At 44.3% G+C, this 72,089-nt stretch overlaps 1 protein-coding gene and 1 pseudogene across 3 annotated transcripts; one reads left to right on the top strand and one right to left on the bottom strand.

The window, feature by feature from the left end:
- Positions 1-14,225: 14,225 nt before the first annotated feature.
- Positions 14,226-21,579, bottom strand: LOC140721327 (N-acetyllactosaminide beta-1,3-N-acetylglucosaminyltransferase 3 pseudogene; annotated as a pseudogene).
- A 153-nt stretch (positions 21,580-21,732) lies between these two features.
- Positions 21,733-65,506, top strand: LOC140721328 (NACHT, LRR and PYD domains-containing protein 3-like). 3 transcript variants are annotated; one of them, XM_073036175.1, is made up of 11 exons: positions 21,733-22,016; positions 33,492-33,551; positions 35,787-35,881; positions 37,843-38,130; positions 38,705-38,871; positions 50,626-50,797; positions 50,906-50,971; positions 55,565-57,302; positions 64,178-64,264; positions 64,422-64,588; positions 64,753-65,506. In XM_073036175.1, exons 3-10 carry the CDS (start codon positions 35,872-35,874, stop codon positions 64,492-64,494), a joined length of 2,601 nt encoding a protein of 866 aa, XP_072892276.1. In that variant the 5' UTR covers positions 21,733-22,016; positions 33,492-33,551; positions 35,787-35,871; the 3' UTR covers positions 64,495-64,588; positions 64,753-65,506. The 3 variants fall into 3 exon arrangements, with proteins under 3 accessions (XP_072892276.1, XP_072892275.1, XP_072892274.1); XM_073036174.1 differs by having other exon boundaries at positions 21,733-22,195; XM_073036173.1 differs by lacking the exon at positions 21,733-22,016 and adding an exon at positions 33,017-33,422 and having other exon boundaries at positions 33,472-33,551.
- The last annotated feature ends 6,583 nt before the right edge of the window (positions 65,507-72,089 follow it).

The raw sequence follows: 72,089 nt of genomic DNA, 5'->3' as shown, positions 1-72,089 counted from the left end.
ATATTTTATTATAACACATGTCAGCTGTCACTGTCATTTCCATCACTCAAACCGCCCAGAATGTCTGGCACGAGAGAAAGAAAAGATGAACGAATGTTCCCCATTAATAAAGCTGCCTCCCTCAATTTCAGAAGTGGATGTGCTCCGTCAAATGTTACAAAATAAATCGACATCAAGATTAATGTCTACTTTCAAAGCAACACAGATATAAAAAAAATCCTATTTAAATAGCTGAAGCCAAGTATCATGGAAAATAACGTTGAAAAAAGCACATCATATTTTGTTTTAAAGTAAATAGATTGCAATATCCCTTGAAGAGTCAAATTCATAACACGGGGACAGAGTGAGTAAAAATAGTTCAGCGTAATTGTTTGTGTAGTTGGTTGTCACTAATGTCCCTGACGTGATCACCACGCTAATTGCCTCAGTGGAATTGCTCTCACCTCAATAAAAGTCTGCTAAACCGATCCCCAGTCCATCTGAGCAGCTGAAACGTTCCGTACAACTGAACGCTGCTTCTGACGGAATATGGGATATCCGGCGATTTACTACATCGCGGCCATTTTCTATCCCACACTTGTAGCGGTTGGTGTCCCCGGTAAGATGCCGGAGCTGGTCACTTTATGTATGGTGCCGTCGTTACTCTGCTGCGGTATCTGCACTGTTACTAAGCACAGATGCTACCGTCGGCTGAAACGTGTTTCCAGAATGGAGGATTCCAGCTTCTCATTGTTATATTTTCATTTTCGTACTTTGATCGAAGTGATTTTTTGTCAATTATGTTCGTGCCGATATTGACATTGTTTTTTAATTTCACCTCGCTAGGCTTTCTGAAGTGATGCTGGTCTCTGCCTTTCTAGGTCCGAGTCTCTATCAGTGCAGACACTTTGACCTTATAACAACGTGGCAGCTTATTTAAATGACGGTCCAGTCTATTTTCGACACGTAGGTCTGTTCTTACATAAGTCAGTAAATGATAAATTGTGTTTTGTATATTTTGATTCCACTTTGTCACCGCTGCAAACAATCCCTTCAAATGGTTCACCCCTAATAACGGAAATGGTGTTGTTTACAGGAGTGATCGACTGCTCACCGGTACGTGAGTCTTGGAACTCGGATGCCTCGCTCTGAACTGTGGGAAGGTCGCCAATCCACTGACACTCACATCCGTCATTGTCCTCCAGCGACCGAGACCGCACACACTGGATTCCCGCTTTCCACTTCCAAACAGACCATACCCTGCATAGCATCGGTAAAATGGGGGCATTCAGGGAACTGACCATATTTCTATTTGGTTTCCAAATTTCTTGCAGTTAATTTAACGGCGATTGTGATCCTTTCTCGGGGAAAATGTGGACTCTCGAAATGCATCACCCGTTACCTGGTTGGAATGGCAACAGCGGATCTGATGGTGGTTATCGTTGTTGCTTTAGTGGAACAGACCAACAATATCTACATTTATTCCAGATCCCTACTCATCACTCCTGTATGCGCTCTGACACTTGTATTCGGGATGGTAGCGATGGATTGTTCTGTTTGGTTCACGATCAGTTTTACCTTCGATCGCTTCATCGCAATATGTTTCCGAAAGCTGCGGGAGCGATATTGCACGAAGAGAACAGCAACGGTGCTTATCGTGACCATGGTTATAGTGAGCTGCGGGAAATCTGTACCGTCTTACTTTGCCATTGAACCTTACGTCATTATTGACAACATGCCGTGGCGGTACATCGGCACATATGAATACATTACTTCACCTGTGTGGAGAGGATACGAATTACTGGAGAGTATTTTAACACCATTGCTACCAATCGGCTTTATTCTGGTTTTTAACGGGTTAACCGTAAGACATATCGTTGTGGCAAATAGAGTCCGCAGAAGGCTTCGGCACAGCAGCGACAATCAGAAAGATGCCGAGGTGGAAAAACGCAGAAAATCGATTATTTTGCTGTTTTCTATATCAGCTAATTTCATATTATTTTCGATGCCCTATGTAGCCCATTCCCTAAAATGGCAAGTGCAAAACTATTTTTACCAGGACAAATATTTTAACTCCCCGGTATACGTCCTCCAACAATTTGGGTACATGCTGCAAATTCTCAGCATGTGCACCAATACTTGTATCTATACACTGACACAGAGGAAATTCAGAGAAGAGCTGAGGAATGGAATGAAGTATGTGTTTACATTAAATGGTCATCTGTGTAGATAACGCCCGCGTCTAATGACAATTCAGCGGAGTTTTCAAATAAAGCCGTTTTACAATTAACACGTTTGGCAAATATGTCATAATTTCAAACAATCATATGCCTGGTCACCCGGAAATTGCAGAATTGGCAGAAGATTGCTGACTTCATACAGTTCAGGGAGGTAGCAATACAAACGCTCAATGCTGCTGGCGTGATTGTTGCATTGGTTGAAGTATGTTCCAAACTATCACAGACACTCGACTGTCACAAGGGCAGGGATGGCTGCAGGGCTTTCCGGGTTTTAGATGTTGAGCAATGGACAGGGTCGGGTAACAGAGTGTAAAGGGAGTGCGATGGGAAACCAGGGATAGTATCGCAGCTGCAGAAAGGAAGCAAAACGTGGAGCGTTCGTTTGTTAATAGAAAGTGAGACGAACACTACTTATGGAGTACTCTGTACAGCGTCCCACCAGTTTAAAAGTAATACGCAACGAGTAATGTGATAAACGATCGGGAAGCGTAACTTGGACATGTGCAATGTTATTGGAACTGAAAACTAAAACTTCCACAATATTCTTTGGCACATCCCCAGGTTTAAAGGTTTAGGTATGGCATAATTTCTCAATAGAGTCCAGGAAATATTCAGGTCACTATATGAAGAAATGCAAACTCGCGAACAGTCCGTTCCAGATCTATTATTACAAAAGGGAACGGATCAGGTGACAGATCTCTCCGCGGGTCAGCGTTTCAGAACGACAGGGAGAACTCCCTGACATACACCTTGCGCAGGGATCGGGCCGGGGGCGTGGAATGTATTTAATTGTGGGTCTGCGATGAATGCTGCTACCTAGCAGGAACTTGGGAACGTACATTGGGAAATGATGTACTCGGGGACATGAGCGTCAGATATGTGGAGATTGTTTAGGGAGCACTTTCATGGGGTGCAGTATTGGCTTGTCTGTCCTGGTCCGGTCCGTGAACTCCGCATTCCGGTTCACGGTCCAGTCCACATTCTTTATTCCAGGTTTTCCGTTTTTCCCTTGTTCTGTTTGGTGCTCTAACTGAGTCACCTGATTCTCATTTTGGGCTGGCTACATAAATAGTTCCTCGGTTCTGCTTCATTGGCTGGCCTGTTCCCTTCCCTTCGTTCTGAAGCCTTGCCTGCGTCCTCGCCTGTATCGCTGTCAAGTTCTACAGCCGGAGCAAGACCGGATCCTTGCTTTGTCTAGATAAGGAACTGTCTATCGTTGTTTGGAACTGTCTCTTTGCGTCCTCGCCTTCGCTGGGTAGGTCCGGCCGTTTACCGCTACCTTGAGTTGAGAACTATCTCTCTGTGTTCTGTGAACGAGTCCCGGCCCTACATCCTGCTCCCTAGGAGGAGTGCTGACTCTGTGTAGAGCCCCGGTCCCAAGTCCAGTTCGCAAGGAGGGGTCCCGGCTCTGTGTTCCATGTCTCTGTCTTCCTGTCCACCCAAGACTAACGCTCCGTTTTCCTGTTCTTCCAAGTCAAGGCTTCGGGTTCCTGTCCTTTCCATCTGCCTCGTCCTTTGCAGGAGGTCCATGTCTATTCCTGCAGCAAAGCCTCGAAGAACCCAAGCCACGTCCAGTCCTGCAGCCAAGCCTCGAAGAACCCAAGCTTCGCCTAGTCCTGCAGCCAAGCCTCGAAGAACCCAAGCCACGTCCAGTCCTGCAGCCAAGCCTCGAAGAACCCAAGCCTCGTCCAGTCCTGTAGCCAAGTCATGTCCTCGCCTAGTTCCGTGGTCCGAACCCAAGTGAGGACCCAGTTTCTGGTTCCTTGTCCAATCTCTGGCTCGGAGTCCAAGCCCAGGCTCCTAGTTCTCAGTTCCTTGACCTGGTCCCGCTTTCCTAGCCAAAGTCCTAGCCCAAGTGTGTGTTCCTGTCCCAGCTCCTGTCTGTGTCCAGTCCCGTCCCGAAATCTAGTCTAGTCCAGTTCCCCGTACTTCAGTGTCTGTGTATTGCAATTGGGTCCGTTCCCAGCGCCCCCCGTATGACATTGTCTCATTGAGGCAGGGAAAGAATGATAGCGTAAAGTTACCCTGTGTGACAATAAATTTCGAGCAACTCGTCAAGAGGAAGAACGATACTTAAAGTTCAGAAAGGAAGGATCAGGTAGGGTTATGGCAAGTCACAATGCAGACTAAGAAGTATTTAATAATGTACTTCAGAATCAAAAGGGGAGTAGGGAAGGCCTTGGCGAGATGCGCTGTGAGGAACAGAAGGAGTCTGGAGAGAGTGTGGACAGATCAGATGTAAAAGAGGAAAACTATTGTCTGGACTCCAAGGAGGCGGTGAAGCTCCTCACTGAATACATTGATCAATCTGAACATAGGGTGAAAAGGCAAATATGCTCGAACATGCCGAAGCTAAGAAAGAGCATGCGCTGGAAACTTGGAAAGCATTATGATGGATGATTCCCTGGTTCCGGAAGGGATATAGTCCAGGTGATTTGGGAAAGTGAGCGAAGGTATTGCTAAGCTTCTGGACAGGATATTTGGGCTGGCCACGGAAATAGATCTAGAAAGGTGAAGCATGGTAAATGTTATTCCGTTGTTGACGAAAGATAATGAGGATACTTCTTGGAATTATAAACCCGTGAGTCTTACATAGGTAGTGAGTAAACTATTGGAGAGGTTTATTGAAGATGGAACTTATGACTATTTGGAGAAACGTAGTCTGGCTACGGAGAGTCAACATGGCATGTTGCCTTTTATGAGCCAGATTTAATTATTTGAAAAAGTGAAAATAAAACCAAAGGCAGAGTCAGAACAGTCGATGTGGGAGCATTAATTTTGGTCAGGCGTTTGATCAGTTCCCATTGTAGATTCACTCAGAATTTCAGGAGGCAAGGGATCTAGGGAAACCCGGCTGCGTTTATTCAGATTTGGTTTGCTAACAGAAGGGAGATGACGTAGTAGATAGAGCGAATTCTGGCTGGAAGACAGTGGGCAGCCGTGTTCCACCTGACGAGTCACAATTGTGGTACACTTTAGACTCTGGTACGCTTTACAACTCTGTTTGGACTCTTCAGTTACAGTGCTCCGAGAAACAGGGCTGAGGGAAATAACCGATTTAATCTGAACACCCAGCAGCAGCTGGAAAAATTAATGGAATTTGGGCTGACAACGCATATCACTGAACTATCGACTGCACCGATGAGTTATCTTAGCAAACCTGTCATTTACATATTACAGGGCAGATGCTACAATGAATTTAAGCAAACTTTGCCAGTGGAGGAGTACAACTTAAAACCAGTATTTCGACATGTTCAGCAGCAGCTTTCGGTGCTCATTAAAAGAACCAGCCTTCCAAAATGCCAATTCCAAATTCCTAATTCAACTATACAACAAGTGATCCGAATGCCAATTTACCTGTGAATCGTGGTTTTACTGTATCAGGTGTAGATACGCTCAAATTTCGGTTCTTTTGATCCTATATCCACGCTGCCAGTGTAGAATCCGTGTCTCCCTCTGAAATCCCTGCTTGCATTTACACTGTCCATCCGTCTCATATTGTTGTGTACCTCTATCAATTCTCCCCTCAGTCTTCTACCCCCTCGGGATTAGTGCTAACATAGGTAATCTTTCTTTTTAATTCAAAACATTCAGTCTTGGCAATTGACGTGTACATTTTTTTCTGTATTCTTTCAAATTTATTTACACCTGCCCTGTAGGTAGTTGAGCAAAACCGCACACAATATTGCAAATTAGGCCCCAATAATGTCTTAAGCAAGATCAACATAACATTGCAACTCCTGTGCTCTGTACTTTGGTCTATGCAGGCCAATGTGCGAAAAGTATTTTTTTTACGACCCTGTCTAACTGCGCGGCAACTTTCATTGAATTATGGACCTGCATTCCCAGATTCGTTTATTCTATCGTACTCCTCAGTGCCCTGTTTCTCATTGTGTCAGACCAACCCTGGAAATCTAAAACTCCCACAATATTATTTGGCACGTCCCCAGGGTAAAAGGTTTGGGTCTGGCATAATTTCTCAGTTGTGTCCAGGAAGGATTCATGGCAGTATAAGAAGAAAGGTGGACTAGCGAACGCTTCATACCGGATCTAATATTGGAAAAGGAAATTGATCAGGTGACAGATCTCTCCGCGGGTCAGCGTTTCAGAACGAAAGGGTAGAACTCCCCGACATTTACCTTGCACAAGGTTAGGAACAGGGAGCATGGAATGTATTTAACTGGGGGTCTGCGAATTATGGTGCTACCCGGCTGGAACTTGCGAACGTACATTGGGAAATGATGTACTCAGGGAAATACGCAACCGATATGTGGGGATTGTTTAGGGAGTACTGACATGGGGTTCAGTATAGGTTTGTGTCATTGACGCAGGGAAAGGATGATAGCGTAAAGTAACCCTGGGTGACAAGAAAATTGGAACGAGTCAAGAGGAAGAAAGAAAGATACTTAAGATTTAGGGAGAAAGGCTCTGGTAAGGATATGAAGGGTCACAATGTAGACAGGAAATAATTTAATAATGGACTTAGAAGAGTTAGAAGGGCACTTGAGAAGTCCTTGGCAAAGTTGCAGATGACTGGAGATAGTGTGGGAAGTACAGAGGTAAAAGAGGAAAACTTGTGTCTGGAGTCCAAGGAGGGGGTGAAGCTCCTCACTGAATACATTGATGAAAGTGAACACAGCGTAAAAAGGCAGATATTCTCGGAGATGCCGACGCTGAGAAAGAGGATGGTCTGGAAACTTACTGAGCTTTTATCCAGGATATTTGGGTCTTCACTGGCTACGGAAGTAGAACTAGAAGACTGGAGTGTGGCAAATGTTATTCCTTTGCTGACGAAAGATAATAGGGATACTCCTTTGAATTATAGACCAGGGAGTATTCCGTCAGTAATAGATAAACTATTGGAGAAGATTATTGTAGAATGAATTTATAAGCATTTGGAGAAACGGAATCTGGCTAAGGAGATTCAACAAGGTTTTTTGAGGGACATGTTGTACTTTATTAGCCAGATTGAATTAATTGTAACAGTGAAAAACAAACAGATGGACCAGAACAGTCGATGTGGGTGCATTAAATTTGGTCCGGCGCTTGATCAGTTCCCCATAGTGGACTCATTCAGAAAGTCAGGAGGCATGGGATTGAGGGAAACCTGGCTGCGTTGATAAAGAATTTTCTTCCTAACAGGAGGCAGATGATGTAGTAGACAGAGTGAATTCTGGCCGGAAGGCAGCGGGCAGCCGTGTTCCGCAAGGAGGATCGAAATTTCCATACAATTTACAACTATATTTGGACTCTGCAGTTCCGAAAAACAGGGCAGAGGGAAGTAACCGACTTAATCTGATCACGCAGCAGCAACTGGATAATTTATAGAGTTAGTGCTGATGACGTAGGCAAATCGCTGAGCTGTTGACTACATCACCTCGTTATCTAAATTGACCTGTCATTTGCATATTGCAGGGCAGATGCCAATTTACGGAATTAGGTCTGATGATGTAAATCCATCGCAGAGCTATTGACTGCACCGCCACGTTATCTAAACTGACGTGCCATTTACATATTACAGGGCACATGTTGCAATGAACGCAAAACAATATTTTCCCATTGAACCCTACAACCAGCATTTCAAAGTGTTCAGCGGCAACTTTTGCTGCTCATTAAAAACCAACCTTTCAAAATGCCCATTCTACATTCCCAATTCAAGTATGCATCAATTTATCCCAATGTCAGATTACCTGTAAATCGTGGTTTTATCATATAGGTATAACACTCACCCAACAGGCTGGTATATGTCTAGGGGAAAAAGAGATCCAGCCACTCACCAACTCCACCTCCCGTACACGCAGGTGCTGTGAGAATCAAGTTTATGCCGCGCGCACACACAGTATCAAACTCACACCAGATACCGTTATGAAATACACTTTAAAGATTTTACTAAAACTAAAAGAGTACTATGCAATAAAACATATATGAAAGAAAAGAAAAAGCAAAAGGCGCCAACTTATCAGAGTTCAGTCAGTTTAGTGCACATCGTTGGAGCTCAACCATCGAACCATTCGACCCCTCGTCACTTACCTCCGACCTCCACATCCGCACACCTGGGACCACCCCTGGTGGTCGACCAAGCAGTGCAGTGCACGTCCACCTTCCTCGGCGTCTTCTTCCCGACTCCCCAGAAAAATCCGCGAAGACCCCCAAGCGCCCAGCCTGACAAGACAAAGTAACATTCACCATTTGTTAACAAATGAATACAATCCCCATATCAGCCAGTCTAAAGCTAAGAAACTGCGAGAGAAACACTTATCAGACAAGGAAGCATTCCTGCACTTAACAAACCAAAGAAGCCATTTTGAGTAACATACACAGTACATTGTACATAGGGTCTAGATGCGCTCATGTTTCTATCTATTTAACCGTGAATCCACGTGGCCGGTGTGAAATCCGTGTCTACCTCTGAAATAATTCATAAATGAAACATACAAAACTACATGAGCTAAAAACGCGGCGAGAGCAAAGCGAACACCTGTGCTCACACTTGTCTTCCTTCAAAACCGTCGCCGGTAAATGGAGAATACAGAATAGAAACTTCCAAAGCAAAACGCCTCAGCACGTATTCTGAAGAACCAATGATTCACTGTACCGGGACCACTGTCACACCCACCTCCAGCCCGGAACTACTGTCTTTATCGCCTTACTGAAGGAGTGAAGGTATATCTCTGCAGAGTGATACTCCCTTTGTCATCTCACATCTGCACTTCCATCTCCTCATGCTGTAACCATCCCTTTTACTCAGTCTCCATGCTTCAGTGTGTGCGAGGACAGAGGGATCGAACAGTATCAACGACTTTCTAGATTGGTCAGTGCTGTGAGACACTAACGTTGTAACCCGGAGATGCAGTCAGTCCGGTATAGGGAACCACTGCACAGAAACAGGGTCTTCAGTCCGTCAGGTCCGGAAGGAATTATTTACACTGTCTACTCCCATCGAACTGCACACGCACGGTGGCCATCCATATCCCCCGCATTCGTGTTCTTATCCAATCATCTCTAAAACGTTGAAATCGGAATCTCAATTACCACTCGTGTTGGCTGCACTGTCTACACTCTGACCACCCTCTGGTTGAAGAAGTTTTCACTCATCTTTCCCTTAAACATTTCACAATTCACCCTTCTCCTATGATTTCCAGTTGTATTCTCGCCCAACATCAGTGGAGAAAGCCCGCTTGCATTTACACTCTCAAAAAGCCTCATAATGTTCTATACCTCTATCAAATATCGCCTCTGTCTTCTACCCGCTCGGGAATAAAGTGCTGACATATGTAATCTTTCCTTTTAAATAAAAAACATTCAGTCCGTCACGGCACTAGCCATGTAATTTTTTCTGCATTATTTTAATCTTATTTTCATCTTTCTTCACACAGTATTCGAAATTAGGCCACAATAAAGCCTTAAACAAAAGCAAAGTAACTTCCTAACTCCTGTTCTCAGTACTTTGTTCTATGAAGGCCAATGTGCGAAAATCTTTTTTTTTTTTGGTTACGACCCTAACTGTGGTGCAACTTTCATTGAATTATGGACCTGCATTCCCAGATTCGTTTGTTCTATCGTACTCCTTAGTGCCCTATCTCTTATTGTGTCAGACCAACCCTGGCTGGCCCTCCCAAAGTGCAATATCTAGCACTTGTCCGCGTTAAATCCGATCTGACATTTTTCAACCCATTTTTCCAGATGGTTCAGATTCCGCTTCATGCTCCGTTACTCTTCATCACTGTCGACTACACCCGTAATGTTGCTGTCATCGGCAAATTTGCTGATCCAGTTAACGACATTATTATCCGGTTAGTTGATATAGATTACAAATAACAACGGACACAGCAACGATCCCTGGGACACTCTGCTCATCACAGGTCCGCAGTCAGAGAGCAACCATCCGTTACCACACTACAGCTTCCCCAACGTACCCAATGGCGAATCCAATGTACTTCCTCATCGTGAAATCCAAATGACTGAACCTGCTCGAGCATCCTCCCCTACGGAACCTTGAGAAATTCCTGGCTGAAGTCCCTGTTAGACGGCATCCACTGCCTTGCCTTCCACACCATTCCTGGTAACTACCTCTTAAAGCTCCGTGAGATTGGTTAGACACGACCAACTACGCACTGGCCCATACTGACAATCGCTAATGTTCCTGTTTGTCCAGATACTTCCCTTCATACCCCATGACCAGCGGAGTCTGAACACCGAGGGCAATTCATCATTACATAATACTTGGCGAGTCCTTTCCGAGCAAAGCCATCGAGATCATCCAGCGGTCGGTGCTGATTTATATATGACCTATTGTTTTTTTTTAAATTCTCCTGCACTTTTTTATCCGACGCGTTGAGAGTAGTCTAGAAAAGCAAGGCGTTATAGCTTTAAATAATTAATCGACTTACTTAACTATAGCAAGATACGGTACGCACGATCGAGCACAGAACATAGAATACTACAGCACAACACACGACGTTCTGAGAGGCTTTCAACTAATATAAGTTCGATCTAACACATCTCCCCTGCATCTGAATCAGAATCAAAGGTTTCAAAGGAACATTTAAAGAATCAGAAACAGATTTAATATCACAGACATACGTCGTGAAATTGTTAACTTTACTGTAGCAGTACAATGAAATGCAGGATAAATAAATATAGAGAAAACAAAACTGAGGTACAGGTGGCAGCGGGAAAAAAAGCTGTTCCTGAATCGCTGAGCCTGAGCTTTCAGGCTTCTGTATCTCCTTCCCGATGGTAACACTGTGTAGAGGGCACGTCCTGTTAGTGGGCAATGTTAATGATGGACGCCACTGTGACAAGTATCATCCCTTGTAACAATGATCAATGAGATACAGAGAATCTGTATTTACCAACAAGTATCTTTTATTATTTCTACTAAAATCACGTAGATTTACACACTGTCGCTGACAGCAACATTGCGGGTGTAGTCGACAGAGATGATGGGTACCGGAGCATGAAACGGAATCTGGACCAGCTGGAAAATGGTTTGAAAACACTTGTCTTAACAAGTAGCTACTCCTCTGAGCATGGTCTCAGGTTTATCGCTCTGATTAGATTGTCCCAGAGTCAAGAATCAGTTCAGAATCCACGCCCTTCACATAACAAATGGCGACTTGTTTGAGAATGGACTCAGGTTTAGCAGATCATTACCTGAAGCTTCCTGTGTCCACATTCAGTTCCTCTGATTAAATTATTCCAGTGCCAGAATCAGTTCATAGCCCACAAAATGGGGGAAAACAGAGAGGACTGGTTTGTCTGCTTCCCTGTCCTTGATCAGTCTGTAGTTTCTTTTGGCCAACAATGTTTTATGAGCCATTCAATCTGACACGACGGTATCTTTCTCGGGTCTGTTGTCGTCTGTATGCACCAGGGCGGATGATGGAGGTTTTGCAGAGATGCCGAGTGCTGTAGGGGTCGAAGGGGTTTACAGAAATGCGGTGTGATATAGGAGTTGGAACGGTTTTGTTACGTACCCCGTAACGGGTTAAAAGAACCAGCATAAATGGAACACACCTGGAGTCTGGTATTGTTACAAACAAAACACTACTTATCAGTATCCACGTAATCTCGTAATATAAAACCTGATAAATCAAACAGGTTAGCAGAGTTTATGCAAATGTAAGTGTGTAAATATAAAACCCCAAACTTCTTCAGCTTAGGTGGTCAATGATACCGTCTTACGATGGTATAGGAATGACGTCAGTTCAGTTCGTGATATTAAGCTGAGTACAATTGAGGAGAGAGAGAGAGAGAGAGAGAGAGAGAGAGAGAGAGAGAGAGAGAGAGAGAGAGAGAGAGAGAGAGAGTGAGAGAGAGCGAGAGAGAGAGAGAGAGAGAGAGAGAGAGAGAGAGAGAGAGAGAGAGAGGTGATTTGTTTTCCAAGTAAGCTGATGTCGTCGATCTTTCCGTCGCCTTCCGAAGTCGTGTTAAAGTTTTGTGATCACACAAAAGAGTACCGCCTTCACGCAGTAAAGCTGTCAAAGGTTAACCACACCGATAACATTCCACCGGTCACCCCTTCCCCACACTGCGATCAAAACCCACCTTTTCGTGGGCACTGAAAGCTTATCCAGTGTCTATTTCTTCTGTATTTCTGTCCGTGTCTTCCGTGTGTCTGTGTGTCTGTCTGAAAATATAGCTGACCTTGTATATATCCCAAACATGTTGAACGCCAGCTGCCCATTATATAGCCCCGCCCTTCCGTAACCATGGCGACTCACGAGCTGCTCGGTGCTCTCTCTCTCTCTCTCTCTCTCTCCTCATCTCTCTCTCTCTCTCTCTCTCTCTCTCTCTCTCTCTCTCTCCTCTCTCTCTCTCTCTCTCTCTCTCTCTCTCTCTGAATCGGTGTACACCAACTCTCTCTCTTTTTAAAGGCACAGTCCATATTGAATACACCTTAGCATCTCGTCACAGTTTTTACAGATAGCGAGGGGTTTCAGCACACTTCTCCACCAATGTGGAAATGCAGTTTACTTGTAGTACCAAACTGGCATTTCTGTCTGTAACAAAATGAAACCCGTCTTGTGTCGGTGTGTTTTGCTAATAATGTTCGTGCAACATTATGCTGAGTGATCCTGAGTACCTGACTGCAGACCGCAGTCCCTACGCTATGATGGCAGAATATGGCATTAAAGGCAAAACTTTTGACAGTGCGGAGGATCAGAGGGATCTTGGGGTCCGAGTCCCCAGAACACACAAAGCTGCTACACAGGTTGACTCTGTGGTTAAGATGGCATATAGTGCATTGGCCTTCATCAATTGTGGGATTGAGTTTAAGAGCTGAGAGGTAATGTTGCAGCTATATAGGACACTGGTCGGATCCCACTTGGAGTACTGTGCTCAGTTATAGTTGCCTCACTACAGGAAGGACATAGAAACCATAGAAAGGGTGCAGAGGAGATTTACAAGGATGTTGTCTGAATTCGGGAGCATGCCTTATGAGAATAGTTGAGTGACCTCGGCCTCCTTCTCCTTGGAGCGATGGAGGATGAGAGGTCGCCTGATAGAGGTGTACGATAATGAGAGGCATTGATCGTGTGGACAGTCAGAGGCTTTCCCCAGGGCTGAAATGGCTAGCACGAGATGGCATAGTTTAAGGTGCTTGGAAGTAGGTACAGAGGAGATGTCAGGGGTAAGTTTTTTTTTACACAGAGACAGGTGAGTTTGTGGAATGTGCTGCTGGCGGAGGTGGTGGAGGCGGAAACGATACGGTCTGTTAAGATACTCCTGGATGGATACATGGAGCTTAGAAAAAGAGGGCTATGGGTAAAGCCTAGGTAGGTCTAAGGTAGGGACATGTTCGGCACAGCTCTGTGGGCCGAGAGGCCCATATTGTGCTGTAGGTTTTCTATGTTTCAACTCAGAAGACGGCCACTGGGTTTGTCCAACCTTCCTTTAATTTGCTCTTACTAATCAATCCCAAATGCCGATTGGCCACTAGTTGATTGGTCACCGATTGCTCTATTGCACTGCCGTGAGCTGCCCCTCGGACAATGAGCCTTGTTGAAGTCCCCTCCTCTCCAGATCTCCGATGTCCAGGTTGGCCACTAGTCAAAGCCACCGGACTTACCTCTCAGTGATGACCGTGTCAATACCAGCAACATGACACTGGCAACCGAGTACATTGTCTTAGACAAGACACCTGCCAAATCTAATGCCACTCCCCTTCGCACTACATATGGACTGCCATCTATGTATGCATATTGATCTGTTGTCCCTACATGTTCATTGATCACTTTCCCACTCTGCAATGTGAATACTCCAGTTAAAGCCATATCCTGCGTGTGTGCTTCTATTTGATATGTAGTTACACAGACACAATGCAGGCTGACATTTGAGTACAGAAGTGATGACCATAAGTTTCTGTATTCCTCCAACCCTGAGACAATTTTAGATCCAGATTATTTGTTGTTCTCACAGTTCCAGTCCAAGAAATGCATTTGTCTCTTTCACATTTTGCAAGGGTCATGTAAGAAACGGCAAGAAAAAAATACACAGATATAACTGTTACTAAAAATTTTATTGGTGGCTTATTATACAAATGCCCCAAGTGAACATGCTGAACCCATCAGCACGCAATGCAACAAGGACTGCTCACTTGGAATAACTTTACAATTGACTTAAATTGTGATGCTCCTGTCAATATTGTAATGTCATTCTGGGTGCAGTAAGAATTAGGCTGAGTGATGACACCTGACAGCTTTTCAAACATTTTTAGAATGTAGAAAGGCACCAACTCTATGAATTAATGTATCCTCCAATATAATTTAGGAATTAACCTTCTTACATTGCATAAACAACTGATTAACACTCGTTTACAAACTGCATTGCATTCCAACAGTTGCTACATTCTCTCATGACTCATGCGGTCCTTTTCGTGGGTGCAGACTTCTGGGAAGCATGAACACACTTCAGATTAGCATCATGCACCGCATCCCACATCAACAGCAGTTCGAAAGGCCGAAAACGGTGCACTAGCAGCAACTCACGGTAATAGCAAGGATTAAAAGAGTCATCTTGGGTTGAAGGAACCCTGACTCCAGCTGTCCTGAATCCGCTATGGGAGCGTGGGGCTAGTCCAGACTTGGCCAGACACATCCCCAAAAATACATCATCAATGGGGTATAGTTCAAGCTCTTGGGCTATGTGGTAAATGATGTGAGCTGTATACACAGACATAAGTATGCCCCCTCCACCAACGTATGGTGGGTACGACTTGATAGTGGTCACTATTTCTGGCACATAATACTTGCTCGACTTCTGGCGAATGGGCCCAACCCCATAAATGAGATGGCCCACAAACAGGTGTTGGTGAACCTTCATGCCTAGCAAGTAATCAACCATGTTATCGGTGTTGGCAAAAACATCATCATCTCCATTGAAGATGAATTTGGCACTGGGGCAAAATTCACTGACCCACTGCAGCATCTTGTATTGTTTGAGGGTGAGGTTGAAAAAGGTATCCAAGAAATCCCATTGTAGGACATCTCCGTGTTCTCTGTTTTCCATTGCTAACAGCTGATTCAATTTCCTACTTTCTTTTTGGTCAGGGGAGACACCGGAGATAAAGACTCTCTTAATTAGGACCCCATTGAATTCGCGTTCTCTGCCCCAGGTCTTCCTTACCATTTCCCGCCGATCCTGGTTGAAAGGGTCAGATTTGATTACCAGGAGCAGGAAGACATTCTGAGATCCTTCTGGACCACCGCATTTATCTGGGACGTTTTGAATCATGTCAAATTCTCGACAGTGTTTATACATCAAGAAGTTTTTTATGTGCTCTTTCTGTTGATCAGATGAGGACAGGTGCAACAATGTCGTGTTCGCGTGGCACTTTGACTTGAGCACTGATTTAGTTGCATCAGCAGTAACAACCTTGGGCAGATCTTTGCGATGAAAGGTTTCTGCAAGATCATCAGTCTCTCGACGTTGGTCATTATCCCAGAACACGAAGAACAATCCCAGAGTAATCAAAACACCCAGCACTACTTTCTCATAGAATCGCCAGTGTCCTCTCATCTTTCACCTGAAGCAGAGAAACAAATATGGATTAATTCAAAGAAAACTTTACATTTACATGATGCTTGAGAAGAATGGGAAGTTTCAACTGTAATGAGGTTCACTAATGCTTTGTAATATTGACCTCAAAGTGATGGTGAGGTAAGTAATGGACAGGGCCCTACACACTGTTGAAAGTTTAATTGACCTGAAGCATTCCATTCCAGCAGAAAAACAAATCTACCTATAGGATACCATCTCTGTCATTAAACTGAAAATCGCATAGTTTCTTTCTGGGCTTTAAAGATATATGATTCCAACGGCCGTATTCCACCTCTCTTCACAGCTCTCATCACTCCTCTCGTGCTTAAACTGAACTGAGACATTGAGCAATAGAGCACAATGCAGGCATTTTGGCCCATGATGTTGAATCGACCATTTATTCTGCTCCAAGATCAATTTATCCCTACTCTCTCAAATAGCTCTCTATTTTTCTTTCATCCATGTGTTTATCTAAAAGCCTCTTAAATCTCACTGACGCATCTACCCTTATCACTACCCAGGCTGTGCATTCCATACACCCACCATTTTCTTTTTAAAAAAAATACTACTTCTGACAATCCCCTAAACTTTTCTGTAATCACCTTAACATTATGCCCCATCATATTAGCCCTTTCTGCCCTGGGAAAATGTTGTTGGCTCTCCATTATCTATACCTCTTATCAGCTTATACGCCTCTATCAATTCACTTCTCCTCCCACTTTGCTCTAAAGAGGAAGGCCCCAGCTCGTTCAACATTCAGTTTGAGTTCACAGGTTATTGATACTATGGAACATGATCTGTTATTGATCTGTTATATTAGTAACCGAATATATGGCAGTGCAGGGAAGGTAACGTGTTAGTACAGCTACTGAAAGCATCTGATTTTTATGGCATTTTAACCAGGTCTATGTATGCCTTCAATAGGAGAAACAAAGAGAAGTATACTCAAGGACCTTGGCTTCCTGCTTCTATTTTAACCAGAGAATTGTATTCAAAGTTAAATTAGCAGTGGCCCACCCACGCTGCCATCCATTGGTCAAGCCACTTTATGGAAGGCTACAACTAAGGCATAACTAGTCCCAAAGGCAAGGCTTATTCCACCCAGACATTCAGCAGTATGCAATTGTGACAAGACAGCGAAGCCATCGCAGGCCCATATCTATTGAAGGAAAACGGCACCAGCATCACCTACGGCAGGAATTTACGCTTCATGAAGAGCAGTGAACCTTGGACTCCAGGAGCCCAGAGAAAGCACAGATAACTGATAGCAGAACAGGGCAGATAGTTAGCATGATCCACAATGTGTATGAGTAAAACCTTGGATGCCAGGAGCCCTGAAAAGATGCCAGTGACTGACAGCAGAACGATGTGTACAAGTAAAACTATTTGCACTGGGATGCAACTTGTGTCACTTTAGAATTATGGAATCCTAGAGTAATGCGATCTAAACAGGCCCTTCGGCTCAACTGGTCCATACCAACCAGAGCATTCTCCCTGCTAGTCCCAGTTGTTTTGTTTGGCCCATAACTCTCCAAGTCTCTCCCTTCCATGTACCCGTCCGAATGCCGGTTAAATGTTGCAGTTGATCCCACTTCAACCACTTCCTTTAGTAGCTTCTTCCGTGTACTCACGGTCCTCTGTGTACTGAAGTTATCCCAATTTCTCTTTTCAATGTTTCCCCTCTTTCTCTTCTATCTGTGACCTCTTATGTTGGACTCTCCAACTCTCCAATAATGACAATCCACGTTATCAATACCCCTTGTGATTTTAAACTTCTGAGGTCACCTCTCATTCTCCAAGGAATAAAGGTCCAGCATGGCCAACCTCTCTGTAACCCAGGCCCTCTAGTCCAAAGAACATCCTCCTAAATCTCTTCTGCACCCTCTCCAACTTGACAGCGTCTTTCCTATAACAGGGTAACCAAAATTGTACAAAATATTCAAAAGTGGTCTCAACAACAATTTATGTAACTGCAAATAAAGCACCGCCCTTAAACTCTACACCATAACTGATGAAGGCTAGCATGCTAAACGCTTTTTTTCACCATCCTGCCTTTCAGTGAACTGACTTGTCAGCGCCTTGCCTTTCATTGTACAAGTTCTACTTCATTTGAATGTCCATCACCTCACATATAACCATATAACAATTACAGCACGGAAACAGGCCATCTCAGCCCTTCTAGTCCGTATCGAATGCTTACTCTCACCTAATCCCACCGAACTGCACTCAGCACATAACCCTCCATTCCTTTCCTGCCCATATACCTATCCATTTTTTATGACAATATCGAACCTGCCTCTACCACTTCTACTGGAACCTTGTTCCACACAGCTACCACTCTCTGAGTAAAGAGGTTCCCCTCGTGTTACCCTTAAACTTTTACCTCCTGAATCTCAACTCATGTCCTCTTGTTTAAATTTCTCCTACTCTCAATGGAAAAAGCCTATCCAAGTCAACTCTATCTATCCCCCCTCATAGTTTTGAAAACCTCTATCAAGTCCCCCTCAAACTTCTACGCTCCAAAGAATAAAGATCTAACTTATTCAACCTTTCTCTGTAACTTAGGTGCTGAAACCCAGGCAACATTCTAGTAAATCTTCTCTGTACTCTATTTTGTTGACATCCTTCCTATAATTCGGTGACCAGAACTGTACACAATACTCCAAATTTGGTCTCACCAATCCCTTGTACAATTAGATAGATAGATAGATAGATAGATAGATAGATAGATAGATAGATAGATAGATAGATAGATAGATAGATAGATAGATAGATAGATAGATAGATAGATAGATAGGATAGATAGATAGATAGATAGATAGATAGATAGATAGATAGATAGATAGATAGATAGATAGATAGATAGATAGATAGATAGATAGATAGATAGATAGATAGATAGATAGATAGATAGATAGATAGATACTTTATTCATCCCCATGAGGAAATTCAACTTTTTTTTTTCCAATGTCCCATACACTTGTTGTAGCAAAACTAATAACATACAATACTTAACTCAGTAAAAAATATGATATGCATCTAAATCACTATCTCAAAAAGCATTAATAATAGCTTTTAAAAAGTTCTTAAGTCCTGGCGGTTGAATTGTAAAGCCTAATGGCATTGGGGAGTATTGACCTCTTCATCCTGTCTGAGGAGCATTGCATCGATAGTAACCTGTCGCTGAAACTGCTTCTCTGTCTCTGGATGGTGCTATGTAGAGGATGTTCAGAGTTTTCCATAATTGACCGTAGCCTACTCAGCGCAATTTTAACATTACATCCCAACTCCTATATCAATGCTCTTATTTATAAAGGCCACCATACCAAAAGTTTTCTTCACCACCCTATCCACGAGATTCCACCTTCAGGGAACTATGCACCGTTATTCCTAGATCACCCTGTTCTACTGCATTCCTCAATACCCTATCATTTAACATGTATGTCTAATTTGAATAGTCCTACCAAAATGTAGCACCTCACATTTATCAGCATTAAGCTCCATCTGCCATCTTTCAGCCCACTCTTCTAACTGGCCTAAATCTCTCTGAAAGCTTTGAAAACCTACTTCATTATCCACAACGCCACCTATCTTAGTATCATCTGCATACTTACTAATCCAATTTACCACCCCATCATCCAGATCATTAATGTATATGACAAAAAACATTGGACCCAGTACAGATTCCTGAGGCACACCACTAGTCACTGGCCTCCAACCTGACAAACAGTTATCCAGCACTGCTCTCTGGCATCTCCCATCGAGCTACTGTTGAATCCATTTAACTACTTCAATATTAATACCTAACGAATGAACCTCCCTAACTAACCTTCCGTGCGGAATCTTGTCAAAGGCCTTACTGAAGTCCATATAGGCAACATCCCCTGCTTTACCCTCATCAACTTTCCTCGATACCTCTTCAAAAAAATTTAATAAGATTTGCCAAACATGACCTTCCACGCACAAATCCATGCTGACTACTCCTAATCAGACCCTATCTATCCAGATAATTATATATACCATCTCTAAGAATACTTTCCATTAATTTACCCACCACTGACCTCAAAATTACAGGCCTGTAATTGCTAGGTTTACTCTTAGAAACCTTTTTAAACAATGGAACCACTTGAAAAATTCGCCAATCCTCTGGCACCACCACCTATTGTAATGATATTTGAAATATTTCTGTCAGAGCCCCTGCTATTTCTACACTAACTTCCCTTAAGGTCCTAACAAATATCCTGTCAGGTCCCGGAGACTCATCCACTTTTATATTCCTTAATAGCGCCAGCACTTCCTCTTCTTAAACAGCTCAGGTATTTGTGAAGTAACGGGAATAGCTGGGTAACAAGGACGGGAGTAACGTAAATAGACCCATTAGTCATAAAAGTCATCTGATTGATAAGGTTATTTTTCCCCAGTAAGTGCACACTAATCTGTTTGTGAAATAGGTTGCACTCGTTTGGACGTGGTTATCAACAGTTTGTAATCACTACATAGCTGCTGCCTTGCCCATCATTGTAATGGCCCCACTGTGGACAAATATTTAAGTTTGCTTTATAAAGTTGTTGACTCTGAGACCGGTGCTGCTCCAGGTTGCCGAGGCACAGCTAAATCTGGCGAAAAGGAATGTACAGTGTTCAAAAGATTATTCCAAAATCATTACTTTTTACCAGAGTTCACATGGCCCATCCTGCTGCAGTGTCTTTCCTATAAGCCCACAGCGATTTCTGCCCTCAGCTGTCACGAGAGTTTATAGTCTGACAGTCAATTGGTTCCAAAGTAAACAATAAATTAATGCGATGACACCACCCGATCTGAGCCAGGATTCGGTTCGCGGTTGTTCCCTGGAGCAGATCGATTTGTCGTGAGATACAGTACGTAATCTTTGTCACCGTCTACTGAGCTACAAAATTAAACCTGGATCGAATAGCACATCAGAACCATTGGCTCGAAGGAGTTTTTGTGTCGTTTAGTTCCTGCGCTGTGGAGCAGGGTCTGGAGTTACGTGCTGATGAGTGTGAGTGCAGGCTTATGTGTGTGTTCTCAACTAAATATTGTCCAGAGTATGTTCACTTACTGTTTGGGCCCACAGAATTCCGGTGCTCGAATGCGCTGGAAACAGAATCAGGAGCTCAGCGCAGAGTAAACACGGAGACGGCACTGGGTGGGTAACGTTACGATGTGTTAATACGCCCCCTTATGACGGCAGGAATTCTAGTGTTTCTACCATTTCATCACTGTCTTTAAAATTGTGTGGATTTGCGGATCAGCCTGATTTTTCTGCACAAGTGAATGTGCTATTCCAGCAAAGACAACAAGTATCTGTCAGTGATATTTAAAATAAAACTTTATGAGTTAAATCTCATTGGCTGTTGATAACAAATGTCTATGTGCACTGTATTGTGCTAATCCGGTATCTATTAATACGGCCACTGATTGTATGTCCGTGGTCTTCTACTGCCGTTGCCCATTCAGTCCAATGTTCGACAAGTTACGCGTCCAGTGTTGCCTCTCTGCACAGTGCAGTAGTTCGTGATTATTTGAGTTACTGTCGCCTTCCTGGCAGATTAAATCAGACCCGTCTTTCTCCACTAATCTCTCATTACCAAGGCATTTTTGCTCTCAGAATTGCCGCTAATTGATTTCTTTTTCCCAGCACCATTCTCCGCAAACGGAGACTGTTGAACTTGGCAAACCCAGGAGTTCTGCAGTTCCTGCGATATTCAAACTGAACGGCCTGGCACCAACAAATATTCCATTCTCAAAGTCATCCAGATCACATTTCACCTCCTTGGTGATGTTTGTTGGAGACAGAACGTACTCTTTACTAAGGAACAGGACACGGAGAGACCCGCTGATAAACCTGTGGGTTTAGTTAATGGTTATCACCAGGAGCTGACTGAACATTAACCAGGGTGTGTTCATTACGTACAGAACCCGTAACACAGCCTTACTGGGACAGAGTGGTAACAGAATCTGTACACGGAAAGAAGCTCGATCTACTGACATATAAACATCACAAAGGCATTTAGCCACTTTTGTGAACAGATAAATGAGACTGAGAACGTATTGGGTTGTTCAATCATACAACTGTAGCGAATCGCTTTTGAAAGAATTAATAATTCCCTTCAGCTAATTGCATGCACCGACTTCCTGTGCATGTCCCGCGGGAAACCGGTGTTGTTGGAAATGTTATAGAAAAAGCTGCATTTTCAACCCAGCTCCGAATCATCAGAAAAGGCTCCGGAGGTGCGAGCTTCCCGCATCTCGGAACCGTCCGCGGGCTGCTGCTTCCAACAGCAGGAAGTCGATCCGTCCACACTCGGGGTTTTATTGATCCCTGGCCGAGGGAACTGAGGATTTGCTTTGCTTATTCCTTCACTGGCGGGACCGACACTACCTGTCTATTCTTGAGGACATTTCGTTAGGTAGCTACTGGGTGATGGCGAAATTATTAGAACTACACGCACTGCATATTATAGCGGGGGGGGGGGGGGACGTGTAAAGATGTGATGGTTCCATTACAGAGTCGTTGGTGAGACCTGTTGTGGATCACCGTCTTGTGTTGATTCCGTTGTGTCAGAAGTGTGTGGGTAGTTGAGAGATCTTTAACAGGTTTAACAGAGAGAGATCTGCGCGTTGTGAGTTGTCCTGTGAAGAAACGTCCGTGATATTGGCTTCTTTTCAGTGATTGAGAAGAATTTGACATGACCAAAGTATACAGGGTGGTGAATACATTACAGTTTTTTTTATTAGCAATGTACTCGATTGTATCCGTAGTAGTTTGGTAAAATCAGTGGGATATTTGATGAGACATAAAGTATCCTGCGGCGTCTTGACAGGGACGTGGACAAAATAGTTCATGTTGTGGGAGGAACTGAAAGCATTTGAAGACAGTTGAAAGCAGATTATTACAATTATTTCTGTAATTTCTGCAGTGTAACGTTCCTTGAAGGACAAGTGAGCGAGATGTTACTGGTGAGAGGCAGGATTAAGGCGCTGAGATCACAGACAAACCTAGATCGGTCACAGTAAATTCAGCATGTGAACTTTATTAAATCTCCCATCAGCATCCTCTAGCTGGCAAAAATATATCTAGTGATTTTAATGTTAAAGGATGAGCCTATTTAGGAGTGTTTTGAATGTCCCTGTTGTGTCTGCCTCTCTGACTACACATGGCAGATCTTTCCACGGACCCACTGGTCTAGGGGAAAAAAACATCTCTGAGATCCCTGTACTTTCTTCTGATCACTTGTATTAACCATTTCAGCTGGGAATCTGTTCCATGTTTTACTGATTACCTTGCCTTACCAGTATCCATTGTTTCAGTATAATAATACTATGTAAAGTAAAGGAAGGCATTAAAGTAAATTGATATTTAAATTACATATATATATATATATATATATATATATATACATATATATATATATATATAAATATATGTTAGAAGTAAGGCCTGTAAGTGAGCAGAGGAACCAGTTAACATGACTTGATAAAGTGTTGGGTTGGTTTGTAGTGTAAAGTTTTTTTATATTTAGCAAAATATTTTTCCCTTTGCAGGGCTCCTCTATTTTAAGGCCGTATCTAGTCTTTTTTTGTAACTGGCGGGAGGAATTAAGGAAAACTTTTTTAAACCACTATAATAAAATGGGCAGCTCGCGGAGACCCTTCCGTTTTTTCTCTATGGGGATGCATTTCGGCTTTTTTTTAACCGATTTTCGGGCTTTTTGGGGTGGTGGGAGGATTGGGGTTAGTTTTGATTTACAAGATTAATTGTAAGATTAATTTTAGTTTTTTTTTTTGGGAGGATTTTTTTTCCCATTACGGAGTTCCGGAACATGCTCATTTTGTGTATGGTGGTACTTAGCAGCGCCAGTTTTGATTTACCTGCGCTGGTATGCTTCCATTTATGTGTTAAATAGAATATTCTTTATGGCAAATACACAGATAAATGATGTAAGTTGGAATGTACGTGATTGGAATCATCCTATTAAGCGAAAAAAAGACTTTTAAAATCATTAAGCCGATACAATTTTTGTTCAAGATACGCATATCATAACGGGCGATCTAAATAGATTTTTTAAAATGTGGAAGGGCCTTCAATTTCAAGCTACGTGTCAAAATCAAACAAAGGAAGTATCTATTTTTGTTAAATCTAATACTTTATTCATCCAAGAAGATATTGTGTCAGATATTAATGGTAGATTTTTAATTGTTAAAGGAACAATTTGCAATATAAAAATTCTTCTGGTTAAACTATATAGACCTAATGTAGATGATCCTTCTTTTTTTAAAAAAATGTATTTGCTTTATTGCTGGAGTTAAAAGAATATATGTTGTTAATGGGTGGTGATTTTAACTTTTGTTTAAACCTTTTGATTGACAAGAGTTCAACTAATCAGCGGCTTCCGAGTTGTTCTGCATCACTTATTAATATTTTTCTAACTGATTTTGGCCTGGGTTGAAATTTGGGGACATTTATATTACAATGGTTGAGATTATTCTTTTTTTTCTCACGTTCACAAAAATATTCGAGAATCGATTACTTCATAGTTGATCCCCGATTTTAGTCCAAAGTCCAGAAATGTGAATATGATGCTATAGTCATTTCGGATCATGCGCCTTTAAGTTTAGCTGTTGAATTGAATGATGCCTTGGCGTTTTCCAGAAAATTTATTACCAAGTCCAGACTTTGTCAAATTTGTTGAGACTCAGATAAAAGATTTTTTTTTTCTTTTTAACAATACGGGAGATGTTTCAAAATTGATTATATGGGATACATTTACATCATATCTGCGCTGTCAGATAACTTCCTGCTCAGCTAAGCTTAAGAAACAGACAAAAACAGAGTTAGATGTGATTTCAAAACAAATTAAAGACTTAGATAATATTTATGCAGTCTGTCCTAACATTGATTTATTTAAACAAAGAGCTGAACTCCAATCACAATGTAATTTATTATTAACTTATCCGATTGAAAGGATTTTACTTAAATTGATAAGTCAATTTTATGTGTTTAGAGATAAAAATAACAATCTATAAGCATCTCAATTAAAAGCAGCTGGAGCTAAAAGAGAAATTTTAAAAATTCGTCAGGGAGATGGTAGTTTAGTATGCAATTATGAAAATATTACTAAAAAAAATTCAAGACTTTTATATTGAACTTTACAAATCTCAGTTTCCAGCTGATTCCTCTAAAATGGATATGGTTCTACAAAAGATTGATTTTCCTCAAATTTCTGCTGAGGATCAACAAAATCTTGATGCTTCTATTACTGAAAGGGAAATTTAGAATGCTAATTTTTCATTGCAATCTCATTAAGCTCCTGGACTGGATGGGTATTCTGTAGGATTTTGTAAAAATTTGAAAAATTGCTCTGTTCATATATGTTGGGAACACTTAAAGATTCTTTTTTGATAGGAGAGTTACCTCGCACATTTTATAAAGCTTCTATTTCTTTAATTCTTAAGAAAGATAAAGATTATACTGACTGTGCTTCATATAGACCTAGTTCATTATTAAATGTGGATGTTAAAATTCTCTCAAAAATATTTGCTAACTGGATGGAAATGCTTCAGCTATAATTATTTCTCAAGATCAAACAGGTTTTATAAGGCTTAAATTTCCAGCATCCGCAGATTTTCTCGTGTTTAGGTTTAATAAAGGGCCGTTATTCCTTTTCTAATGCCCGAAGATTGTTAAATGTTATAGATTCATCCTTCTTTAAGGTTTCTCAATGTGTCGTGTCTCTTGATGCTGAAAAGGCATTTGATAGAAATGAATGGAGATACTTTTTTAATGTTTTAGAGAAATTCGGCTTTGGTATTAATTTTAATAAGTGGATTAGAATGATATATAAAAGCCCTATTGCTACTGTTATTACTAGCACTTGCAGATCTTTTTTTCGGCTTTCATTGGGTATGAGACAAGGATGTCCGTTATATCCTTTGTTATCTACTTCGATGCTGGAACCCTTGGCTATTGCACTTCGTAAAGCTAAAGATATTCATGGAATTTTTATAAGTGGGACTGTTCATAAGATCTCTCTTTATGCTGACGATCTTTTAGTTTATATTTTGAATCCTGAATAATCCATTCCTAGCTTATTGAAACTATTAAATGATTCTGGAAAGTTTTCAGGATATAAACTAAGCCTTCATAAAAGTGAATTATTTCCTCTAAATGATCCTGCTTCTATATATGATGACATTCCTTTCAGAGTTACGGACATTTAAATATTTAGGTATTATTATCACTAAAATTATAATTATCTTTATAAAGCTAATTTGGTTCCTTTAGTGGATTTTATGAAGCAATTATTTTGTATATGGAGTCCACTTACACTTTCGTTAGTCGGTCGAATTTATGCAATTAAAATTATGATTTTACCAAAATTTTTACATGTATTTCAAAATATCCCTTTTTTAACTAAGAAGTTCTACGATCAAGTTGATTCCATTATTTCAACTTTTGTTTGGAATAATGCAAAAACGAAGAATTGCTGAATATCATTTCCAAAAATTTTAAAAAAGATGCAAGTCTTGCTTTGCCTTATTTAAGAATGTATTATTGGGCTGTTAATATACGTTAGATGTGCTTTTGGCTATATGGGGCTGATAAAGATGAACCTTGGGCTGATTTGGAATTGAATGCTGTGAAACAGTTTCATTTAACCTCATTATTAGGAAATTCTTTGTCTGTACAACTGGTCAAGATTACTAATTTAAGTTTATATCCTGTGATTAAGCAGTCATTACAAATTTGGTTCCAGTTTCGTAATTTTTTAATCTTCAAAAAGTTAAACTTTTTAATTTAATTTATTGAAATTATTTAATTAAACCTTCATTAAGAGATCCTACTTTTTTTTTGGAGGAACAAAGGGGTTTGTTCCTCCACGGATTTGTTCCAAGATGGCTGACTGATGTCTTTTCAGAAATTAGAAACTAAATACTCTCTATCATATTCACATTTCTTGTAATATCTTCAGGTCAGTCACTTCTTACAAAAATACTAAAGTACTTTTCCATATATAGAAGATTCTGACCTGTTAGATAATGTTTTTAAAATGAATCCTTTAGTGAAGGGTTTTATTGGGGAAATGTATAATTTATTGTTACAACAACACAATTACCCTTCACTTAAGATTAAGCAAGATTGGGAGAGAAAGCTTAACATGACCTTGATAACAGAAGATTGATTGCGGATTTTGAAGTTGGCTAACTCTTCTTCGATTTGTGCCAGTCACTCTTTAATTCAATTTAAAATTGTACATCTTTACTATTTGACAAAGGAGAGACTGTCTGAAATGTTTCCTAATGTTGATAGTCAGTGTGACAGATGTATAACCGAGACAGCCACATTGACACATATATTTTGCTCGTGTTTTGTATTGAAACGTTTTTGGAAATCTATTTTCTCTACAATTTCAAAAGCTTTAAAATTAATTTACCGCCTAATAAATTGACAGTTTTATTTGGTATAATCCCTCAATATATTCATGGTATTCCTCCATCAGACGGACATGTAATTGCATTCGTTACATTATTGGCCAGAAGGGCTGTTTTGCTGAAATAGAAAGATGCTTTTACACTTACTTTGATACAATGGTTTCTTCAAGTGATGCTATGTCTTAGTTTGGAAAAAAAATAGAAGTCGAACTTTTGATCCTCGATTCGATTTTGAGAAAAGGTGGGATTCATTCGCCGCTACTATTATCTGATTTGAGTTAATTAATATGCTTTCATTCCAATTTTTCTTTAAATGGATTTGAGTTGGCGGATTGATGGGTTCTTTTTTATGGAAGATCGTATGATGTATAGCTCTGGGGTGTGCTCTCAATGGGTTTTCTTTTTGGCTTTGTTTTAGTTCGTAGGGTTTTTGTTTAGTTAGCAGCGGTTCTTTTTTTCTTCTTTATCTTTATAGAGATATTCTTAACACTTTACTGTTCTTATTATTTTTGATAAATTGCTTAGCTTTGTTAATCAGTTATTTGCTAATTTAATTCCTAATTGCACATTATGACATATTGACTTACTGTACCTTTTTGTCAATCTTCAATAATAATTAGTAAACAGATTTTAAAATGAAAATGAAAATTTAAAGGGATTTTCAGCACACAGTAAAGGGAATCAGCTCAGCTATTTGTAAAGTATGTGTGAGGGTGGGGAAACACACCAACGTGAGGAAAGTAAACAGACCCATTATTCAGAATTTTATCTGTTTGATCAGTTTACTTATTTCCAGTAAGTGAACACTAATTTGAAGGTGAAATACATTCTTATCCTGTTGTACTCTTTAGGGAGTGGTTATCTCCAGATTGTAATGTGGACACAGCTGCTGCCTTGCCCGTTATTGGAATGGTCCCATAGAGGACAAATATTGAAGTTTGCTTTATAAAAGAGCTAACTCTGAGATCAGTGGAGGTCCAGGCAGTGGGAAAACAGTTAAATCTGGTGAAATTGAAGATCCAATGTTGAAAAGAAAATATTATTCCAAAATCATAACTTTTCACCGGAGTTGACAGTTCCTGTTCTGCTGCTGTGTTTTTCCAGTAAACCCACAATGGTCTTTGCCTCCAGCTGTCGCTACGATTTATAATCTGAAAATAAATTGATCCCCATGCATACAATAAATTAATGCCAAACAAGAGAAAATCTGCAAATGCTGGAAATACAAGCAACAGACACAAAACGCTGGAGGAACTCAGTAGGCCAAGCAGCATCTACGGAAAAGAGTACAGTCGAAGTTTCTGGCCAAGACCCTTCATCAGGACTGGAGAAAGAAAAAAGATGATAGGTCAGAGCTAGAAGGAGGGGGAGGGGAGTAGAGGAAGTCGCGGAAAATGATAGGTGAAACAGGGAGGGGGAGGGATTAAGTAAAGTGCTGGGAAATTGGTGAAACAGATACAGGGCTGACGAAGTGGGAATCTGATAGGAGAGGACAGAAGGCCTGGAAAAAGAAAAGCAGGGAAGAGCACCCGAAGGAGACGATGGGCAGGCAAGTAGATAAGGCCAGAGAGAGAGAGAGAGGATTGGGGAATGGTGAAGGGGGGGCGGTATTACCTGAAGTCTGAGAAATCGATGTTCATGCTATCAGGTTATAGGCGACTCAGACGTAACATGAGGTGTTGCTCCTCCAGTCTGAGTGTCGCTTCACCACAGCAGTGCGGAGACCAGGAATCGACATGTTGGACTGGGAATGGGAAGTGGAATTAAAATGGCTGGCCACTGGGAGATTCCGCTTTTTTTTCTGGCGGTCAAAGTGTCGGTGTTCCGCAAAGTGGTGCTGCCGAAGGGTCTCGGCCCAAAACGTCGACTGTCCTGTTTTCCATAGATGTCGCCTGGCCTACTGAGTTTCCCCAGCATTCTGAGCGTGTTGCGATGAATTAGTGTGATGACACCGACTGAACGGAGCCGGGATGCGGGTCGCGGTTGCTCCCTGGAGCGGATCGAGTTGTGGACAGATACTGGATGTAATCTGTGTCACCGTGCACTGAGGGACAATAGGAAGCCTGGACCGAATAGCACAATAGAATAATTTGCTTCAATCAGCTTTTATAACCATAGAACAATTACAGCAGGATCAGGCCATCTTGGCCCTTCTAGTCCGTGCCGAACGCTTACCCTCAGCTCGTCCCACCTAACGCAATCTGTGTATCTGTCACTCTCTCTCTCTCTCTGTATCTCTCTCTCTACGTATCTCCCTCTCTCTGTGTATCTCCCTCTCTGTGTGTGTGTCTCTCTCTGTATCTCCCTTTCTCTGTGTATCTCTCTCTCTCTGCCTCCCTCTGTATATAGCTTTCTTTGTAACTCTCTCTGTGTATCTCTCTGTATCTCTGTATCTCCCTCTCTCTCTGACAATAGACAATAGACAATAGGTGCAGAAGTAGACCATTCTGTCCTTCGAGCCTGCACCGCCATTCAGAGACCATGGCTGATCATCTACTATCAATACCCGGTTCCTGCTTTGTCCCCATATCCCTTGATTTCACTATCCATAAGATACTTATCTAGCTCCATCTTGAAAGCATCCAGAGAATTGGCCTCCACTGCCTTCCGAGGCTATTCTATTGGAGTTCTTCGAGGATGTAACCAGGAAGTTAGACAAGAGAGATCTAGTGGATGTAGTGTACCTCGATTTTCAGAAGGCATTTGATAAGGTCCCACATAGGAGATTGGTGGGTAAAATCAGAGCTCATGGCATTGGGGGGAAAATATTGACATGGATAGAAAACTGGTTGGCAGATAGAAAGCAAAGGGTAACGGTGAATGGGTGTTTCTCGGAATGGCAGGTGGTGACTAGTGGGGTGCCACAGGGCTCGGTATTGGGACCACAGCTGTTTACGATTTACATCAACGATTTAGATGAGGGCATTGAGAATAACATCAGCAAGTTTGCTGATGGTACTAAGCTGGGTGGCAGTGTGACATGTGATGAGGATGTTAGGAGAATTCAGAGTGACTTGGATAGGCTGAGTGAGTGGGCAGATACTTGGCAGATGATGTTTAATGTGAATAAGTGTGAGGTCATCCACTTTGGGAGTAAGAACAGGAAGGCAGATTATTATATGAACGGTGTAGAGTTAGGTAAGGGAGAAATACAAAGAGATCTAGGAGTCCTTGTTCATCAGTATCTCTCTCTCTGTATCTCTCACTCTCTGTGTCTTCTTCTCTCTGTGTATCTCTTTCTCTGTGCATCTCTCTCTGTATCTCTCTCTGTGTATCTCTCTCTGTATCTCTCTCTTTCTCTGTATCTCCCTCTCTCTGTGTATCTTTCTGTATCTCTCTCTCTCTCTCTCTCTCTCTCTCTGTACCTCCACTCTATGTATCTCTCTCTTTCTGTATCTCTCTCTGTTTATCTCCCTCTCTCTGTGTATTCTCTGTGTATCTCTCTCTCTGTGTATCTCTATATCTGTGTGTATCTCCCTCTCGCTGTCTCTCTCTGCCTCTCTGCCTCCGTGCCTCTCTCCGTGTCTCTGTGGATTTCTGTCTGTATGTCTCTGTATGGCTCTGTATGTGTGTGTATGTTTGTTTCTCTATGTCTGACTCGCTCTGCTTATTTTCTCTCTCCTTTCGTGCCAATTGTTGCTTTTTTTCAGAAGCGAGTAAATTCTATCCCTTACAAACATTTTCCCGCAATTTAGCTGCCATTGAGGAAAGTGCATTGAGCTCCAATTTCGTGACTTGCCTGAGTTTTCCCTTCTCAAGCATAGGGCCGGCACAGTCTGTTTTGACGGGTATAATAGCACAGAACAGGGCAGGTTGCAATTCAAATAAGGATTAGGAGATCGATACTGGACCATGTGGGTTTTCCTGTGAGGGAGCCTCTGTGATCTTGGCTTGTTTTCATACATTTAGAACTTTTCCGGTTAGAAATAGTTACATAATGTGGTGTTAGATGAATGAGTGGAGACTGGATTGTAGACATGACATATTGTATATGTGGCAGATTATACGCACGACAGATTGTATACATGGCGGATTGTATACTTGACGGATTGTGTACAAGACAGATTGTGTCCATGACGGATAGCATACATAACACACTTTATACATAACAGATTTTATACATGACAGGTTGTATACAGTACATGGCGTATTTTGTAAATGACAGATTGTATATATGACAGATTGTATACACGACAGACTGTATACATGACAGGTTCTATATATGTTGATGCAGCATAAAAGAACCCACGGAGTTTTTACAGGGATGCAGAGAAAATGGTTTCTGTTCCGGTGGGGGTTGGGGCGGGGTGGGAACTCAAAATGGGCACCAACAGTTGAAGTCAGATGAAATGCATTTGTCCCTCGCCTAGAGTCTAGTACGTCATTTGAATGATCGTCCTCCACGTTCAGGAAAAACAGAGTCTTTGTAATCCTGCAGTGTAATGGCGCTTGATGCACACGTGAGTGAGATGTTACAGGATTGAGGCGCTGAGATCACCGACAGATCTGCGATGGTCACAGTGAATGCGGAATATGAATGTAATTAGATCTCCCATCTGCATCCTCTGGCTGACAAAAACACATCCAGTGAATTTAATGTTAAAGGGGTTTTCATCATTCTGTAAGGAGAAACATCTCAGGTATTTGTAAAGTAAAGATGAGAGCGGGGAAACACGCCGACCGTAGTAACGTAAATAGACCCATCAGTCATGAAAGTCATCTGATTGATAAGATTATTTATTTCCAGTAAATGAACAAGAATCTGAAGGTGAAATCCATTATTATCTTGCTGTACTCTTTTGGACCTAGTTATCTCCAGTTTGTTATCTCCACACAGTTGCTGCCTTGCCCGTTTATGTAATGGCCCCATTCTGGACAAATATTTCAGATTGCTTTATAAAGTTGTTGACTCTGAGATCAGTGCTGCTCCAGGCTGCCGGGGCATAGTTAAATCTTGTGAAAGGGAATGTCCTGTGTTCAAAAGAAAAAATGATTCCAAAATCATATCTTTTCACCAGAGTTCACATGGCCTGTCCTGCTACTGTGTCTTTCCTATAAGCCCACAGCGATTTCTGCCCTCAGCTGTCACTGAAGTTTATAGTCTGACAGTAAATTGGATCCAAAGTAAACAATAATTTAATGCGATGACACGACCCGATCTGAGCCAGGATTCGGGTCGCGGTTGCTCCCTGGAGCAGATCGATTTGTCGTGAGATACAGTATGTAATCTTTGTCACCGTCTACTGAGGTACAAAATTAAGCCTGGATCGAACAGCACATCAGAACCATTGGCTCGAAGGAGTTTTTGTGTCGTTTAGTTATTGCGCGGTGGAGCAGGATGTGGAGTTACGTGCTGATGAGTGTGACGTCCAGGTTTATGTGTGTGTTCTCAACTAAATATTGGCCAGAGTGTGTTCACTTACTGTTTGGGTCCACAGAATTCCGGTGCTCGGATTCGCTGGTAACAGAATCAGGAGCTCAGCACAGAGTAAACACAGAGACTGTACTGAGTGGGCAACGTTACGATGCGTTAATACGCCCCCTTGTGACGGCAGGAATTCTAGTGTTTCTACCATTTCTTTACTGTTTTTCAAACTGTGTGGCTTTGCGGATCCGCCTGATTTTTCTGCAGGAGTGAGTGTGCTATTTTAGTAAAGACAGCAAGTATCAGTCAGTGATATTTAAAATAAAACTTGCTGAATTAAATCTCATTGGCTGTTGATAACAAATCTCTATAGGCACTGTATTGTGCTCCCCCTGTACCTGATAATGCGGCCTCTGATTGTACATCCGTGGTCTTCTACTGCCGTAGCCCGTCCAATTCAATGTTTGACACGTTACGCGTCCAGTGATGCCTCTCTGCACAGTGCAGTAGTTCGTGATTATTTGAGTTACTGTCGTCTTCCTGGCAGATTGAATCAGTCCCGCCTTTCTCCACCGATCTCTCTCATTACTAAGACGATTTTTCTCTCTCAGAATTGCCGCTGCCTGAATTTTTCCCAGCACCATTCTCCGAAAAACTGAGACTGCTGAACTTGACAAACCCAGGAGTTCTGCAGTTCCTGCGATATTCAAACTGAACCGTCTGGCACCAACAAACATTCCACTCTCAAAGTCATCGAGATCGCATTTCACCTCCAGGGGATGTTTGTTGGAGACAGAACGTACCCTGTACAGGATACGGAGAGACCCGCTGATAAAGATGTGAGTTTAGTTAATGATTATCACCAGGAGCTGACTGAACATTAACCAGGGTGTGTTCATTACTTACAGAACCCGTAACACAGCATTACTGGGACAGGGTGGTAACAGAACCTGGAGCCGATGTACAAGGTAAGAAGCTCTATATACTGAAATATAAACATCACAAAGGCAGTCACCCAGTTTTATGAACACGAATGGGATTGATAACGTATTGTGCTGATCGATATCAGAACTGTGGCGAATCGCTTTTAAGTGAATCAATAATTCCCTTCAACTAATTGATTGCATCGACTTCCTGTGCACGTCCCGGGGGAAACCGGTGCAGTTGGGGGTGTTATTGGAATCGCCGCACTTTCAACCCGGCTCCGAATCAACAGCAAGTGCTCGTGGGGTGCGAGCTTCCCGCATCTCGGAACTGTCCCCGGGCTACTGCTTGCAACAGCAGGAAGCCGATCCGCCCACACTCGGAGATTTACTGATCCCCGACCGAGGGAACGGAGGATTCGCTTTGCTTATTCTATCGCAGGCGGAATCGACACTATTTGTCTGCCCTTTACGACATTTCGGTAGGTAGCTGCTGGGAGAGGGTGAAATTATGAGAACTACTCACACTGCAGTTTATAGCGGGGTGGGGGGTCGGAGGGAAGGGTGTAAAGAGTTGATGGTTCCATTATCTAGTCGGTTGATGAGACCTGTTGTGGATCAGCGCCTGCAGTGTTGATTCCCTTCTGTCAGAAGTGTGTGGGAAGGTGGGAGATTGCACATTTAAACAGAGACGTAACGTAAAGAATTTTGCTTCTCATGTATATGAGGGATGTAAGTAATGAAGTTAATACAATTGGATATGCACAAACACCGATTCGAACAAAAATACAATAGAGGGACAGAGATCAGGATGGGAACGGTAAAATGAGCACGTTGCTAATGTACAAACACGAGAAAATCTGAAGTTGTTGGCAATCCGGAGCAACACCAGGAAATCTAGGAAAAGATCTAGGAAAAGAAGGTTTAACACAGAGACATCTGCACCTTGTGAGTTGTCCTGTGAGGAAACGTCTGTGATCTTGGCTTTTTTCAGTGATTGAGAAGAATTCGACATGACCTGAGTTTACACGGTGGTGTAGCTGATTGTATCCGTAGTAGTTTGGTAAAATCACTGGGATATTTGTTGAGAAATAAAGTATCCTGCGGCGTCGTGACAGGGTCGTCAACAAAATAGTTCCTGTTCTGGGAGGAACTGAAAGCAGTTGAAAACAGTCTCCCCCATTGTCTCCTCTCATTCTCTCCCCCATTCTCTCCCCCCATTCTCTCCCCCTCTCTTCCCCCTCCCGCTTTGTACCCCTCTCCCTCACCCCTCCCTCGAATGGCCTCCTCAACATTCAGCAGAAGCAGATTGTTCCAATTAATTCTGTAATCTCTGCATTGTAAATATCACTGCCAGGTGCATGTCTGTTTTCCTTAAAAACACACACACAGAAAAAAGCATTCATGTCCGTAATGCCACAGTTTTAAAGACAATATTGAACAGGTAGAAACACTGGAAATCCTCTCATGACCAGGGACGTATTGAAACATCACAACGTTCCCCACCCAGTACGGTCTCTGTGTGTACTCGGTGCTGAGCTTCTGTTTCTGTTCCAGCGAATCCGAGTATCTGAACTTAGTGGGTGTAAACAGTAAGTGAACACACCGTGAGCGAGATTCAGTCGATAACACACATATAAACCTGGGCTTCTCATCAGTCAGCACGTAATTCCACACCCTGCTCCACAGCGCATTAAGTATATGACACAAAAGCTGATTCAAGCAAATGATTATATTGTGCTGTTCGGTAAGTTCGCAGAATGCACAACATTAGTAGTTGTTGTTCACAGAGAAGTTTATCGTAGCATATACGGGATCAAAATGGACAGGGGGTGGTAAACAGATTGCAAAACCAACCCGAGCTTCAACGGATTCATGCAGATATTGGGGATTATGTGGAGGAAACAGCCAGAGGAAGTGGATGAGACAGGCGCAGTCGCATAATTCAAAAAGCAGCTGGGATGTGTAGATGGAGTGAAAAGGCTAGAAGGGAAATGGGCCCAGCACAGAAAATTGTGATCATCTCAGTGGGCACTGTGGTTGGCAATGTCTCCTTGGTCCGAACACTCTGAATTTGGACTCTATTGCTCTGTGAGTTTGTCAGTAGATGCGCCAGGTATCAGCGGAAAGACATAGACATCGTGTGGAAGGTGTTGTTAATGGGGAATGCTTGGTACCCAAGCCAACTGCTCCTCTGATACAGGGGATGAAGATACTGTCATATTTGCAAAGTAATCGTACTCTCTCTGATTCACTGTCTGCTTGTTGTGTAATTCACAGCATCACCAGCAGGTGGAGCTTTCCAGAACCGGGACCAGGATGTAAACAAGACGACGACGATCAACAATCGTCAGTCAGAATCAGAATGGACACAGGTATGATACGTTGGGATTTTTGAATTAAACTTTTGTCGCGTTTGTACACAGTAGTTCAGATGAAGAAACTGACACAGGTGTTAACAGTGCACAGAAAAGTTTCATCAGGCAGTGTCATTTATCCCACTTGTAAAGCGGCCTTGAGTAATTGATCAACCCAACAGTTCCAGCGCAGGGACCTGACACCGGTAATGGTCGAATGACTCCGCTCACCAGGCAAACCTTCAGCTGAATGAAAGGAACAGGGGCTTCTAAATCAGGTGGTTGTGAGTGAAACGCATACGGGAGTGCGACAGCGGTCTTGTGGTTATGTAAATGTTCAGGGTCAGTGACCGTTTCACCTCCAGACAGGCCCTGATGTGTAAGACATCGCCAACTTTCACTTATAAAACTGAACGCCAGATGATAGGAACATTTCCGGGTTTTCAGAGATTGTGTGTTAACACAGCATTTCAGGGTTTGGAAAGAAAGCTAACAAGAGCCCCTGGGTTTTAAATGGATGTTGCGCAAAGGAGAAGAGGGGTGTCTCCGAAATATGTTTTCAGTAGCAGAGCGGAGATCATTGCCGGTGTTGGGAATGGCTGAGGATCAGGAGGCAGCTCATTGTAGATACATTTGTGATCTGCTTCGGAGTTTTAATACCCCAGTGAATGTCTGGGTTGTAGAGAAATGGTGAACTCGAGTTATTTCCCCCTTGAGATGATCTTCTACCTGAATTTAAATTCCCAGGATCTCTGCTGGAAAACCCGGTATAACCAATGACCAAATGTCTCTGTCACCTATAGACATTGTGATTGTGCTTAAATCTGTGATTCCAGCTGTAATAAAAAGATGTGACAGCCTGGTAACCTGTCATTCGGCCCATCTAATTCTTGCTGATCTAAATGTCTGAGCTTGCCCAATTTTCCTGCAGCCTTTCCCAAATTTCCCTTGTAAGCTTCTTCTATCCTTTTTCCTGCCCGCATGCTGTCAACTTTGTAATTTTATTAGTGTTTGCAGACTCCTCTGTCTGCACGTAATTTACACCCGTCTGACACCACGTGAAAAATGCCCCTTTGGTCCCTTTTAAATTTCTTTTAAAAGACTCAAGTCTCAGACTCCCCTGCCCTGGGAAAAAAAAACATGAACCTCTACACTATCTATGTCCTGGATTATTTTATGTTCACATACGTGTGTAAGGTCACCCTTCAAGCTCCTGAGCTCCAGGGCAAACTGTCCCAGCCGAACCATATCACACAAAAAACAACAGCCTACTCCAGTACCTTGGTGGTCATTCTCCACTACACACTTTCCAACTTAATCGCCTCCATCCTAGAGATAGCAACTGCAACTACACACAAAGCTCTCTAAGTGAGACTTTGCCAATGACTTGCATAGTCGTTACATGACGATCATCAGGTGGGGGATAAGAAGGGAACCGGGGGAGCGGTCAGCATAGATCTCTAGGTAATGGTCAGTCTGTGACCCAGGGGACCGGACGATGTGCCTCTCAAGGGAATGGTCAGTCTGTGACCAAGGGGACTGGATTTTGTGTGACAAGGAGATTAGAGAATGTGTGATTCAACAGAGTGGACCATGTGTAACTCCGTTGCTGGTCTGTGTGTGACACAGACTACTGGACACTAAGTGACCCAGGAGAATTTAGCTTGTGGAAGATAATCACAGTGATAGTTCCCAGAATCACCGGAAACCGACGCATTAAGATCCTGTGGTCATCCTTGTTTTCAACTGCTGTGAATTCAGTTATCAGTATGACTGTGTCTATCCTGTTATTTTACTGGGAGTAAATGTGTCCAGACACCGGGTTATTGGGATGGTCACCTGGCAGGATGTACGGTTCACATTACCCAGCACAGTTCCACTCCAAATCCGGTCAGACAGAGTCTCAGCTCCATTGCAATCTGAATCAGCTTTGCTCATAAATCATATTGGTATAACCTGCAATTCATCACTTATTTCAGTTGGGAAATTGAAACGAGCAGCGATAGGACTGAAGAGGATTTTACCAGGCGGATCATCGAGGGAAGATGGCCGGGACACGGGAAGCAAGGTACCAAATCAGGGTCAGATTGAGAGCGATGTCCCAATGGAAAGTGGTCTCGCCGCAGAGGAGGAGGAGCAAATTCAGCCCAGAGACAGTGACGTCAGCGACACCGATCAGGACCTTGGAACCAGCACAAGTGAGGCGACTGCCTGTCAGCTCGGAAGTTCATTGAACATGGAATTGTCAAGTCCCCAACAAGGAGCAGGTGAGTGAAATATGAGGGCGAGGGTTTCTTAGAATATGGCAGGGAGGAGGGTAAAGGTGAGGCCTTGTTGGAAGGTTGTCAGATGAGAGTGGGAATGTGTAGGTGTGGTACATGTGGTGTAGTGGGCAGCCGTTACCCCACTGCAGTAAATGTACTACCTGCTGTGAGGATTTCTAGGATGTGTATTGGAGGAAATGCAGCTATCCAGATGAGAAGGGTATTTCCGGGATGTGAATCAGGGGAAATGTATTCGCCAGGATGGAAAGAGTATCTCTGGGAAGTGAATATTACCGACAGTCCCAACATTGATTGCCCATCCAGAACTGAAATAGGTGAGTGGGTGGGATGGGGGATGCACTGGTTTGTATTACATGTGGTCCTACTATGAACCTAATGCCCAGGATATTGTGGGTTCGGTTTTAAGGCCAGTGTTGGAGATGGGGAATTAAACCGTTTTTGTGTCTGTGAGCAGGTTCAAGTCATGTTTTTTTTTTGTTTTTGTTCAGTTGGGTGAGAGCGGTGGAGACGAGGGATATCTGAGTTCAAGTCTACAGTTTCCTTTTTATATTCACAGAGCCAGAGTTTACAATCTCCGACCTCCTGGCAGAGGGCGAGGAATATCGACTGTACCAACTGACAAAGTTCTACAGAGACAGACTCAAACAAGCGATTGAAGAAAAGGTTGAGAGAATCGGTATAATTTTGACAGAGGAGGGACATTTCAGTAGAGAAGAAAATGAGGTGAGTGTATTTAATGTATTGCCACCGAACTGCAGGTATCAGAGGGAATAGTCATCAATATTAATCTCCTGCACATTCTACGAGTTCTACATGGGAATGGAGACTTTGATCTCTGACTTGTCTCTCGCAGATCTGGTTTCAGCTGTTAATGTGGGGAGCACTGGGAACTACAGGTTCAGTGTCACGTTTTCGTCTCTCACCTGCTGTATTTATCAATGTGAAATAAGAACTGTGGCTGCATATCTGGACTTTGAACAGGCATTCAGTCTGAAACTGATTTGAAATCTTGGCTGAACCGCCGAGCAGATTCACCTCATTTCGTTGATACAGGATGAATATGAAACAGTCAGATTGTAAATTGGGCCAACCGGCTTCAATGTGACACTTCACGGAGGGAAACCTGCTAACCACAGCCGGTCTTGGCAACCGAAATAGAAATCTGATAACTTTCTTAATATCTAACTAATGAGAGACAAGGATACACGATTTCAGATCACTCTCCCTGGAGCTCACAAACAGTGATTGTCTTGTCCTAGATCTGATCTATTCAGCCATGAGTGGTATTAGAAAATCAAGTGCGTTATACCCCTGAGTGACTCTGTTCTCATTGAGATTCATTGGCGCTCTATGTTATTAACCAGACAGGCATCAATGTCTCAGAATGATGAACATCATTACTCTTATTTCTCAGGGCAATGACCTAAGCCCATCCATATTCAGTTGCATCATCAATTACCTTAATTCCATTATCGCTGTATGTTGCTTGAAGACTATTCGATGTGTAATTCATAATTCTTCAGTTAATGAGGGAGCCCAAGCCTGCATTCAGGAAGTGATCACCATTTTACAGCATGAGTGCCGGGCAGTAACCATCTCCATCAAAAGACAGCCGCACTGACATTCCGTAATGTTACATAGAAATATAGAACCAAAGAAAACCTTCAGCTGAACACAGGCCCTTCGGTCCACAGATTTGTGTTCACCCTGTACACATCAGACTTCCAATATAACTCAGAGTCCTGCCATGTGCAGAAGTTCGCTGATGACACGGCCATAGTGGGGTGTGTCAGGAATGGACAGGAGGAGGAGTATAGGAAACAGATACAGGACTTTGTGATATGGCGCAACTCAAACTACCTGCGTCTCAATATCACCAAGACCAAGGAGATGGTGGTGGACTTTAGGAGATCTAGGCCCCATATGGAGCCAGTGATCATTAATGGAGAACGTGTGGAGCAGGTTAAGACCTACAAGTATCTGGGAGTACAGTTAGACGAGAAGCTTGACTGGACTGCCAACACAGATGCCTTGTGCAGGAAGACACAGAGTCGAATGTACTTCCTAAGAAGGTTGGCGGCATTCAATGTCTGTAGTGAGATGCTGAAGATGTTCTATAGGTCAGTTGTGGAGAGCGCCCTCTTCTTTGTGGTGGCGTGTTGGGGAGGAAGCATTAAGAAGAGGGACGCCTCACGTCTTAATAAGCTGGTAAGGAAGGCGGGCTCTGTCGTGGGCAAAGTACTGGAGAGTTTAACATCGGTAGCTGAGCGAAGGGCGCTGAGTAGGCTACGGTCAATTATGGATAACTCTGAACATCCTCTACATAGCACCATCCAGAGACAGAGAAGCAGTTTCAGTGACAGGTTACTATCGATGCAATGCTCCTCAGACAGGATGAAGAGGTCAATACTCCCCAATGCCATTAGGCTTTACAATTCTACCTCCAGGACTTAAGAACTTTTTAAAAGCTATTAATGCTTTTTGAGACGGTGATTTAGATGCATATCATATTTTTTTACTGAGTTAAGTATTGTATGTAATTAGTTTTGCTACAGCAAGTGTATGGGACATTGGAAAAAAAGTTGAATTTCCCCATGGGGATGAATAAAGTATCTATCTATCTATCTATCTATCTATCTATCTATCTATCTATCTATCTATCTATCTATCTATCTATCTATCTATCTATCTATCTATCTATCTATCTATCTATCTATCTATCTATCTATCTATCTATCTATCTATCTATCTATCTAACTTAGTGATTACTAGGCTTAAGTATAGCCCTCTATTTTACTGAGCTCCATGTACATATCTAAAAGTATCTTCAAAGACCATATCATATCCACGTCCACCAGCGTTGCCGGCAGCCCATTCCACGCACTCAACACACTCTGAGTAAAAAAACTTACCCGTGAAATATCCTCTGTACCTACACCCCAGCACCTTATACCTGTGTCCTCTTGTAGCAAACATTTCAGCCCTGGGAAAAAGTCTCTGACTATCCACACAATCAATGCCTCTCATTATCTTGTACATCTCTATCAGGTCACCTCTCATCCTCCGTCGCTCCAAGGAGAAAAGGCCGAGTTCACTCAACCTATTCACATAAGGCATGCTCCCCAATCCAGGCAACATCCTTGTAAATCTCCTCTACACCCTTTCTATAGCTTCCACACCCTTCCTGTAGCGAGCCGACCAGAACTGAGCACAGTACTTCAAGTGGGGTCTGACCAGGGTCCTATATAGCTGCAACATTATCTCTCAGCTCCTAACTTCAATTCCCCGATTGATGAAGGCCAATGTACCGTATGCCTTCTTAACCACAGAGTCAAACTGCGCAGCTGCTTTGAGTGTCCGATGGAGTCGAACCCCAAGATCCCTCCGATCCTCCACACTGCCAAGAGTCTTACCATTAATATTATATTCTGCCATCATATTTAACCTACCAAAAGGAACCACTTCACACTTATCTGGGTTGAACTCCGTCTGCCACTTCTCAGCTGAGTTTTGCATCCTATCGATGTCCTGCTCTGACAGCCCTCCACACTATCCACAAAACCCCCAACCTTTGTGACATCAGCAAACTTACAAAACAATCCCTCCACTTCCTCATCCAGTCCATTTATAAAAATCACGAAGAGTAACAGTACCAGAACAGATCACCGAGGCACTCCACTGGTGACCGAACTCAACGGAGAATATGATCCGTCTGCAATTTCACTTTGCCTTCTGTGGGCAAGCCAGCTCTGGATCCACAAAGCAAAGTGCCATTGGATCCCATGCCTCCTTAATTTCTCAATAAGCCTTGCATGGGGTACCTTAACAAATGCCCTGCTGAAATTCATATACACTACACCCACTGCTCTTCCTTCATCAATGTGTTTAGTCACATCCTTCAAAAAATTCAATCAGGCTCGTAAGGCATGGCCTGCCCTTGACAAAGCCATGCTGTCTACTCTTAATCATATTATACCTCTCCAAATGTTCATAAATCCTGCCTCTAAGGATCTACTCCAACAACTTACCAACCACGGAGGTAGGACTCATTAGTCGATAATTTCCTGGGCTATTTCTATTCACTTTCTTGAATAAAGGAATATCATCTCATCTGGCTTAGGCGGAAGAGGGCAAGGCGAGGTAGGTTTAGGTTTCAGTTTTTCCTGTTGTTTGAGGAAGGGGAAGTATGAGTGGGAGGGCAGATTGTTGTTCTCGGTGTCAGATGTGGGAGGTCCTGGAGTCTCCCAGCCTCCCAGACGTCCAGATCTGCGCCAGGTGCGCCGAGCTGCAGCTCCTAATGGACCGGGTTAGGGAAATGGAGATGCAGCTCGATGACCTTCGTCTTGTCAGGGAGAGCGAGGTATTGATAGAGAGGAGTTACAGGCAGGTGGTCACACCGGGGCCACGAGAGGCAGACAGGTGGGGCACGGTTAGGAGGAGGAAGGGGAAGAGTCAGGTAATAGAGAGTAAAGCAGTGGCTGTACCACTTGACAATAAGTACTCCTGTTTGAGTACTGTTTGTGGGGGGGGGGGGACAGCCTACCTGGGGGAATCGACAGTGGCCGTGCCCCCGGCACAATGTCCGGCCCTGTGGCTCAGAAGGGTAGGGAAAGGAAGAGGAAGGCAGTAGTAATTTGGGACTCGATAGTTAAGGGGTCAGATAGGCGGTTATGTGGACGCAGTCAGGAGATCCGGATGGTAGTTTGCCTCCATGGTGCTAGGGTCCAGGATGTTTCTGATTGTGTCCTAGATATCCTGAAGTGGGAGGGTGAGGAGCCAGAGGTCGTGGTACATATAGGTACCAATGGCATAGGTAGCAAAAGAGAAGACGTCCTGAAAGGAGAATATAAGGAGTTAGGAAGGCAGTTGAGAAGAAGGACCGCAAAGGTAGCAAGTAATCTCAGGATTACTGCCTGTGCCACGCGACAGTGAGAGTAGGAATGGAATGAGGTGTAGGATAAATGCATGGTTGAGGGATTGGAACAGGGGCAGGGATTCAAGTTTCTGGATCATTGGGACCTCTTTTGGGGCAGGTGTGACCTTACAAAAAGGACGGGTTACACTTGAATCCTAAGGGGACCAATATCCTGGCGGGGAGATTTGCTAAGGCTACTGGGGAGTTTTTAAACTAGAATGGTTGGGGGCTGGGAATCATTTTGAAGAGACTAGGGGAAAGGCCGTTAGTTCACAAATAGATAAAGCTAGTAGACAGTGTGTTAGAGAGGCCAGACAGGTGATAGAGAAGGGGAGCGCTCAGACAGAAGATGTAGGGGAGAAGTAGGAAAAAGATAATAAAGTTGATTGCATCGTTAGGGATAAACAGTGAGAAAGATGTGGAGAGTTTCTAAAGTGCATCTATTTTAATTCTAGGAGCATTGTAAGAAAGGTGGATGAGCTTAGAGCATGGAATGATACCTGGAAATATGTTGTAGCTATTAGTGAAACATGGTTTCAGGAGGGGTGTGATTGGCAACTAAATATTCCTGGACTTCTTTGCTTCAGGTGTAATAGAATCGGAGGGGCAAAAGGAGGAGGTGTTGCATTGCTTGTCTGAGAAAATATTACAGCTGTGCTTTGCAGGATAGATTAGAGGGCTCGTCTAGGGATCCACTTTGGGTGGAATTGAGGAATGGGTAAGGTGTATTAACACTTATAGGGGTGTATTATAGACCACCTAATGGGGAGCGAGAATAGGACGAGCACCTTTGTAAGGAAATAGCAGATATTTGTAGTAAGCACAAGGTTGTAATTGTGGGAGATTTTAATTTTCCACACATAGACTGGGAAGCCCATTCTGTAAAAGTGCTGGATGGTTTGGAGATTGTAAAATGTGTGCAGGATAGTTTTTTGAAGCAATACATAGAGGTACCCACTAAAGAATGGGCAGTGTTGGATCTCCTGTTAGGGAGTGAGATAGGTCAGGTGACGGACGTATGTCTTGGGGAGTACTTCGGGTCCAGTGATCACGATGCCATTAATTTCAGTATAATTATGAAGAAGGATAGGACTGGACCTACGGTTGAGATTTTTGATTGGAGAAAGGCTAACTTTGAGGAGATGAGAAAGTACTTAGAAGCAGAGGATTGGGACAATTTGTTTTATGGGAAGGATTTAATAGAGAAATGGAGTTCATTTAAAGGTGAAATTTTGACGGTACAGAATCGTTATGTTCCTATTAGGTTGAAAGGAAAGGTTAAGAGTTTGAGAGCGCCATGGTTTTAAGGGATATTGGAAACTTGGTTCGCATAAAGAGGGAGATCTACAATAAATATAGGCAGCATGGATTAAATGAGGTGCTTGAGGAATATAAAGAATGTAAAAAGAATCTTAAGAAAGAAATTAGAAAAGCGAAAATAAGATACGAAGTTGCTTTGGCAAGGAACGTGAAAATATATCCGAACGGTTTCTACAGTTATATTAATAGCAAAAGGATAGTGAGGGATACATTTAGTCGCTTAGAGAATCAGAGTGGACAGCTAAGTGTGGAGCTGAAAGAGATAGGGGATATTTTGAACATTTTTTTTCTTCAGTATTCACTAAGGAGAAGGATATTGAATTGTGTAAGGTAAGGGCAACAAGTAGGGAAGTTATGGAAACTATGACAATTAAAGAGGAGGAAGTACTGGCGCTTCTAAAGAATGTAAAAGTGGATAAATCTCGGAGTTCTGACAGGATATTCCCAGGGACCTTTAGGGATGTTAGTGTAGAAATAGCAGGGGCTCTGACAGAAATATTTCAAATGTCATTAGAAACGGGAATGGTGCCGGAGTATTGGCGTATTGCTCATGTTGTTCCATTGTTTAAGAAGGGTTCTAAGAGTAAACCTAGCAATTATAGGCCTGTCAGTCTGAAGTCAGTGGTCGGTAAATTAATGGAAAGTATTCTTAAGAGATAGTATATAGAATTATCTGGATAGACAGGCTTTGATTAGGAATAATCAGCATCGATTTGTGCGTGGAAGGTCATGTTTGACACGTTTCGAGGGAAGTTGACGAGGGTAAAGCAGCGGATGTTGTCTATATGGACTTCACTAAGGCCTTGACAAGGTTCCGCACGGAAGGTTAGTTAGGAAGGTTCAATCGTTAGGTATTAATATTGAAGTAGTAAAATGTATTCAACAGTGGCTAGATGGGAGATGCCAGTGAGTAGTGGTGGTAACTGTTTGTCAGGTTGGAGGCTGTTGACTAGTGGTGTGCATCAGTGATCTGTATTGGGTCCGATCTTGTTCGTCAAAAACATTAATGATCTGGATGATGGGGTGGTAAATTGGATTAGTAAGTCTGCAGATGATACTAAGGTAGGTGGCGTTGTGGATAAAGTAGGTTTTCAAAGCTTGCAGAGAGATTTAGGCCAGTTAGAAGAGTGGGCTGAACGATGGCAGATGGAGTTTAATGCTGATAAGTGTGAAGTGCTACATTTTGGTAGGAATAATCCAAATAGGACATACATCGTAAATGTTAGGGCATTGAAGAATGCAGTAGAACAGTGTGATCTAGGAATAATGGTGCATAGTTCCCTGAAGGTGGAATCTGATGTGGATAGGGTTGTGAAGAAAGCTTTTGGTACGTTGGCCTTTATAAATCAGAGCATTGAGTATAGGAGTTGGGATGTAATGTTAAAATTGTACAAGGCATTGGTAAGGCTGAATTTGGAGTATTGTGTACAGTTCTGGTCACCGAATTATAAGAAAGATGTCAACAAAATAGAGAGTACAGGGAAGATTTACTGAAATGTTACCTGGGTTTCAGCACCTAAGTTACAGGGAAACGTTGAATAAGTTAGTTAATAAGAGAGTGTTAGCTGTGTGGAATGAGCTTCCAGTAGAAGTGGTAGAGGCAGTTTCGGTATTGTTATTTAAAGTAAAATTGGATAGGTATATGGACAGGTAAGGAACCGAAGGATATGGGCTGAGTGCGGGCCAGTGGGACTTGGTGAGAGTAAACGATCGGCACGGACTAGAAAGACCGAGATGGCCAGTTTCCGTGCTGTAATTGTTATATGGTTATATCCGCAACCCTCTAATTCTCCGGAAATTCTCCCGTCTCCATTGATGATGCAAAGATCATAGTCAGATGCTCAGCAATCTCCTACCTCGCCCCCCCACAGTAGTCTGTGGTACATCCCATCCGGTCCAGGCGACTTATCCGACTTGATGCTTTCCAAAAGCTGCAGCACATCCTCTTTCTTAATATCTACATGCTCAAGCTTTTCAGTCTGCTGCAAGTCATCACTACAATCACCAAGATCCTTTTCCATAGTGAATTCTGAAGTAAAGTATTCATTAAGTACCTCTCCTATTTCCTCCGGTTCCATACATACTTTCCCACTGTCCCACTTGATAGGTCTTATTCTTCACGTCTTATGATAGCCTCATAATTCCTCTTACTCCAATTGAACGCTTTTCTGTCTTGTCTGTTCCTATCTCTCTCTAATGCTATTGCAAAGGAGATAGAATTATGATCACTATCTCCAAAATGCTGTCCCACTGAGAGATCTGACACTTGACCAGGTTCATCTTCCAATACCAGATCAAGTACAGTCTCTCCTCTTGTAGGCTTATCTACATATTGTGTCAAGAAACCTTCCTGAACCCACATAACAAACTTCACCCCTTGTCAACCCCTTGCTCTAGGGAGATGCTAATTGATATTTGGGAAATTAAAATCCCCTATCACGGCAACTCTGTTATTATTACATTTCTCCAGGATCTGTTTCCCTAGTGCTCCTCGATATCCTTGTTTCTATTGGGCGGCCTATATAAAGCACACAGTAAAGTTATTGACCCCTTTCTGTTCGTAACCTCCACCCACAGAGACTCACTCAGACACAGACAATCTCTCCATGGCGTCCACCCTTTTTCGCAGCCGTGACACTATATCTGATCAACAGTGCCATGCCCCCACCTCTTTTGCTTCCCTCCCTGTCCTTTCTGAAACATCTAAAACCCGGCACCTGAAGTAACCATTCAAGTCCTTGAAACATCCAAGTCCCTGTAATGGCCACAACATCATATCTCCAAGTACTAATCCACGTTTTAAGCTCATCCGCTTTGTTCACAACATTCCTTGACTTAAAATGTTCTGTTGTCTTTACACATCATAAGACCATAAGGCATCGGAGCACAAATGGGCCATTAGGCCCATCGATTCTTCTCCGATTACATCATGGGTGATTTACTATCCCTCTCAACCCCATTCTCCTGCCTTCTCCCAGTGAACTTTGCTGACCTGATTCATCAAGAAGGTACCAACTTCTGTTTTAAATATACCCAGTGACCTGGTCTCCGCAGCTGTCAGTGCCAATGAATGCTAACATTTTGTTTTTGCCTTTCCTAACACCGACTCAAACTGCAAGGAATACCGCACTAAGTCTCCTGAGACACTTTACAACTCTCAAAAATAGTCTACGTCTTCATTATTTCTGCCAAAGTGTATGGCCATGTACCTCCCTATACTAAATTCCAATTGCCACTGACATGCCCATTTTTTTCCCATCTGTGTATGTCCTCCCTGCTTCCCTCCCGATATCTTCGTAACGCGCGCAGTCTGGGCCATAAAGCCTCAAAACATCAGCATAATGGAAAAAGAAATTGTCCCAAAACCAGCCACTGCAGAACACGTCTAGTCACCAACATCCACCAAGAAAACGCCCTATTTGTTCCCATTTTGTGCTTCCTGATAGTCAGACAAATTCTGTCTGGAGAATAACATGGACCCTCTATCCATACTCGTGTCTTTCTTGTCCTACTGTCTTGTTAAATGGTGTTATGTGCGGCACCTAGTCAAAGGTCCTCGGGAAGTCCAAGTAAACAACTTGCTCGGACTCTCCGTTGTCGACCCAGCATGCTGTTCCCTCAAAAACCTCCAACAGGTCTGTTAGGCAAGATCCCTTCCATGGATTTTGGCCTTTTTTTTATCATGTGCGTCCAAATACCCCGAAACATTATCCTCAATAATCGACTGCTGACATCTTCCCAAACGCTGATCACACTAACTGGCCTATAATTTAAAATGATCAGTCCTCTGGAACCATTCCAAAATCTATTGATTCTTGACCGATCATTACTAATGTCTCCACAATCTCTTCAGTCTCCTCTTTCAGAAGCAATCGAGTGCAGTTGATCTGGACTCATCTATCTTCAGAACTTTCAGCTTCCCGAGCACCTTCTCCTTAATAATTGCAAATACACTACAATAAGTGTATGGGACATTGGAAAAAATGTTGAATTTCCCCATGGGGATGAATAAAGTATCTATCTATCTATCTACCTATCTATCTTCTGCCACCTGACATTCTCAAATATCTGGCACGTTCTACTGTTTGTTATAGTAAAGACTGACGCAATATACTTACTAATACATTCTGGCATTTCATTCTCCCCTGACAGTACCTCTCCACTGTCGTTTTCCAGCGGCCCAATATGCACTTTCCTCTCTTTCACTCTTCATATATCAGACGGACCTTTTGCTAAGCTATTTTACATTATTCGCTAGCATACCTTCATATTTCATATTTTCTCTACTTAACGGCTTTTTAATTGCCTTCTGTTGATCTGTAAAAACATCTCAGTCCTCCAGCTTTCTACTATATTTTGTAATATTCTGTGCCCTCTCTTTTGCTTTTGTGCTGCTTTGACTACCTCGTCAGCCACGGTTGATCACCCTCCCTTTAGAATAATTCTTCATCTTTGTGTTCCTTTGATAGATAGATAGATAGATAGATAGATAGATAGATAGATAGATAGATAGATAGATAGATAGATAGATAGATAGATAGATAGATAGATAGATAGATAGATAGATAGATAGATAGATACTTTATTCATCCCCATGGGGAAATTCAACTTTTTTTCCAATGTCCCATACACTTGTTGTAGCAAAACTAATTACATACAATACTTAACTCAGTAAAAAAAATATGATATGCATCTAAATCACCGTCTCAAAAAGCATTAATAGCTTTTAAAAAGTTCTTAAGTCCTGGAGGTAGAATTGTAAAGCCTAATGGCATTGGGGAGTATTGACCTCTTCATCCTGTCTGAGGAGCATTGCATCGATAGTAACCTGTCGCTGAAACTGCTTCTCTGTCTCTGGATGGTGCTATGTAGAGGATGTTCAGTGTTATCCATAATTGACCGTAGCCTACTCAGCGCCCTTCGCTCAGCTACCGATGTTATACTCTCCAGTACTTTGCCCACGACAGAGCCCTCCTTCCTTACCAGCTTATTAAGACGTGAGGCGTCCCTCCCCAACACGCCAACACGGCACCATAATGCTGCCTCCCCAACACGCCACCATAAAGAAGAGGGCGCTCTCCACAACTGACCTATAGAACATCTACAGCATCTCACTACAGACATTGAATGACGCCAACCTTCTTAGGAAGTACATTCGACTCTGTGCCTTCCTGCACAAGGCATCTGTGTTGGCAGTCCAGTCAAGCTTCTCGTCCTGCACCTTCTGAATTGCTCCGAGAAACTTCAGCCATTCCAGCTCTGCCATTGTCCCTGTTAGTGTCATTTTCGAATTTTGTTTTGCCCAGCTCCTCTCTCATGCTTCTGTAATTCCTTTGTTCCACTGTAACACTGATATATCTAACTTTACCTTCTCCCTCTCAAACTGCAGAGCGAGTTCCTTTATTTTATGATTACTGCCTCTTAAGGGTTTAGTTACCTTAAGCTCCTTAATCAAATCTTGTGTAATACACAACACAAAATACAGATCCGCCTTTCTATAGTGGGCTCAATCATAAGCTTCCCTCAAAAGCCATTTCACAGGCATTATACAATTTCCCTGACTCAGGATTCAGCACCGAACTGATTTTCCAAGCTACCAAGGACAACTTTATCATTCACATTTTTACAGGCCTCTTCTCTCCCCCATTATAATTTGTAGCTCACATCCTGGCTACTATTAACAGCCCTGTATATAATTTCCATCAGGGTCATTTTACCTGTACAGTCTCTTAACATCTACATCGTACAGTCCGATATCACCTCTTTCTCAGGACTTTTCATTTTTAATGACAACATAGTAAACCCAACCCTTTCATCTACCTGCCTATCCTTTCGATTCAATATTTATCCTTGGATGTGAGCACCCAACTATGAACTGCTTTCAGCCATGATTCAGTGATTCCCACCATGCATTATTTTTTGCTCTCTCTCTCGCTCTCCCCTCCCTTCCGTTCTTCTTGTCACATCTTGTTGAGGTACTGCTGCACATTGACAGATCGAGTAAATTAATCACATTGCATCTACGGCAGGGCGTCAGTGAATCCTTATTCTTACACAATATTGATTTAGAATTTCCCTCAGCTCCTGTTTCTCTATTAACGACTAAACCCAGTAAGGATGAGACAGCAGGCCAGTGACCGCATCTGTTATGAAGCTAGTGGGGCCATGAACATATATTTTCCTCAACATTCTCCATGTCTGTCCGTCTGCTCCATAATAAGTTCATTGTTTTCCTTTTGTAGAAAGTCACTGAGCTGACAGAGAAGGGAAACCGGACAGAGAGTTCCAGACTCTTCCTCAGTTTGGTGATTGGCAAAGGTTCCCAGGCCCGGAGGGCGATGTGGGAATCATTTGTGACATGGAGGACTGAGTTACCGAAGTTGGACAGAATACTGAGGGAAATACAGGAGCGAGGTATGTTAAAAACACACACTGAACGCAAAGGTACATTGAAATAAATTTTAGTTATTTAATTATTTTGGCTCTGTTTTCATGGATTTTTAAAAAAATATATTTAAACAGGTCCTGATCCACAGGAATACATGAACATTGCCCAAGGGTTATTTGAGTTACCCACTCAACTGATAGGTGAGTGATGAAATGCACAGTTCAAATCACGCCTCAAATGTTAGTCTGGGACTTCGCAAAATCTGGGAATCAAAATTCACCATTAATCATTCGCTGATACGAGGAAATCTGCAGATGCTGGAATTTGAAGCAACACACACACAATGCTGGTGGAACGCAGCAGGTCAGGCAGCATCTATGGGGAGAGGTACAATTCGCTATTGACCTCCACAGAGATTGTCTGGCATTTCCTTTACACCTGTTACTGCATCTAGAACATCATTTTTCTGCGGTCCGATATCTTCTTTTTTTATTCTTGATATATCTGAGAAAGAAAAAAGTACTTTGGTATTTTTTCTTATATTATTGACCATTTGCTTGCATTCCCTGCATATTCATGTATATCTAGGAGCATCTATAACATAGTTGCCTCCATCACGACCCACACAGTAGATTCCAGGCACCTACAAGTCTGTGAAGAAAACTACCCACAATTGCTGTAAGTTTATCCCATCTCACCTTAACCAAAGTCCCTCTGGTATTAGACACCAGTCTTATGTAAAAATAAACAGACAAAATAAAGGCTGTTGACCCAAACTCTTATCTCTCAAACTTGTACACCTCAGTCAGATCTCTATTATACCACCAGAGTAAACAAACCAAGTTTATCAAACCTCCACTTGTATCACATGTCACCGAATCCAGGCAACATCCTGATGAACCTGTTCTGCACCCTCTCCAATCCTTCCAAGAGCTGGACAATCAGAAGTGAACACAAATTCCAGATGCACCCAAAACCATAAGGTCCAGGAGCAGAATTAAGCCAATCGGCTCAGTGAATTTGCTCTGCAAATCCTCTCAACTCCATTATTCTGCCTTGTCCCAGTAAACGTTGATGCTTTTCCTAATTAGGAACCTATCGACCTGCATTTTAAATATACCCAATTACTTGTCTTCCTCAACTGTCTATAATAATAATATCACAGATTCACCACCTGCCAGTGAAAGAAGTTTCTCCCAATGTGGATCACCGCCAGCCAGGACAATTCACACAGTTCTCAAGCATGTTAAATTTCTGTATAAGCATTCCTTGTGGGACCTTGTCAAACACCCGACTGATATCCAAATAAAAAATCTCCATGTGTGACTTCATCTGTCACCTTTGTCACCTCCTGGAAGAACTCCACCGTTAGCAAGACGCAAATCCCGCCCAAAGCCTCGCTGCTGAACACCAAACCACCTCAAACATTCTCTCTGTCATACACCCGTGGGACAGAAGATATAAAAGGCTGAAGGTTCGTACCACCAGCCTCAAGGACAGCTTTAATTCTGCATTTATAAGGCTATTGATTGTCTGCAACTATGTTATTATTGGCTCTTAATAATAATAAGACAACTTTATTTATAAAATTGCAACATCCTGCATCTCGTAACTAATAACCACTCACTTAGATAACCACAATATATTTACAGAAGAGCAGAAAGAATTCACTTAGTGTATGAACGGATTTAAGGAGCAACTAATAATAGATTATGTATCTATCGAGCACTGGGAAGAGTAGAAATCTTTCAATGTTATATTATCTATCAAAAACCATTTGATTCTGTCTCTCACATGGTTAAGAGGTTCCAATATTATAAAAGATGCATCCAATACTTGTGAAATTTCTACAACATCTAATGAATTACAATAAACGCCCTAATAACAACCACAACGGGACAGCCACTGTTACCAAAATAAATGCAGACTTTTTCCAGAGTGACGCACTAAGCTCACTATGGTTTTGTCTGGCGTCAAATCCACTCTTGAATTTCCTGAATCAGACAAAAATCTGTATCGAATCGGTGGAAAAAAGCGCAACGAATTATACCTTACACAGCTATACAGGGATGATTGGAAATTAGTTACTCTTGCATCAGTGGAGCTAAAACAATTAATTCAAATAATGGAACTAATTTCCAAAGAAACCATATATAGCATATATAGCTATGCATGTGATTATATAAAATATTAAATTAAATAAGTTGTGCAGAAATAGAAATAAAAAAGAGATTAGTGAGTCAGTATCGATAGGTTCTGTGTCCATTCAGAAACTGGATTGTAGAGAATAAGAAGATGTTTCTCAATCGTTGAGTGTGCTTGAGTGTCCGATCCTGTGCAGTAGTCCCCATGAACCAGATGGTGATGCAGCCAGTTATAATGCTTTGGAAGTTACACCTGTAGAAATATTCGAGAGATGTTGGAAACTCGAGATGAAGTATAGCCACTGTTTTACCTTCTCTGTAGCTGCATCGATATATTGGGTCCAGGTCAGGTACTGAGAGATATTGCACCCAGGATTTTGAAATTGCCCACACTCTTCACTTCAGATCCACCTGTGAGGATTGGTGTGTCGTGTTTCCTCATCTTACCCTTTCTGAAACCTACAATTAGCTCTAACGATATATTTTCATCAACGCAAGGAGGATTCAGCACTCCGCACAAGCATATGCAATTCTGATAAGGGGTACACATCACTGAACGTAAATGAAAGCATAACCCATAAAAATGAAGAAACAATCATAATAGAAGAACGTTAAACTTGGAAGAGTGTAAGAGCCTGACTCCCCACGGAAGATATCCCCACGATCTGAGCGATGTCGACAAGGAAGCGTTGAGCGCCTGGCTCAGAGTTGGAGACCTCTTCCCAGAAACGGAAGAGGTCATTGTAGCAATACAGGACCAGGTGGTTAACACATCTAGTTATCAATAATAACGAATAAAGGCCAGCAGGTTCAAGGTGATAAATGCTGAAAATTACAAGAGCTGCCAGAAACAATTGAACACATTACAGGATCCTGCAGTAGTTTTACTCAATCTGAGCACTGACAATAAAGTGGTAGACAACTTTCACCAAAATCTTGCATAAACTACAACTGACGAAAAACACCATCCCTCGCTACAAATACAAGTCTGCTCCACTTGTAGACTTAGAGTCCGACAAATCCACCGTGACCGATCCATTATTACAGATAGGACAATTCATAATAACTGTCCGGCTATAGTTTTACAGGATAAACTATCAAAAACAACTCCTTAAATAGATAAAGCCATTCCAAACACACATAACTTACAGAAATCAATTAATGAAAAACGTTAGAAATATGCTGAATTAAAAGTGGAAATTGAAAGACTGTGGAACACAGTATACATTGTCCCGATAATAATATCAACAACTGGTATCATCCAAACAGCACTACACAATAGTATTAAAGAATTAGCTCCACACAGCAATGTTCATGTAAATCTTACGAAAGCCACAATAGTATACACCACGAGAGTAATCTGAAATTATCTATCAATTGAGAAATGAATGTGCTTGGATATGCCCATACCTCAGGATTTGCCATTTTGAATTAAGAAAAAATAAAAATTAATACTCGGTTATTTATAACGAACCTTTCATCGGGGGAATGTCGTTCAAATTGCGTTACAATGGGATAAAGTGAAAACTAGAAAATAAAAGACAAAATAATTTCAATTACAAGCAAGGTTCAAATTTTAAAAAAAAGTTTTACGCTGGTGCTTAAAAGTGACTAACGGAGTCTACATCCCTTACACAGTACTTGCAGAAGTCTTGGTCTCCCTAGTTGAATATATCTGCCTCAGAATTTTGTACAGTACTGTTGTTTTAATTGTTGAATTCTACAGTTTAGGAGAATAGTTCAAAAATAAGCAAAAATATCTGACCTGCCAACGATCATTTGGCCTTGTACCTTATTGTCTGCCTGCACTGCATTTCGTCAGCAACTGAAACACTGTTTCCCTGAACTATTCTGTTCTGCTTTTCCTTGTAGGACCTCATTGCACCGACGTGATGATATTATTTATTTGGATCGCATGCATAAACGATTTCATTGTATCTTGGTACATGTGACTATAAAAAAACAATTTGCCAAGATGTTGTTGTCAATAACACAGAGCTGCTTGGTTGTTTAAGATTGTTACACCCAGGGGTGGTAGCAGGGATACGCTCCCACGACCTATTAAATGCTCCCAGTGGCGTGCGACTCAAACAGCCTCAGACAATCAGCTCCAGCTCCTGGCCTTCACGTGTGGCTTAGCTACTAAGCTTGGTAGAGGCATTTCTTCCCATAGTAGAAAGGACAAATGCGGGTTACTGCCACCTGATAACCAGTCATTTCGGGCAATTGGGGCTCGTCGGCCGTGATTGGCACCTCATCCAGAAGAAGGAAAACAGTGACCTCACGCTGTACCCCTCATGGGGGAAACTTATGAGTAAACCCAGTGGGGAAAAATCTGGAACTGGAGCCCCTAAGGCAGTCTTACGTTGCATTCAATGCGGTCTGTCAACTCCTGTGACACTTCTGGTGCCAAGCTCTATCAGTCTCTGCAGTTCCTTTGTGTTCATCGTCTGCTAATGATTTTCTGGGACATCCATCGCTGTCAAATTCCACTGTCTGTAAACAAAATTTTACTTTCTGTCCTAATATCCATGGAAGCATTGAATTAATTCATGTAATCTCAAACACTGAATGTTCAAATGCCGTTATAATGTTCTTTGTCAGTTGAGCCATTTAACATTTTGATTATGTTCTCTGTTCTTATGGAAGATGTTCAACAGAAACACAAGGAGACTCTGCGGGGACAAACTGAAACACTGAGAGTGAACACGATCTTGATGAGGGAGAAGGTCAAGGTTTTCCAGCTGTTTGATCGATACGTTGAGCTCACGGTCATTTCGACTGTTCGAGATCGGAGACTGGTGGAACATGAGCTGCTGGCAAGAGGCAGAGACCACGAGGAGTGGAGAGAGAAACATCTCCGCGGAGAGCTGGAAAAAATCCGGACTGATCAGTTGTACCAGAGCAGCTTTTCCTGGAGTAAATCCAAACCTGGGGATTCAGCAGCAGTGACCGGAGTCGCGGGGATCGGGAAAACCACAATGGTACAAAAGATCGTTTATGACTGGGCCACGGGGAAAATATACCAACAGTTCCAGTTTGTCTTCAGTTTCAAATTCCGGGATTTAAACTCCATTAACTGCAGAATAAACCTGAAGGAACTGATTCTGGATCAGTATCCTTACTTTGGGAATATCCTGACAGAGGTCTGGAAGAACCCAGAGGGATTGCTGTTTATATTCGATGGTTTGGATGAATTCAATGACACAATTGATTTTTCTGACAGTCGGAGAAACACAGAACCTCAGTCCACATGCACACATCCTGAATTCAAGTGCAAGGTGTCTGACATTGTGTACAGTTTAATCCAGGGCAAGCTTCTCCCAGGGTGTTCAGTGCTGGTGACCACCCGCCCCACTGCACTACATTTATTGGAAAAGGCGAAGATCAGTGTCTGGGCTGAAATCCTGGGATTTGTTGGTGAGGAACGGAAGGAATATTTCATCAGACATTTTGAAGATCAGACAGTGGCAGCAGCTGTTTTCAAACACGTGGAGGAGAACGAGATCCTGTACACCATGAGCTACAACCCCTCCTACTGCTGGATCCTCGTCCTGGCACTGGGCCCCTTCTTCACACAAAGTATCAGGGAACCACAGCGAATTCCCAAGACTATCACCCAACTGTACTCCTACTATATTTACAACATCCTGAAAAACCACGGCCGTGAGATTGAGAACCCCCGTGATGTGTTACTCAGGGTTGGTCAGATGGCCTTCAGAGGAGTGTCCGAGAAGAAGATTCTGTTTACAGATGGAGATTTGATCAAGTACGATCTGCAGCCTTCCCAGTTCCTGTCCGGGTTCCTGATGGAGCTTTTAGAGAGAGAGGATTCTGCCCGGAGCGTGGTGTACACATTCCCACACCTCACCATCCAAGAGTTTGTAGCTGCAGTCGCACAATTCCTGAATCCACATCCAGGGGATATCCTGATATTCCTCACTGAAGCCTACAGCATTATAGATGGGCAATTTGAGGTATTTCTCCGTTTTCTTGCTGGTCTCTCCTCCCCAATGACAGCTCGGGGCCTGGAGGAGTTTCTGGGTCCATTTCCTCATGAAACAACCTGCCGGGTAATTGACTGGGTTAAGGAGGAGGTTAAACACCGGATTGGAAACACTGGGACTGAAGCTCGTAAGAGGAGCCTCCTGAACACATTGCACTACCTGTTTGAGTCTCAGAATCGTGAACTGGCTCAGGAAACACTGGGATCAGTGGAAACACTTTCATTCAGTGGAATGACACTGACCCCGATTGACTGCGCGGTCCTGTCTCATGCCATCGGATTCTGTGATACAATAAAACACCTCGACCTGGAGAACTGCCACATTCAGTGTGAAGGAATCCAGCGGCTGGGACCCGGGCTGCACAAGTGCCAGAAGTTGGGGTAACTTGATTTATCTCTCACTCTAAACTGTGAAACTGTCTCATTGTGTTGTTTCAATGTAAAGGAGTTTCGGTAAATTTGTAAATCAGATTAAGAAGAATTGTGACAAATACCCAGGGGATTGGTCAGTAATTCCCCAAGGACGAGAGGGCCCTGTGGCTCCTTCTGAAGGGATGTTGGAGACTTCATCAGATCAGGGAACAACAACCATTGGTTTACTGGTAGTAAATCACAGGAATAGCCGTGTTTCTCGCTGCCTGTGACACGTCCATTGACAATGTTCCTTCTCACTGTTACTGACACCCAGACCGACACTGACTGCAGCAGGTGGGTCAGAGATTCACGCCCCCTTCCCGGTGAGGGACAAGTGACCGTCAGCAGACTGTTCCAGTGAGAAGGAAAGAAATACCATTGTGAGATTGTCCTCCCCTGCCCTTCCCCGTGTGTGACTTTGCTCACTTCCAGATCCGCAAAGAGCGAGGGCGCATCTCCTCTGGGCCTCTGTTCAGACCCAACATACACGTACAAACATTTATGCATCCACTCGTCTTGTAGGATTATCGTTTACCCTTGGAATCCTCCTGTGGGACCTCTCATCCCAATCCCCCTTCCATTCTTTGGGATCAAGTACCCATCGCCATTTCTCCCGTGGGTTCGCTATTACACTTTCCTAATCTTCCTGTGCGATGTCTTTACCCCACCCCTCTTCATCCTGTGGGATGTCTCATCCCCATCTTCCTTCTTCCTGTGGGATCTCTCAACCCATCCCCCATCCTCCTGTGAGAACTCTCTTCTACACACCCCATCCTCCTGTGGGATCACTATTCCCTATTCCCCTTCCTCCTGTGGGGCCGCTGTTCCCATCCAGCGTCCTCCTGAGGGATCTCTCTTCCCCATCAATTTCCTGCTGTAGGTTCTCTCTTCCTCCTGAGTGATCTCTCTTCCACATCTCCCTTCTTCATCTGCCCTCACTATTCCCCATCAGCCGACTTCCTGTGGGATCTCTCTTCCCCATCCCCCTTCCTCCTGTGGGATCTCTCTACCCCATCCTCCTTCCTCCTGTAGGACCTCTCCTGCCTTCCCCCCTCCGCCTGTGGGATCTCTCTTCCCCATCCCCCTTCCGCCTGTGGGACCTGTACTCCACATCGCCTTATTCCTGTGGGATTTCTCTTCTCCATCCCCCTTCCTCCGGTGGGATCCCTCTCCCCATCTCTCTTTCTCCTGTGGGATCTCTTTTCCCCAACCACTTTCTCCTGTGGGATCTCTCTTCCCCATCCCTTTCCGCCTGTGGGAACTCTCCTCCCCATCCCCTTACTCCTGTGGGATCTCTCTTCAATCCCACTTCCTCCCCTGGGATCTCTCTTCCCCATCCCCCTTCCTCCGCTGGCAACTCCCTTCCCTATCCCCATTCTTCCGGTGGAATTACCCTTCCCCATTCACCTTCCTCCTTTCACAAACCCCTTACTCCCGTGGGAACTCTCTTCCCCATCCCCCTTATTCCGATGTGATCTCTTTCCTCAGGTGGGTTCGCTCTTCCCCATATTGCTTCCTCTAATGGGATATCCATTCCCCATTCGCCTTCCTCCTTTGGGATCTCTCGTCCATCCGACTTCCACCTGTGGGCTCTCCCCGTTCCCCTTCCTCCTGTGGGTCCTCTGTTCCATGTCCCCTATTCCTGACGGCTCTCTCTTTCCCATCCCCATTCCTCCTGTGGGATCTCTATTCCCCAACACTCACCCTCCTGTGGGATCCCTCTTCCCCATCTCCCTTCCTCCTGTGGTATCTCACTTCCCCACCCCCTTTCCTCCCATGGGATCTCTCTTCCCCATACCCCTTACTCTAATGGAATATACCCATCCACCTGCCTGCTTTGGGATCACTCGTCCATCCGACTTCCTCTTGTGGGCTCTCCCCATCCCCGTTCCTCCTGTGGGTCCTCTGTTCCATGTCCCCTCTTGATGTAGGATCTCTCTTTCCCATCCCCATAACTCCTGAGGAATCTCTCCTACTCTTCCCAGTCCTTCCTCTTACTGTCGGATCTCTCTTCCCATTCCCTTTGCTCCTGTGGGATCTCTCTATGTCAACACCCTTCCTCGTGGGATCTCTCCACACCATCCCCCTGCCTCATGTGGGGCTCCTGTTCCCAAACTCCTTCCTCCGGTGGGATCTCTCTTACCCATCCCCCTTCCTCCTGAGAAATCTCTATTCCCCATTTTCCTTCTGTGAGATCTCTCTTCTCCATCCCCTTCCTCCTGTGGGATCTCTCTTCCCCACCCCACTTCCTCCTATGGGATCTCTCTTCCCCAACCCACATTCGCCCGTGGGATATCTGCTCCATCCCCCTTCCTGCTGTGAGCTCTCTCCTCCCCATCACATTCCTGCTGTTGGAACTATTTTCCCCAACCCCACTCCTCACTCCTCCTGTGGGATTACCCATCCCCATTCACCTTGCTCCTGTGGCATCTCTCTTCCCCATCCCCCTTCCTCCTGTGGGATCTTTCCCCATTCACCTTCCTCCTCTGGGATCTGTCTTCCCCAACCCCCATCTTCCTGTGGGTGCCCTCATCCCCATACCCCTTGCTCCTGTGGGAGCCTTCTTTCCCTTCCCCCTTCCTACTGTCGGATCTCTCTTCCCCATGCTCCTTCCTCTTATGAGATCCCTATTCCCCACCCCACTTTCGCCCGTGGGATCTCTGCCCCATCCCCCTTCCAGCTATGCGGCCTCTGTTGCCATCCACCACCCCCCCCCCCACTTCCTGTGGAGTCTCACTTCCCCATTCCTCTTCCTTCTGTGGGATCTCTCCTACTGTCTGATCTCTCTTCACAATGCTCTGATCCTCCTGTGCGATCCCCCTTCCCCATCCCCTTCCGGCTGTGAGCTCTCTCCTCCCCATCAAATTCCTGCTGTTGGAACTATTTTCCCCATCCCCACTCCTCCTGTGGGATTACCCTTCCTCATTCACCTTCCTCCAATGGAATCTGTCTTCTCCATCCACTTTCCTCCTTTGGGATCACTCGTCCATCAGACTTCCTCCTGTGGGATCTCTCTTCACCATCCCCCTTTCTCCTGTAGAATCTCTATGCCTTATCCCCCTTCCTCCTTTGGGATCTCTCTTCCCCATTTCCCTTCCTCCTGTGGAATCTCTATTCCCCATTAACCTTCCTCCTCTGGGATCTGACTTCCCCATCCCCCATCTTCCAGTGGGATTTCTCTTTCCCATACTTCTTACTCCTGTGGAATCTCTATTCACCATTACCCTTCCTCCTGTGGGATCTCTCTTCCCCATCACCTTCCTCCTGTGGGATCTCCATTCCCCATCTCCCGTCCTCCTGCAGGGCTTCTGTTCCCATCCCCCACTCTTCTTGTGGAATCTCCCTTCCACACTCCCCTTCCTGTTTTTGGATCGCTTGTCCATCCTCTTGTGGGATCTCTCTGCCCCATCCCCCTTCCTCCTGTCGGAACTCTCTTCCCCATCCCCCTTCCACTTGTGGGATCCCTCTTCCCTATGTCCTGTGGGATCTCTGTTCCCCATACCCATTGCTCTAATGGAATATACCTTCCCCATCCACCTTCCTTCTTTGGGACCACTAGTCCATCCGACTTCCTCCTGTGGGCTCTCCCTTCCCATCCCCCTTCCTCCTGTGGGTCCTCTGTTCCATGTCCCCTCTTGATGTGGGATCTTTCTTTCCCCTCCCCATACCTCCTGAGGTATCTTTCCTACTCACCCACCATCCTCCTGTATGATCTCTCTTCCCCGTCCCTCCTCATCCTGTCGGATCTCTCTTCCCCATCCCCCTTCCTCCTATTGGGCCTCTGTTCCCATCACCCCATTCCTGTATGATCTCTTCCCCGTCCCTCCTCTTCCTGTCGGATCTCTCTTCCCCACGCTCCTTCCTCCTGTGGGATCTCTCCCATCCTCTTTAGTGCTGTGGGATCTCTCTTCCCCATCCCCCTTCCTCGTGGTATCTCTCCTCCCCATCCCCCTTCCTCCTATTGGGCCTCTGTTCCCATCACCCCATTCCTGTGGAATCTCTTTTCCCCATGTCCAACTCTTCTTGTGGGATCTCCCTTCCACAGCCCCTTCCTGCTTTTGATCGTTCTTCCAACCGACCTCCTCCTGAGGGCTCTCTTTTCACCATCCTCCTTCCTGCTGTTGGGCCTTTGTTCCCATTCCCCTCTTAGAAACATAGAAACATAACAAATACGTGCAGGAGTAGGCCATTCGGTCCTTCGAGCCTGCACCGCTATTCAGTACGATCATGGCTGATCATCCAACTCATAACCCTGTACCTGCTTTCTCTCCACACCCCCGATCCCTTTAGCAAAAAGGGCCATAACAAACTTTCTCTTAAATATAGCCAATGAACCGGCCTCAGCTGTTTCCTGTGGCAGAGAATTCCACACATTCACCACTCTCTGTGTGAAGAAGTTTTTCCTGATCTCGGTACTAAAAGGCCTCCCCTTTAACTTTAAACTGTGACCCCTCGTTCTGGACATCCCCAACATCGGAATCAATCTTCCTGCATCTATCCTGTCCAATCCCTTTAGAATTTTATACATTTCAGTAAGATCCCCCCCCCCCCCTCAGTCTTCTAAATTCCAGTGAGTATAAGCCTGGTCGATCCAGCCTTTCTTCATATGAAAGTCCTGCCATCCCAAGAATCAATCTGGTGAACCTTTTTTTGTACTCCCTCTGTGGCAAGAATGTCTTTCCTCAAATTAGGGGCACAAAGCTGCACACAATACTCTTGGTGCGGTTTCACCAAGGCCTTGTACAACGGCAGTAGAACTTCCCTACTCCTGTACTCAAATCCTTTTGCTACGAATGCCAACATACCATTTGCCTTTTTCACCGCCTGCTGTACCTGCATGCCCACCTTCAATGACTGGTGTACAATGACACCCACGTCTCGCTGCATTTCCCCTTTTCCTAATCGGCCACAGTTCAGATAATAATCTGTTTTCCTGTTCTTGCAACCAAAGTGGATAACCTCACATTTACCCACATTAAATTGCATCTGCCATGAATTTACCTACTCCCCTAACCTATCCAAGTCACTCTGCATCCTCTTAGCATCCTCCTCACAGCTAACACCGCCGCCCAGCTTCGTGTCATCCGCAAACTTTGAGATGCTGCATTTAATCCCCTCGTCTATATCATTAATATATATTGTAAACAACTGGGGTCCTAGCACTGAGCCTTGCGGTACCCCACTAGTCACTGCCTGTCATTCTGAAAGGGTCCCGTTTACTCCCACTCTTTGCTTCCTGTCTGTCAACCAATTCTCTATCCACATCAATACCATACCCCCAATACCGTGTGCTTTAAGTTTGCACACTAATCCTTCTCTATGATTTCTTTTCCCCGTTCATCCTATTTCTGTCGGATCTCTATTCCACACGCTCCTTCCTCCTGTGGGAACTCTCTTCCCCATCCTCCATCCACCGGTGCGATCTCTTTTTCCCTTCCCCCATCTTCATGTGGGATCCCTCTACCCATGCTCCTTCCACCTGTGGGATCTCTCTTCCCCATCCCCCTTCCTCCTGTGGGATCTCTCTTCCCCATCTCCCTTCCTCGTGTGTCCACTGCTCCATGTCCCTTCTTCCTCTGGGGCCTCTCTTTCCCAAACCCATTCCTCCTGAGGTATCTCTCCTACTCACTCCCCATCCTCCTGTATGATCTCTCTTCCCCGTCCCTCCTCTTCCTATCGGATCCCTCTTCCACATCCCCTTCCTCTTGAGGGATTTATCTCCTCCCCTTTTGTTCCGTGGAATCTCATCCCCATCCACCTTCCTCCAGTGCGGTCTCTGTTCCCATCAATCTACTTCCTGTGGGATCTCTCTTCCCCATCTCCCTTCCTCCTATGGGATCTCTCTTGCCCTTCCCCCGTCCTCAAGTGGGATCTCTCTTCCCCATCCCCCTTCCTCCGGTGACATATCTGCCCCATCCTCCGTCCTTATTTGGTATCGGTCGTCCACCCTCTTCCTCCTGTGGTTTCTCTCCTACTGATCCCCCAACCTCCTGCCTGATCTCTCTTCACCATTCTCGATCCTCCTGTGGGATGTCTCTTCCCCATCCCGCTTCCTGCTGTGGGATATCTCTTGCCCATCAAATTACTGCTGTTGGATCACTCTTCCTCATCTCCCTTCATCCTGTGGGATTCACCTCCCCATACACTTTCCTCTTGTGGGATCTCTCTTCCCCATCTCCCTTCCTCCTGTATGAACTCCTTCCCCGACTCTCCTCTTCCTGTCGAATCTCTTTTCCACATTCTCTTTCCACCTGTGGGATTTGTTTTCCCCACCCCCTTTCTTCCTGTGGGATCTCTCCTCCCCACCCCCCTTCCTCCTTTGGGTCCTGTGTTCCATGTCCCCACATCCTGTGGGATCTCTGTTCCCCATCCCCCTTCATCCTGTGGGATCTCTCTTCCCCATACATTCCTGCTGTGGGATCTCTCTTCCCCATCCCCCCTCCTCCGGTGGTATCGCTCACCCCCATTCCCCTTCCTCCTGTCGTATCTCTCTCTCCTATCCCCCTGCTTCCTGTGGGATCTCTCTTCCCCATCCCTTTAGCTCGGGTGGGTCTATTTCACTGTGTTGCATTGACATTTCTGCATTTCGGTCAGGAACACCTTTCTCTACATCGGGAATGGGACAGAATATGTGGAGTTTACAGGGTCAGATTGACAGACTAAATTACTGACATTCGAATAAAACCCTGGAGCTGGTCATTGAGGGACATTGACAGTGATGGGAACTCCGATCAGTGATTTGCTGAAGGGTTTAATGTTTCCTGAAATATCCGAGTGAGAGAAATTCCCGCAAACCTACGGTTTGATTCACTTTGTTTATCAATTTGTTTGTTTGTGCTTAGACTCTGTTATAATAAACTGGGAGATTCAGGAGTGAAACTGGTGTCTGAGTCTCTGAGGAACCCGGAGTGTAAAATACAGAGACTGTGGTAAGTACCAGACTGTGGGAGATTGTGTTTACAGTCACTGGGTGTCTGACACTAAACATTAATGTGATCAGTAATTGTGTTACTGATAAACACTGGGGATTTGTACCGTCTCCTGTCTCTCTGAGTCCTTCACTCTCACGCTCTCTCTCATCTCCAGGCTGTGGGAAGTCGTCTCACAGATTCTGGTGCCGAGGATCTCGTCTCCGCTCTCAGTACAAACCCATCACTGATGGAGCTGGACCTGCTATTCAACTCGCTGACAGACCGATCTGTCCCCGCTCTCCGCCGCCTTATACTGACCCACCCGAGTCTGGAGCGGATCTGGTGAGTGTTTGTGTTAATGTTCAATGTGATAAAATATCAGCGGATCCGCGGGTTTTCTGGTGATATTTGTCTGTGAGTGTTGTTGAAACATTAACCCCGGTCCCCTGTTACTGACACTGTTGTGTAATCTGTTTATTTCATCTTTATTCTTCCATCTGTTTCAGGCTGGCGGGGAATAGGTTCAGTCGGACCGGGAGGAAGGAACTGAGATCTCTGCAGGAACCCAGACCCGGACTGAGAGTGGACTGTGAACATCCGCGCCCGCGGGATGAGGACATTTTGGCCGATTCCCCGCACTCCCCTTTAACTCCCTCTCCCCTTTAACTCACGCCTTTACCTGTAATGGCCGCGAGCCGGGGGTAATTCCCAACGGTTTTAACGGAACCGACTCCAGTCTCGAGCTCAGTGACATCGGAAGCCATCCCGCATTGACGTATTTCCGCCTGCTGTTCGGCGGCACAGCTTCTGCCGGATGTGCGGGTTCGAGACTCCCCCACGTGAGACCCCGGGGAATTACACAGACAGGAAGAGCTCGTGGTCCGGGGCTCAGTCCGGGACACCGGTGTCCCGGGGTGGGATTATCCCGGGAGAGAATCCCTTTACTCCCTTTGCTGAGGACGATGAATTCACAGTCTGGCAGATATAATGACGTCAAATTGACAAATACCTCGGCAGTGACCCTGGATCTGCAGCGATCTCGAATACGGCCCGAAAGTGTGATTTTATTATCATCGGTTCCCCGATATAGAGTGACGGTGAAAGACGGGACTGAATATTTAACCTGTCACTCGTTGTCTCCGGTCAGTTAATTGTGTGTGACCGTGAGTGAATCGGGAGCAACTTATTTATTCCCGCACGTCAGCAGCTCACACATTGTTTAATTTACATTTGTCATGATGAAATCAATAAACAGCTGTAACTTCCTGTCCAGGTGCCGGACTCGAGTTTTATTTGAGGTTTCTGCTGCCCCCCGCACCCTGTGCACTGCAACAGTGGGTCGGAGCTCCTCACACTGACACAGTAGCGTCTCAGCTCCAGGCTGAGGGAGGTCGGATGCCCAGGATCTCAACTCCACCAAAGCCCCTTCCTGGCTAACTGACACGCTCTCGCCCCCCCCCCCCACCACAACCGGGAGACAGTTAAAATCGACTGTAATATCAGACGTGACACCACTAAAATCCGTAGTACGAGAGGGACTGGGGATGAAATATCGGGGTCAGACACAGAGTGAATCTCCCTCCACACCGTCCCATCACACAATTCCGGGGTCAGACACAGAGTGAATCTCCCTCCACACCGACCCATCACACAATTCCGGGGTCAGACACAGATTGAATCTCCCTCCACACCGTCCCATCACACAATTCCGGGGTCAGACACAGAGTGAATCTCCCTCCGCACACACCCCTTCCCATTCACTCAAACCATCCGCATTCCTAACGGGTCGCACCCCTACCTATTCGTTTCCATCGTCCGAACATTTCAACTGGGCCCCACCCCTTCCTATTCACTGCCACCATCTGCCTCCCAATGACACCCCTTCCAGTTCATTTCCAACGGGTCTGTGAACCTGGAAATTGCCGGGCACTCCTGAATTCCGTGTTTGACACAACTCAGGGCAGCGTTTAGGGAATTTGACGGGAACGCCGATGGTTTATTAGTTACAAGGAAAGTCGAGGGTCGTGAGGATGTTGACGACTTTGTAACACTGACGAGCTTCTCACTTCTGGCGGAGACGGTGGATACGATCGAAAGGAAGGACCTTCGGCAGGTCTTCCTGCAAATGGGGTGGGGTGCGTGAGAGAGAGGTTTATGGTTTCAGTGTCCCAACACGGGGTGATTCATTACGCCTGGTTCCCGGTGTTCACATAACACACAGGAAGTTTTACAGGGCACGGTTCCCGTCTCCATATCCCAAACTGGAAACTTTGCCAGGCACGGTTCCCGATCTCTGTCTCCACACCGAGAGTTTTACCGCGCACGGTGTCGGGTCTCTGTATCGACACCGGGAATATTACCACACAAGTTTCCTGGTGTCTGTATCCTCCTCTCTCTACGACACGCGGAGTGATAACGCACAGGATCCGGAGATGAGGATGTCGGATCGGTCTCTATCGTTTGGGATATATTTATTAATTGTGATAAACAGTCTGCGCAATCGTGTGTAGGGTGGTCGAGAGTGTCTGTCCTGCGAGGGGCTCCTGATTGAATAGTGATGGCGACAGAAGGATTTAGAATGGTCACTGAGGGGGGAGTGAAAGGTTGACTGAAAATGGTCTCCGGGGAGAAAGTGATGGGCTGAGTGACAATGGGCGCCAGGGAGGGGACGATGGGCGGAATTATGATGGCCGTGGTCACCTTGTTTCTCATGGCCGACAGGGAGGGAGTGATACACCGACAAGACAGTGGGAGTGACAGGCAGAGTTAAAATGACCGACAGGGTGGGGATGACGCACTGAGTGAAAATTATCACGGGGTGAGGGAGTTCCCTGCTGACTAAAAGTAAGATTCTGGATTAAAACCAGAAAATAAAATTACTAGCGGGACAGAGTGACGCACCAACATAACATTGCCACCAGGCGAGAGACGAGCGAATTGAAAACGGTCTCCAGGGAGGGAGGGAGGGAGGGAGGGATGCACAGTGAGAAAATGGAGCCCAGAAAGTGACAAGTCGGAGGGAGTGGCGGCCCGACCTGAAATAGTCCCTGATTTCTTTGTTACATTGGCCGACAGGGAGAGAGTGATGGACAGACTTCAAATGGCCAACAGGGAGGAAGAGACGCACCGGGTAAAATGGCCGAAATGGAGACAGTTGCACATTGAGAAGAGAGGGGGAGCAATGGGTCGATGTAAAATGATCTAATGTGAGAAAGTGACGCTCTGATATGAAATGGCCATTGCTTCGCTTCAGCTGTCTGACGAGGCAGCTTAGGGTTAGTGATACCTTGTTTAAAGTGAGCGCCGTGTAGGGAGGGCGTGAATGGTCGATTGAAAATGACCGCCACCATGGTTAATTCTGTCGAGGAAAAGGGAGAGATGTGGTGACTGAAGGAGACCCCGTTCGGCTGGGTTGAAACGGGACCAAGACGGAGCGACGCCTCTGTTAAAGTGAGCGGCAGAGAAGGAGTGAAGGACACCTTGACCTCAAATGGCAGACGCTTCACTTGAAATGGCCGCTGGGGAGGAACTGAGGGCTTTGATAGAAGTGAGCCCAAGAGAGGGAGCGACGCGCTGATTTAAAATGGGCGAATCCTTGGTTAATGTAATAGCAATATTTTAATTTGTGTTTCGAACAGTCCTGGGTATTGTGTATATGTTTTAATTCTAATGATGTTGTCATTGAATAAACTAATGTATATATCTCAGATATTCACACATACACATGTACATGTGGGTTTTGGGGAGGAGGGGTAAGGAGTTTGGGAGGAAGAGGAGTGACGGGACGAGGAGTGGACTGATGAGACGGTGAGCGTGGCGAAGTCCACTGACTCAATAGGGGACGGTAAAGCGAGGGGCGAATGTTCCTGTCACAAACTGGTGGCCGACATGGAGAAGATCCAGACGGGGCGAGGAGTGAGACGACAGGAGGGGAGCTGGAGTGATGGGACGGGAGGGAGGGGAAGAGCTAGGACAGGGAGGGACGGTCTCACCCTGTCACAAAATGGCTGTCTGCAGAAGGTTAAATGGAGAGATGTGACAGCGGGTACCGAGGGAAAGGCGAGGAAGGATGGGCAGTTGAGCTTGAATAAACAGGGAAAGAAGTGAGTGGAGGATGTGGAAAAGTGTGTGACCCATTCTACGATGCTGGGAGAACGGTTGCCAATGGTAACCATCACAAAATGGCCGTCAGCTAGGGTGAGATGGACGGTAATAGAGGGGAGAGCGAGGGAATAGAGAGAGGTGTGTTTCAGGAGTGGCGGGATGGCGAAGATGGGAGAGGGCGACCCATAACAAGGGAGCTGAAACTGTGGGGCAACATGAGGAGGAAGAGGCTGGAACCGATAACCCCTGTCCCCACCACCAGCGTCTCCAAAGTCCCGCTTCGATAATTTTTCAACCCGTCCTCAGGTGGTTCGGCCCGAATCCTTCAGACTGTCTCGTAGACTGGGGAACGTGTCGTCACTGAGGCCCGTCTAAGGCAGGAGTGGGCGCTGGCTCGCTGGAGATGAAGGCGAGGACCGGTGATGCGGGCTGTTAGCGTGGATCACCACTATTCTCTGCGGATGGGGTATGAGAGGAAGGGATCAGATTGAGGAGGAGAGGGAGAAGAAAATGTGGGGAGACAAGACGAGATGAATAAAATCATTATCACTCTACCGTCTTCCATTCCCCACCCCCTCAGCCTCCCTCTCCCACATTCCTTTCTCTCTTCCTCTGTTCCCTATTCTCCCCCCATCTATTCCCCCAACTCTTCCCCCACCCTATCCTCCTCCTTCCACCCCCTCACTGCCCTTTATTTCCTTTCTACCCCGTCCCCATCACTCTTTATCCCCTCCTGCTCACTTGCTCCCACCCGTCTCTTCCTACCATCTTCCTACACTGTCTAGGCCCCAGTCTCTCTACCCTCCCCCACGCCACTTCGCCCCATCTCTTTTTTCCTGGCCTCATTCCAAATCTCTCCCGCACCCCGGCTGCTCTCTCATCTACGACTTATCTCTCTCTCCTCCTGGTCTATCTCCCAACCTGGTCTCTCCCGCTCCCTCAATGGCCTTTCTCACCGTCTCACTATCCTCCCTCCCTAGTCGTTCTCTCTCCGCCTTCCCAGATTCTTTCTCTCCCAGACTCCCTCTCTCCAATTCTCTCCGTCAAAGTTAAAAACAAATTTATTATGAAAGCACATCTATGTCACCAGAAACAGCTCTGAGATTCAGTTTAGAAACATAGAACACAGACATATAGCACAATACAGGCCCTTCGGCCCACAAAGCTGAGCCGAACATACACAAAACAACATAACATCATAACCATCATAGAATCAATGAAACATATCTGCTGATGGTAATTAGGCAGGGTTTCTTCCTCCAGGGTCCTTCCCCACTCTTCACCCTCCTCTGTCTGCCTCCGACCCGCTCCAGACTCTCTCTCTCTCTCTCTCTCTCTCTCTCTCTCTCTCTCTCTCTCTCTCTCTCTCTCTCTCTCTCTCTCTCTCCTCTCCTCTCTCTCTCTCTCTCTCTCTCTCTCTCTCTCTCTCTCTCTCTCTCTCTCTCTCTCTCTCTCTCTCTCTCTGTCTCTTTCTTCCTGATGCCGCAGTCCCTTTCTCTCCATCTCAAACCCCAGAATCTCCCACGGGAGGAAGTGCGAGGAGAGAGAAGGGTGGTTGTTATACAGAAAGATTTAGAGGCAGTGAGAAAAAAGAGAGGGACAGTCAGACAGGCAGACAAATGCGGGAATCAAACTATTCTGATATGAAGTACACGAAACTAAAATGAAATGAAAGCAGAAGGATGAAAATCAAGTCAGGTCAAGTCAAACTTTATTGCCATTTCGACCATAACTGCTGGTACAACGTTTTTCAGGACCATGGTTTACATGACACAGTACAAAAAACTAATATTAAAAAAAAACACAGAGAAAGCTATACTAGGCTACAGACCTACACTGGACTGCATTAAGTGCACAAAAACAGTACTGGCATTACAATAAATAATAAACAGAACAGTAGGGCAAGATGTCAGTCCAGGCTTCGGGAATTGAGTCTGATTGCTTGGGGGAAGAAACTGTTATATAGTCTGGTCGTGAGGCACCGAATGCTTCGGAGCCTTTTCCCAGACGGCAGGAGGGAGAAGAGATCGTATGAGGGGAGCATGGGGTCCGTCATAATGCAGTTTCCTTTGCGGATTCTGCGTGTGGTGTAAATATGTAAAATGAAGGAAGTATCACGACAGAAGAAACTGTTAATCAGTGGAACAGAATGAACTCCAGACCCGGCAACATCCTTGTAAATTTCCTCAAAAATGTATCATTCTACTTCAGCGCGACATCCCATCTCCTGTACTTAACTCTTTGATACATGAAGACTAGTTTGCCCAAAGCTTTCTTTACGACCCGATCTACCTGTGACGCCACTTTCAACAAGTTATGGACCTGTATTCCCAGCTCTCTTTGTTCTGCCGCACTCCTCAGTGCCCGACCGTTCAACCTCCCCTGGTTAGTTCTACCGAAGAGCAACACCTCGCATTTGTCTGCGTTAAATTCCATCAACCATTTTCAGCTCATTTCTCCAGCTGGTGCGAATCCGCTGTAAGTCATTACAGCCTCCCTCGCTGTCCACTACACCTCCAATCAGGTTGCCATCCGCAGATTTCCAGTAAACCACATTATCATTCAGATGGTTGATATAGACGAGAGACAAAAACGTACCCAGTGCTGCTCCCTGCGGCACTGTAGGAGTCACCGGCCTCCAGTCAGAGATGCAACAATCTCCCTCCACTCTCTGGCTTCCACTACAAAGCCGATGTCTGATCCCATTTACTGCCTCATCGTGAATGCCGAGCGACTGAACCTTCGTGACCAGCCTCCCGTGCGGGAGCTTCTCATCTAGTTACTGACACGGACACGATCACGTGGCAAACATCATTCACCAAAGAGTTGCTTTAAGTGGTAAACGCATAAAAGTTGCTATACATTACTATAAATACAATCCGCGTCCTGTTTTAGAGCCAGAGGCCTACAATAACATGACGAGCGATCCAGTATTGCGGATAGGGCAATCCATAATGCCTGGGATAGCACACCAGGACACCCAGTCGTGAGCGGGAAGTAGAGGTGCGAATACGTGGGGAATTCGGGAGATAGGTATACGAATAATAATCACTATAATAGCAATAATAATAGAAGTAGTAGAGATACTTGAAGAATTCCTCTCAAATATTGCCCGAGACTGTCGAAGTGCCGCCAATGTAGATAGGGTCAAATGTGTTATGTGACTCCGGGACCGCTTTGAGAAGTGAAATGAAGATGATACTGAAAGTCAGACCGTTACACTCGATCACTTGTGAGGGGACGAGACGTTTCACGTCGCTCCTGTTCGGTGGGGAATTCGTTTGGGACGAATGACCGTCACTCCACTAGTTTCGAGGTTGTTAGAGAGAAGAGAGAGAACAGACATTTCAGTCACAAACTTAATAGGTGTGAGCCCGAATTTTGGTGGCATAAGAAAGGAGCAATGGGATCAACATGCACGAAACAGCGCCCCCTAACGCCTTCACCGGCGTTTTGGGGGATGTTAACCAGGCCAGTCTGACAAAATCACCAAGCAATTAACAACAACGGATCGCTTGCAGTACCAGAGGAAACCACAGACTGGACCACTCTTACACACCATCTACCGTGTGGTTCCACTCCCTCACTTCGGGAAGTCTGATCACCTGGCTGTACTTCTGCTCCCTGAGTATAGGCCGAGACTGAAGACCGCAGCACCCGCAGTGAGGACCAGGTACGTTTGGACCAGGGAAGCACAGGAGCGCCTAGCGACGGCTTTGAATCGGCGGGCTGGACTGTA

The sequence above is a fragment of the Hemitrygon akajei genome, unplaced genomic scaffold (assembly GCF_048418815.1).
Source record: "Hemitrygon akajei unplaced genomic scaffold, sHemAka1.3 Scf000054, whole genome shotgun sequence".
Taxonomy (NCBI): domain Eukaryota; kingdom Metazoa; phylum Chordata; class Chondrichthyes; order Myliobatiformes; family Dasyatidae; genus Hemitrygon; species Hemitrygon akajei.
The sequence above is the reverse complement of the archived record's forward strand: the minus strand, read 5'-3'. Positions and strand labels throughout refer to the sequence as shown.

Excerpts from the sequence above, each read along its gene's own strand:
- LOC140721328 (XM_073036173.1), top strand. The coding sequence starts at position 33,363 with ATGTTTGTTGGAGACAGAACGTACCCTGTACAGGATACGGAGAGACCC. Across the intron at positions 33,552-35,786 it reads ACCTGGAGCCGATGTACAAG|CATCACCAGCAGGTGGAGCT; the intron begins GTAAGAAGCTCT and ends TGTAATTCACAG. Across the intron at positions 38,131-38,704 it reads AAGTCCCCAACAAGGAGCAG|AGCCAGAGTTTACAATCTCC; the intron begins GTGAGTGAAATA and ends TTATATTCACAG.